General features: G+C 41.2%; 1 protein-coding gene across 1 annotated transcript; it reads left to right on the forward strand.

Annotated features, from left to right (window-relative positions):
• Positions 1 to 12,799: 12,799 nt before the first annotated feature.
• Positions 12,800 to 52,948, forward strand: nck2a (NCK adaptor protein 2a). Its single transcript, XM_080753364.1, has 4 exons — positions 12,800 to 12,937; positions 38,825 to 39,066; positions 50,924 to 51,717; positions 52,538 to 52,948. The coding sequence occupies exons 2-4, from the start codon at positions 38,841 to 38,843 to the stop codon at positions 52,730 to 52,732; spliced, it is 1,215 nt and encodes a 404-aa protein (XP_080609490.1). The 5' UTR covers positions 12,800 to 12,937; positions 38,825 to 38,840; the 3' UTR covers positions 52,733 to 52,948.
• Positions 52,949 to 72,089: the final 19,141 nt, after the last annotated feature.

The following is a 72,089-nucleotide window of genomic DNA, read 5'->3' on the forward strand; positions in this document are numbered from 1 at the left end:
GGTGAACTACTCTTTTAATGAAATGTTTTTCTTCTCTTCACCCACACCAAATGATCACCACTCTGTTTTGTTACACACGTGTGGTTCTAAAGATGAAAGAAAAATGCAGGGCATTCACAATCCGGCTAATTAAACAACAAACAAATTGGAATTATCAGAAATATTAGTTAGTCGCACGCATACTGTACCAACAAAACACAATAAGTCCAAATGGAAAACAAATACACTTGCACTGATCTGAAACATTCTCTCCCAGTGAACTTGACTGACCAGGGAACAAAGACAGACTGGTGTCACTCATCAAGCAGAAGCCACTGATCAAAAGAAGGCACTAATTGACCACACCTGGCTTGGTGGCCTGAGTGGTGTAGTATAGTGTGTTGACAGCAAGGCTTATGCAGGCCAACCTACTCCTACAGCAACCTCATACAGCAACCTAGATCTGCTGTATTGGGTTTTTTAACTAGTTTGAAGTGTTGGTGCCATGCTGTGACAGCTTGAAGCAGGGATGGCTCCCCACAAACCCAATTGTGATGAAAAATATTTATGAAATAAATAAATGAAATATATATATATATATATATATATATATATATATATATATATGTGTGTGTGTGTGTGTGTGTGTGTGTGTGTGTGTGTGTGTGTGTGTGTGTGTGTGTGTGTGTGTGTGTGTGTGTGTGTGTGAAAGACAACTGACTTTTATGTAAACCATACTATATGGACAGTTTGTTCTGCATGTCACTATGCTGGAAAGTGTCCTAATCGGGAGATAAGCCCTGGGGGTCCCTGGAGGGGTGGAGGTTGTGGATTGGCAGGCAAGGAGTGTGTGTGCAAAGTTTGGCATTGAGTAATATGCTGGCTGTGTACACATGTTCACAGCGGCGTCAGTTCAGGAAAGGCTAAGGTATGGCAACATGACTGGTGTCTTGCAAGACACCAATCATGTTGCCATACCTTAGCAACAGGCACGATGAAAAGTACATTTAATTATTTCCCCCCTGTAGCCAAGGTATGGATAAGCCCACAGTGTCCCTCTGAGGGTCCCCCGACCTCACTTTGAGAACCACCACGGACCACTTGATAAGCCCACAGTGTCCCTCTGAGGGTTCATGTAAAACTACTGGTCGTGGACACCACCTAGGGCCTGTGTACATATGGCTCTCTGCTGCCCCCCATTAAGAAACTATAGACGGCACAGACCGTGTACACGAAGGGCAGGAGCAAGTGGTCAAGTCCCATAGAATCTATGGGAAATGTACGAAGTCGTGTACAAAGTCACCGGTTGGTCCACGAGCCATAGTTTTTTCCATTGTAGCTCCCTACAGTGTACACGACTTTGATTATTATTATTTTAATCTGTTGAATGTGAATTACTTGTGGGCTCTTGCAGGCATGTGCACACAGACATCAAAGGGGGCTTGAGCCCCTGCCTTTTATCCATCTGTAAAAAGTGTCCTCTCCAGACCATGAATGCAGTTTTTACTAAGGTAAAGAAATTCAAATGAAGGCAGCATTCAAGGGAAATGTCTTGTCCAAACTCTCCTGAACTTGAATTCAGTATCTTATGTTGAAAGAATTGCCCTCTCTGTGTAGAAATCCATGCCGTTGTGCCACATCTCCAGTATTGACTTGATTATGCTTAGTTCAGTACACACCAAAAATAGCCGGCTTGGAGGTCGGCTATTTTCTATATTTCCACCAAAAGGCCTTTTTAGAGATTTTAGCCCCTTCCTCTCTAACATTCTCTGCACGTCCCTGGGCTCTTGGAGCTGTGATGGTCGCACACACAAATATTGCAAAGTGCTAAGGCTAGGCTATAACATTGTAATATTGTTTTGTTTGTCCTGGTGATGACAACATGCCACATACTTTACGATGTGTTCAGTGTCCAACGATTTGTCTCCATATAGCCTGTCTTCTCTGGTTCCACCATGATTATGTAATAACAATCCTTTTCATACTTGCACGCACAACCCCAAAACATTGTCATCACGTCAGGCATGTGATGTCTCTCTGACGTCTCTGTGATAGCGAGAATGACAGATTGATATAGAGCTATAGAAAATGACATGCCGCATGTGCTACTCTTTCATGGCAGTAGGCAGAGATCTAACTGCATATATTGCTCTTATTTTAAGACATGCCTCTAGGCGAAAATGTGTGCTGTACTGATCACACTTTTCTAGTTGTGGTCAAACAGAAATATGTTTCTCTCCACCTTAACAGCTTTATTGTGTTAGCAGTGTGCCTATCATGTGAGATCAGAATGGTATTGGACTGTTTGTTTACCATGACTTAAAAATAAATGAAATGATTTAGAGATGGTATGGGTGATAGCTTAGTTACTACTATCACACAGACTATGAGTTATTAGTTAGTTATTTTACGTAAACCTCCAGGGACACTGAGACAGTGAGACTTGTGCCAACCCTGACTACCTTTAAATCCAGGCTAAAAATGTTTGTTCTCCATCGCCTTTTTCTAAAAACAAACACATAATCTGTGATAAGCTGTGACCAGTTCTCAGTTTGCGCTTCGAATGTTTTAGACAGACAGGCCGGCCAACAAACCAACCAACCGACTGACAGAGTGCACTGCTAACTCCATGGTTGCATTTCAGTTAATGAACAATTGTTTATTCTGATGCAATATGGTGAATAAAAGTTTGTGCATTGTTTCTGATGGAGTGTATCATGTTGAAGGTAGAATGTGCAAGTGCCTGACAGGGGAACTGAGTCCCTCTAGTGTGTGTCATGATGATATTCCTGATAATGAGAGACTGTATAAAATCATAATTCTTTGCCTTTATCTTTGCTATGCCTCTTTTTTTTAGAATTATGCCTTTAAATGCTCTTTAATGCTTTGTTAAACACTTTGATTTGCCTTTGTGTGAGGCTAGATGTGCAACAAATAGGCTAAACCTGCCTTATCTAATAACTTACCAATACATCATAATCACACATAAATGATTCACACACTTCCATGGGATAGTGCACATTGCAAACATAGTGAGAGAACCCTCAAAGTCAAAAGTGCGCTAATGCCCTCAACAGTATTCCCCGTTGGGATATACTATACATCATCAGTTATGGTCTGGTGGGCTCCAGGGCGGGCACCTTTGTGCCAAAATAACCGTCCAGTTTGGTCAGGGTTGTAAGTATAGCTCTGCTCTGTGGCAGGGCACTCAGCAGTAACGCAGTGGGGTGCTTCTGTGTTGGATGGTGGTGAGAATGGAAGGAGGAGTGTGGGTCTAAAATGGAAGACATCCTGCTTATAGGAGTGGTGGTCAGAGTGTTGACATCCTCGGCTACAGTTAATAAGCCATATGCCCTCCTGGGAACTTAAAGGAGGAGGTGTTACCCATCTACACACTCCATGCAGTGTAAACAGTCTATTGGCACAAAATGTTTTGTGTCAGCTGGTTATAATCATACCACTCACTTGTAGCCTATTTATGTTGCGCAATAGTAATATGGCAGGGATGCCTAAACAGCGATAAGACAGATTGGGCCTATAGCGATTCAAATCTATTGATAGCATATAGGACATTTCACTTGCAGATTCAGCTGCATTCAATTACCTCCCCCCCCCCCCCCTGTTTCAAACAGGCTGCCGTGAAATTGAACAAATAAGCATCAGCCTACTTACGTGTCTACGTAGCCTACAAAGCAGTTGGCTGGAAATCGGTTCAGCAGGCCCAGTTCCCTGTCCTGACATCATCTCTAGTGTCCTTGACCTTGAGCAAGACTCCAAATGAAACCCTTACATGCTCCCAACGAGCAGGTTTGCATGGATGCTCCTGTAGTCATTTTGTGGGGTGGGGTGGGGTGGGTTGGGGTGTCTGGTCAGAGCAGAGCAGAGCAGAGTGCTATCTCACCATGTTTGTGCATGGCAACAGTGCAACATTTTGGGGTCACGTTGGCCCTGGTGGTGACAACATGGCCCTGTGGTATCTCAAGGTTCAAGTTTATTTCGCCATTCGCATTAAAATTTACATTAAAATTCAGTGGAATTCTTGTTCACAAGCCACACTCAAAAGTAAAACAAACAGCTTATCGGCTCAGTGCTCAATTGTAAAAAGGAATAAAAATTATGCAATAAGAAATAAGATAAAGTGCATTAGTGCTTTAAGAATCTAACTGCTTCTGAAAAGAAGCTGTTTACCAGCCTACTAGTGCTTTGATTTCCTGTCAGGACAGCGCTCCCCACAGTAGCGTCTGTCTGAAGGTAGCAAGGTAATGAGACCGTTGCCAGGGTGGCTGAGGTCCCTGATTATTTTCAGGGCCCTGTCACGGCACCTTTTACTATAGATGTCCCTTATAGAAGGTAGATCAATACCTCTCTTTCACATGGGATGATGATACAGGTAATTCCTAATTTATACTCGTCATTAAAATGATGTACAAGCTCACCTTTTTATGAGAAGTATAGTTGTATATAGCACTTTGCGCTCTAAGTCAGGAGTACTCTGCCCCCTTGTGACAGTCTATGTACTGTACTGTCCTTCTTTAGAGATGTGCTTCTCTGTCATGGAAGAGGTTCTCACATTTTTATCTGGTGTAAACCAGATCATTAAAGAGATCATTTTCTGGCGAGACATTCAGGAGACCTAGGCGACCTAGGCGACCTATTTGCCGATTGGCTGTCCAATGTCACATGGTAACCGAGCTAGTTTCATGATTGGAAGCGGCCCTCCAAACGATGGGATGGGGGGTACTGCATTAGGGCCAATAGCAGGGGACTTTCCCGCTCATCCAGGCTATGGAATCCTAGACTGGTGTAATGAAATATTTTGTCCAGCAGGGAGCACCATTCCTTCACACTTCACAGGTCAGGCCCTAGAACTCTATGGTCAGGCCCTGTGGTCACACATTTCTGGACACCAATATCTGTGTAACATCCATGCATTTATACAACTGCGAGTCTGCCGCTGCGTGCTTGATTTGGCTGTACACGCTGACTTGTTCATCAGGAAACATGCTCCCTCGTCGATTGGATTTTACAAAACAGACCCGCGTCGTCACATTGAATCCTGTTTAAGAAGAGCTTAAAACACAACTTTCTAATGTTACATTGATGACGTGAGGAACGCTAAAGTCGTCTTGGTTACATAGTAGGCTATGCGAAAATAACAAAGCTCAGAGTCGCAAATTCAATGATCGCTGCATCAGCACACACAAAACACGGGCGTGAGAGAAGTAAATGAATGAAATGGACATCACGTTTAGCCGATTCAACGATTCCAAAAGTCATACGATTGGAAGTTATTGCTACATGCGGCTACATGCGTCTCATGCTGGTTTTGTTAGGCAATAGCCAGGGTCCAGGGAGTGCACAGAATTTTAGAGAGGCATGGGCTGACATTTCTAAAAGGGCCTTTTCATACGGATAAAAGTTAAGGGCTCAAGCCCCTTTTGCTGTATGTGCGCACGTGCCTGGCGACCAGCGCGTCACATTACAGACTTATCATTTCAATCCGTTTCTTTGCAAAAACACATTTCTTTTAGAAAACATTTGTATTCTTGTTTCTCCCAGTGTTATGCTTTTTAATGTGTAAATATAGCACTTTATTATGGGGAAAAACGTGTGTAGGCCTATTTTCCTTTTTTAAATCGCTAAAATAGCGCATTTTTAAACACATTTCCTTAACGGTTAACGGTTAATTAACTGATAAGGCCTGACGGTTATCGGTTAAGAAAAAATCTCCATTTGGCCATCCCTAGACATATAGCCTACAGTAAGTTAGAATATTATGAAATATACATGAGAAAGAACACCAACACTAACTTCAACACACCAATACACCAGATTTTAAATTGACTGTGTGTCGATTCTTGTTTACTTAAGCAAACATATCAATACCCTAATTTGTAGAAATAGTGTGTTAAAGTGTTAGTTCACCTATTTTTGACATAAAGCTGTGTGAAATACTTGCCATTAAAACAGTGGTTAAAAATGTATTAATTGATTACCATAGTCCCGTGGTCAGAGTTCTGGTCAGTTTCTAATGAATATTAAGTAGTTCCAATGGGGTGGGGGCCATTTGGCATGGCCCAATCATTGAAAATAGATTAATCCACAAAACTAGCGTCATTTGTATTGTTGGCCTATTTCTACCATATAGAGCGAGGTTTCGTTCTGATCAGTTGACTGCAAAGCACCTTATTTTGGGGAAATACGTTGCAGCGGCGTTGTGATACTGGACACAAAAAATAGTACCATGTGACAGAGGGGTCAAAGTTGAACGAAAGTTGGTCTATTTGGTAGAAATAGGTCAACAATACAAACAACGCTAGTTTTGTGGATTCATCTATTTTTAATGATTGGGCCATGAGCCCCTGCCAAATCACCGGAACTACTTTATATTCATCTAAAACTGACCAGAACTCTGACCACGGGACTCTGGTAATGAATTAATACATTTGTAAACACTATTTTAATGGCAAGTATTTCACACAGCTTTATGTCAAGAATAGGTGAACTAACACTTTAAGAACAAGTTCGGTATTCAAAATGTATTTGAGTAAAAGGACAAAAGAATTGGTATCAAAATGTAAGTAGAAAGTACTACTTATGGAGAATGTACCATATCGTTTTTCAAATGTAGGCTAAATAAATGTCTAGGAATCTTTTGAAAATAGCAGATCTACAAAGCTCACAATGCATCTCATCGCAACACATGAGCTTGTACATCTGCTATTTTCAAATTGCCCGAAATGTATAGGGCTGAAGTGGTTAATGTATGTTTTGTAATAATAATCAAAATCTACAAAGTAACTAGTAGGCCTAACTTAAGTTTTCAATTGTAGTGAGTGTAGTAAAAGTAGGCCTACAATATTTGCCTCAGAGATTTAGAGGAGTAGAAGTAAAAGTACTGAAAATTGGATACAGCCTATTCCAGTAAAGTAGAAATACCTCAACATTGTACTTACCGTAAGTACAGTACTTGAGTACACGCACTTACTTTAGACCACATGGTTTTCGGTGAGATTTGGATTATTAGGCCAGGGGTTCACAAGGATCCCCAATTGATAGTGATATGTATTGATGTATTGATATGTATTTGGCGGGAGACCCCATCTGAAAAGATTTTGTGTCAGGGACCCCATACAAGATTTGTGTAGCTAAAATGTTTAAAATGAAATAAAGATGTAATAGCAGATCTACAAGCTCACAATCAGGGTTAAAGTTAAACTGATGTTGACACCATCTAATTTGACTCGGAACCCCTGGAACCGCAAAGCGGGACCCCCAGGAACCCACTTTGAGAACCACTGTATTTATGTTTCTGTAGCCTATTTTTAGTATGAATGGAGAACTGAATGTTCATCTTTTTACTTCAAATAGGCCTACATATTTAACGTATTATTATTGTTATTCTTGCTATAGTGTATCTTCTTCTTTGCCCAAAACCAAAATATATCAGCAGGTATAGAAATAAGAAATAATGCCATTCATTACTTTCTTTTCGGTGTAGGAATAAAGTAAGACATATGGGGGCGCCTTGGGACAAGGAACAGGAAAATCAACATATTTGTACTTCAACTGTTCTAGCAGGCTAAAAAGCACAATGTGGCATCTTCATCACTGACTTGGAAGAGTTAACTAGCCTAGGCATGTTATCAAGACTAATGAAAAGACCAATATGTACGTGTGTACTGTGTATCTTTATTTTATTTTAAAGGCACAATTTCCATCTACTCACTCTGTGTGTCATTGGTGGGCTTCACACAAACCTTCCTGCCAATTACAATGTTGATGGGTCAAGCTGATAGAAACTACAGCCTTTATCTTCCGGGAAAGTTAGCATGCTGAAATAGAATCCATTGTATATAAAAAATAAAAACAACTGAAATCTTGTTAAAAATGACCAAACCTGCTTAGTGCTTACCGATCATGTCACTTGCTATGCAGGTTTTGGAACTGTCCCCAGTCCCCAGTCCTCCTCTCACTCAGAGACAGAGAGATACAATTAGATGAAACTGGATGGAAACATTTGGTCCTGTAAGATTTAGCTGTGTAATTAAGCTCCATGGCCCCTTTGGCCAGTCTCTGTCTGACTGATATAATAAAAAAATGCATTTTACAAATTCCTGTAGGTTTCACTGGATGTATAGGAACTAAGAACACTGGTGATGCAATTACAAACACTAAATATCAGGGCTGCCAACATTGGACTGTCAGAATTCAGGAGATTTATTTTTTGGGGGTGCGCGGAACTCCACAACGGGGGTCTGGGGGTCCTCCCCCCAAAACGACTTAACAGATATATATTTTCCTGTGTTCTGTTGATTTTTTTTCTTTTTTTTTGCATGTTTGAAACTTTTATCATGCTTGCTTTACTTGGGTACAATTTCAGCCTTAAAATGCCAATGTAGGCCTAGCCTATAGGTGCAGATTTGATGACTGAAGCAAAGTAAGACATCTGGTGCCAATGACTTCTTATCTTAAGTGTCATTAAGTGAATATCTGTATTGATTGATTGATTGAAGGCTTTATTAGAAGTTTGCATAGGAAAATGTACAGATTCATGACGGTACAGTTCACTGGTACAAGGTCTACTAAAAGGAGATCCATGAAAAGACTAAGCTTATTTCAACAGGAAACCATTAAAGTATCTCATATAACATTGAATGACAGACAAATAGAACACAGTACTATGCAGTAGATATGTAAAGAAAAAAAGAAAACAGTAGGTCTATACAATCAGTGAGTACAGTATATACAATATATACAAGGAAGGGGCAGGTAACAGTAAGTCTAAACAATCAGTATGTACAGTATATACAAGGAAGGGGCAGGGAGGGTAGGGTTGGGCTAGGTTTTTACCAGTTGTGAACGGCTGCTGCCTGTAAGTGTTTTTTTAGGGCAATTTTAAAGGATGCTAGTGATCCACACTCCTTTATGGCCTTCGGTAAGGCATTCCACATTTTTGTGGTGTAGCAGAAGAACGAGTTCGACCCTTTCTTTGAGTTGACTCTGGGTTGAACGTGATCTGTGGCACTGCCTCTGGTGTTGTAATTATGGACATCCTTAACGTTTTTAAAGTATTTTGACAGGTACTTGGGTATCATAGTGGTGTAGTGTATCTTGTACACCAGGCCCATTGCAAGTTGCTGTACTCTGTCATCTACTCTGAGCCACCCCACTCTTAACTGGTGAGTAGCGGTGAGGTGAGTCTGATTGGGAAGGTTAAGCAGGACCCTAATTAGTTTATTTTGGGCTGTTTGGAGTTTAGTTTTTAGGGCTTGTGGGGCGTCACGATACCATACGTGGACTCCATAGTCAAAGAGGGGCTGGATTATTGCACCAGCTATGGTCTTCAGTGTGTTGAAGTTGACCATTGGGGCGATCCTCTGTAGGAAACGAGTTCGTTGGTTGATTTTTTGTATTACTTTTGAAGTCATCTTTTCGCTGGAAAGATTAGCTTCAAGGATACATCCTAAGTAGGAGATTTCGTTTTTTCGTGTTATGACCTTGTCACCCACTTTGATATATGATCTTGCATGCATTGCCCACACACCCCAAGTGGGGGTCTGGGGGTATATGAGCCTTGGAGCAGTGGTGGAAAGTAGTACTAGTAGCCTACAATACTGAGGTATTTGTACTTTACTTGAGTATTTCCAATACTTTTACTTCTACTAGACTACATCTCGGATCCAAATATTGTCTACACAGGGCCGTGCTTAGCGATTTGGAGGCCCCAGGCAAACCCCAGTTTGAGGCCCCTGGGTCAGGAGCCATATGCGGGTCGCGGACCAATTTCTAGGGGTCGCGAATAAATACTCCCTTATGTTTTGTTTCCTATATTTTAGCTTTTAATTATTTGAAAATATATATATATATATTTTTTTTAATAACACAAGTTTAATAGCCTATAAACTCTAGCACTTTTTCAAAAGAATTCCAGAGAAAATAATAACAGGAGGAGGGAGAAAACAGGGGTTGGGTGTTTTACTCAGGGACACTGCAACACATTGCTAACCTGGCCTGGAATCGTACCTGTGACAACCAGGGATCTGGTTCCCTTGGCAGGCTCACTAACCACTCAGCTATGGATGGCCACAATGTTTGACATATAGAACATAAAGAATGAGCTTCAACTTCTCTCACCAGAAGCAACTTACACAGGACAGGTAAAGTAATAAGAATAAGAATACTGAGTTAAACATTACATTACATGACCATGTTAACAGCCTTTTGTTAAGGGCCCTTTTACTATTTATATATGAGGGTATTGAGAGCTTGAGTTTGAGAGCTGGTGGGGCACCAAATGAATTTGGGGGCCCTCAAAACGTTAAATATAAATATATACAGTATAAATCTTGTTTATATTTTTAAGGAGACTAAAGTAACTTGTGACATTAAAGCTCTTTTCAGATAATCAGAGCCCATTGTTGCAGCGACAGGCCAACTTCTTTCAGGTGGTAATTAGCTGCATGTCTGTGGCAGAAATGTCATCTAAGGATGGTTGCTTCATGTTAAATAACACACTTCAGCTCAAGTTTCATACACTATTAAACCTATGAATTGAATCAGTGTTATTACTTATAGTGTTTTAAAAAAAAACGTAATTTTAATAAGAATAAGAATAACTTTTAAGTGCATGTTTTGCAGTGGTTTTCAAAGACAAAGTTTGTCTCACAGGACAGTCAGTGGGTTAAGGCTATACATATCCATTCGAAGTTAAACACATACATTACATGACTATGTTAAGGGCCTTTTTACTGTTTATTTATATTTGACGATAACTCATGGAGCCCCCTGGGTGTTTCTGTTTGAGGCGACCGAGTATTTCCCGGTGAATCTGTGCGCAACGGTGGGGGCTTGGGAGTGTGGGGGACACGAATCACTGACTATTGCTGATGATGGAGAGGTTATATAGCTTAGCTTTTATGTATTATGTTATGTAATGTAATCTTGCCGATTTAGTAAGAGACTCGTCGCCAATTGCAAGATATTTAAAAGTTATTTGGGGCCATGATGATATCCTTTCTTCCCACAACAAGGATTTATATTGTCTGTGTTATTGTTTACAACCACAATTATTCACGTGTGGCAAGATCGCGGTTCACTAGTTTTAGTAGGCTATAGACTCGAGGTGGGTGAAGCCTTTTCAGAAGTTAATTTAATGTTTTCCATTTAATGATTTCCTTTATCCTCATCTAATCTTGCGCTAATGCACGCAACTGTTTTTGCCATGTTTTAAGGCCGTGTATGCTTTTCAGAAGTTAATTTAATGTTTTCCATTAAAGGATTTCCTTTATCGTCATCTTCCGCTAATGCACGCAACTGTTTTCGCCAGGTTTTAAGGTCTTATTTTAGTTGTTTCTCATAAGCTCGCAACCCTCCTTGCCCATCGGCCCCCACCTTTGCGCACAGATTCACCGGGAAATACTCGGTCGCCTGTTTGAGAGATTGAGAGGCCCCAAATGGATATATTTGGGCCCCTCAAAATGTTAAATATAAATAAACAGTATACAAACTATGCGTGCCATCTTTAAGAAGCCCCAGTAAACCCTGTGAAAGTATTTCAAGTTAAACATCACATTTCATGTTAAGGCCCTTTTTACCCTTCTTTTATATTGATCTCATCCCGGGCCCCACTTCAAACTATCTGGGGCCCCCAAAATGAAATGGAATTGATACACATATATTATATGTATATATAAATATGGGGGCCCTCAAAACTTTTTTTAAATATAAATATATACACACACTTTAGAAATAATGTATCCATTCCCTGCATCGATCCTTCTTAAAGTTAAAGTAATGTACGTGACATCACAGAACAGACACAAAAGAACCGCTTGGGTAATCAGGACCATTGTTCTCTGGTCACACCTTTGAGAGCCACACTCTTTTCAGATTCTAATGAGCTAATGTTAACCCTCACCCTCACTTCAACTGTTCTCTGTCTCACAGTTGAGAGCTCAACTGGGGCCCCCTGATGGCCATGTTGGTTAAAAAATAAAATAATAATAATAATCTCATGAGGCCCCCAGGCTGTGAGGGGGCCCCAGGCGGCTGCCTAGTTTGCCTGTATGGTAAGCACGGCCCTGTGTCTACAGGCTACTTCTACTCCACAACATGAAAACATTTAGCTATATAGCCTAGGTTTTGATTATTATGTGATGCGATGTGAAGCATTGTGAGCTTGTAGATCTGCTATTTTAAAAACATTTGTTAAACATTTGAAAAATTCAAATGACATTCTGCATAACGAGTAGGCCTACCTTTACTTTGGGTACTTAAAGGAGCTATAGTCAACTTTTTCATTGTAGGTGTACATCCTAGTCTACAGACTAGGATGTAAACAAAGTACGGGCCCTGTAAATGTAAACAAAGGGCCAAAATCACACATATATGAAGCTTATTTTTTTATAAAATATTTTCGAAACATTATTTTTATTTTAGCATCCGTTTTTCAAGAAAAAGTTGACTATAGCTCCTTTAAGTAGCCTATACATTTTGATGCCAATTCTGTTGTACTTTTACTCAAGTACATTTACCTTTAGTATTTTTTACTTGCAACAGAGCATTTCTACATTGCAGTATTGATACTTTTACGTAAATAACAAATAATGTGAGTGCTTTTTTCCCCACCACTGCTGAGCGTCCCTTTACCCCGGCGGGTCCTACACTCTCCGTTGCTGACGTCACTCGTCGGGCGAGTGGATGGATCGAGGAGGAGGAGGTGGAGGCAGCCAGTCACCCTGCGACGGAAAAACAAGCAAGGATAGAGCGAGTAGTACGTATTAGTTTAGCTCTTTCAAACAAAGGGAAGTGTATGTATGAGAACCCGAAGAATTCGTGGGGTTTTGGTGTTTATTTGTTGTTGTTTCTGTTGTCCAGGTTCACTTCAAATTGATTTACAAAAGGGGTTTCGTTCCGCGCGCTGAGCCCATGTATCCACAGTGGAGTGAACACTAAGGTAAGCAAGCGTAAATAAACCCGCAATTTAACTACAAGTTTCTATTTACATAGCCCTGTGTTACACAAGGTTGTTGCTGCTATATAGCCGTATTGTTTTTTGAACATAAAATACAGACAATAACTCAAAGTTTTGATCAAAATGGTAGCTTATTCTCTCGCGTCTCACTTCAAGGTTCTTTTGCGATGGGTCTTCTTTGTCCAGTCTGATTGTGGCCCAACGTGTTGAGGCGACCACTTTGATTAAATGGCCCGTGGTTCACTTTGTTTGAGATATTTAGGCATTGTTTTGATGTGGCTGCCCCCTCTCTTGCATTTACCCGGTTTGAGTGGCACCTCTTGTAAGCTTTTCTAGGTCTTGCAGGTTTGTCTGTCTGTGTAGCTGCGTTTAGGCAGCAGGTCTAGTCTCACTATATCTCCCCCATAACTTATCTGCAGTCTACTACAAGTGTGCCATGTGTTGCCCATCTCAAATGGCAAGCAATATAGGTAGACCTGTCTAAAGGGACAGTTAAACAGACTTATATCATATCATAGGTGGGACACTCTCACTGTCTAGTTTGTCAAGGTTTCTACTGGCTGTGTAGGCTAATTGTATTGGTAGGTTTGCTATTGGTATAGCTTATTATGTTGCTTGTTATGTTTTGTATGAATTATTGAGGAAAAAATGGACCCCAACTTAAAACGAGCCCAAAAGCTTTCTTGTGGTCTTTATCCTTTTAGTTGACCTTGTATCAGTGAACTGTTCTGTCCTGTACCTTTTCCTATGCAAACTTCCTATAAAGTATTCAATCAATCAATCATCATGTCATGATTTAGGGTTCTCCTCCCTTCAGAGGTAAACACCAACATCATTTATTTTAATTATGAAAGTATGGTAAATGTTTTAGAGGGAGGGAAGTTGTATCTCATATCGGTGTTACTGATCCATCAGTATTCAGTAACACTATGTAGGAGAGATTTCAGATTGCCAGTATTGTTGCTCAGGTAGGCTATAGTTTCACGACACACCTATTTTACCTCCACGCCCTCTACTAAGATCGCCATGGTAACACTTGTTTTATAGGCCAAGGTTCGCTTGGCAATGATAAGTATGTGGAAGGCATGTCTGGGAAAAGGGCATTCTTTTGACATTACTTTGTTGATAAACTTCATTCAGATGAAGCCGGTTGAATTTCATTCAGCTTCAGGGCAGGTTAAGCCTTTTATTGGATGAGAAAGATAAAAAAAGGATCACCACTCAGCACATGTACTTGAAAGTCCCAAGACTTTAAAGAGGTAAATCAATAGGCCATTTATTAGCTGCTGACTAGTGCAGATGAGTACACTACAGACAGGAGAGTTACCAGTAAATAGATATTCTGCACACATCCAGGACGTTTACATGTCCCTGAATTCAATAGTCTGTTTACTGCATGCTGACATAGTGTAGACTATAGCACAATAGTTCTCTAACCTTTTCATGTCAGTAATCTGTATTTTTATATATATTTTTTGCCAGGGTCCCCCATACACGATTTGTTTTGTTAAACACACATTTTAAAGGAGTAGTTCACCCCCAAAATGACTTTTTTTTATTGATTACTCATGCTATGGAGACTTGAGTTCAATAATATTTGTTTTGTATTTTTCTCATTCTTAAGACAAAAATGTTATTATAGTGAATTTACCCCCCATTGATTCCGGATGGGGACTCAAATGCATTCGGGTCCCCATCCGGAATCAATGGGGGTACATTTATTGTAATGACATTATTGTCTTAGGAATGCGACTAAAACCAAAAAATATTATTGAACTCAAGTCTCCATGGCATGAGTAATAAATAGGAAAAAAAAGTCATTTTGGGGATGAACTACTTCTTTAAAATTATTTCCTAGATTTTTTGATAATGGCAAATGTACAAGCTTTTAGATTGTCTATTTTCGAAAAGTCAATCTATACATGGTAATTGCGACCAAAGGTTGCAGTTTACTATGAGAAACAGCACATCATGTCCGTGTACGCTTTTTTACGGTCTATGGGTTTGTGACATCATGCTGACTCTCACGCTCTGACATCACTGTGATGTCAGGGGACCCAAATCCCTTTTATGCCCATATATGGAGATCCCTGTGATGCCAGGGGAACCAAATCCGTTTTATGCCCATATATGGAGATATGGAGATCCCTTTTATGCCCATAAATGGAGATCCCTGATGTCATTAATATTAAGCCCATGTCTATGAATATCTCTGGCTACCAGGGCTCTCCTAAATGCCCTTAGGCTTAAGGACCATTGGGAACTTTGAGAACCACTGCTGTAGAGATCTTCATCAATAGGGCCCTTTTCTTACAGTTTACAGTTTAAGCATTTAGCAGACGCTCTTAATCCAGAGCGATTTACAATAAGCAAGGTAATACATCAGTACATCAAAGAAATAGTAGGCTAATCTAAGAATAACATAGGCTAGGTAGACCAAGCCCCAATTCAGTAAAACTTCAGATAAAAAATCACACTTGTGTGAACTGAGCGGTTGTGTGTGTGTGTGTGTGTGTGTGTGTGTGTGTGTGTGTGTGTGTGTGTGTGTGTGTGTGTGTGTGTGTGTGTGTGTGTGTGTGTGTGTGTGTGTGTGTGTGTGTGTGCAACAGCGCCCCTCCCTATGTGTGGTCAGAAAAGGTTACTGCAGGCTACAGACAGACAGACAGACAGACACGGAGACAGACAGACAGACAGACCCACACACACGGCCACGTATATGAGCGTTGTGACCACCGCTCAAAAATGCTATCTAAATTGCTATGGGGTTTAGGTGCTATGGGCTAAGGTGGAGTCTGAATAGGTGAGTCTTCAGACCACAGCGGAAGCTGGGGAGTGAGTCTCCAGTTCTAAGTGCAACAGGGAGTTTATTCCACAGTTTGGGGGGCCAGGAGGGCGAAGAGTCTAGGATGAGTGGATTGTTGTCCTGGGGTTTTTAGCGAGGGTTTTGTCAGCTTCCTATTAATAGATTGAGCGTAAAGGAGCAACAGAAGTACAGAGAATTTCTGCGTTGCGAGAAAAAGTTGGAAAATGTATTGGTTCACTAGCATAGGTTTAACAAAGGAGGCTCATTTCGAAATCAGACCTTTCATATGGAATTACAAGAATAATAACATGAATAATATCTTGATTTTGTCTGCCAGTGTCTCATGCTCCTTACATCTGTTAGGTAGGATGTTTGCATTCATTGAGGTGCATGCAGGAGCTAAATAAATTACATTGTAATGCATGTACAAGGCTTAATCTCACTTATGTATGTTGTTTGCTAATTGAAACCCAAGGCTGCATTCACACATTTTCATCAGGATGGTGACATTTTGTATTTGTAATTTGTTTTTGTTTTTGTTTTTTGGGCATGTGATTTATTTGTGAAGCTGAAAAACAATTGTGGCCTTAAACTTCTTCCCATGAGAGCACTTCCCTGGGGAGGGGGGTTTTGCGGGCTTTGTAAGTTGACTGTCTCGCTCTGTGACTGTGGCTTGTCCCTCCCTGTGGAAATAAACAAGTGCAGATGGACAGTTGGGAGAAATGGAGAGATTTTTATGAAGGGTGGGAGGGAGACAAAGGCCATCTTATTGTCATTGTTCTTATGTGTGTCTAATCATCTTAAATCTGGGGCAGGGCAGCCATTAAATAGGCAGTAGATACAGTAATGAGGGTGAAGCTCTGTACTGTGACCCCATAACCGAGTCCTAGAAGAAAGAGGATTTATGCTACTAATGAGAATATGGGGTCAGTGGGTGACAATTCCCAAAATATTGTGTGTCATATGCATGCCTCCTGTGTTTTATTTGAGAAAATCACCTGACGCCCAGTCGCCCAGTGTTCTTATGTGTTGAAATCTTTAGGAAAATCATTCCGTTTGAAAACTGTTAAATTCAGTGAGTCTGTCTGTGGGTCTCTTGTGTGCCTTCCATGCAAACACTCTCTCTCTACTTTCTATGGTTTTAGTCTCAAAGTCCTTTCATTTTGTCATCACAGACTCGATCAGTGGTCTATCTCAATGCTGCCTTTTGCTGACTATTGGTTTCGCTATGCTTGTGTCATTTTACTCGGCACCAAACTTGATCCAACTCTGGCTGAGATTGAGATGAAGAGAGTGATTGGGGAGGGGTAGTGGAAGCGTGTCAGTGAGAGAAAAAGCTGGCATATTAAGTATACTGGTAATCTCTGTCATGCACTCACCCTATGAGCCATGGACTATTCACCCGAACCTTAAAGACAGCCAGGAAAAGGTCAAGATTTGGAGTTCAGTGGCTACTTAAGTACCGGTAATCATAACCAGTTATGAAAAGTATGACGTTATGATGGCTGTAAAAATATATACAGTATATATCTGCCATCATAACGTCATACCTTTTGACAAACCTATGTATGTAACAAACCGTATGAATTGTTACAAATGTTGGCTTAAGGCCCGGACGGCTAAATTAAATGGATTAGTCTGATTACTTTGTGTGAAAATAATGAATCTACAAGCTTGTAGAGCTTATGTTTGCCATTTCTGAAAATTGTTGTTGCCTACAATGAGAAGAAACAAGCTCACAACATGGCACATCGTGAAGCGTTGTAGATCAGCTTTTTTTTATTTTGGCACAACACTGTTGTGCCAACAAAGTATAAAAGGACGTCTAAGAGGCTAATGGATTTGTTGATTTAAAAAAAGTGCTTCTTGATCATTAGATTAATCAAAAAAGGAATTGATAGAATAATCACTAAGAAGATAATCGATAGTTGCAGCCCTAATTCAGTTGATTAGTTTGATTAACAATTGCACCCATACTTTTTGTTGTCACTTACTGTATCAAAGTTGTCAACAATCCATTTATCTTTGAATGGAAGAGGAAGTCACTGCAGTTCCCGGTTACTTTTCATATTAGTGGAGACATTGGCAGGCCCTTCATGGTCTAATTGATTCAATTAAGTGGACATTTCCCACTGTGGCTCTGCTGATGTACACACACACACACACACACTCGCTCACTCACTCACTCTCTCTCTCTCTCTCTCTCTCTCTCTCTCTCTCTCTCTCTCTCTCTCTCTCTCTCTCTCTCTCTCTCTCTCTCTCTTTCTCTTGGAGAGTACAGTTATCTCACACTGAACATGGGAGCTTTACTTATCTATACACCACAGAATGAGCCATATTCCAAGTCCCCTCTCAGAGGACCATGACCCGTGTTACATACGTCCCTCTGAGCTTCAGCCTCATTAGCACAGACTGTTTCCATGCCATGCACTCTTCTAAGGGCACCATTTCTCTAGTCAACATTATGATGAATGTAGAAAATGTATGGTGCCCTTTGCACAGTTGTGCTACTTCTCCAGTTTCTTATGAATCTGTTATTAGAGTCTGGGTTTGACTCTAATAGCAGAAGAGTTGATTTTATTATCTCTGCAGTGCCGGGATTTGGGTGGTTTGTGTGTATATTATAATTATCATAGTTATATTATAATTACATTTTAAAACGTATTTGTTATAACTTATAATGTGATTATAAGTCAGTATTGGCCATTAGGTGCTTTAAGTAAATAACCGCAATCCTATATGTGTAGGCAGAAATGTGTTATACTTAAAGCACCCATCCACCCATTGAGAATTGTAAGTAATCATTCAATGTATTATAATCACACTATAATACATTCTAGCAGTGATTAACAGCGACAAATCAAAATACATTATGTATTTAAAAAGAATATCAGCTTTATTGCGACCGTCAGATCGCAAGTTACTATGAAAAGCTCCACTGGCTGTCTGTCTGTCTGTCTGTCCGTCACGCCACACTTTTTGCCCCTACTCTTATCTCTGCCACCGCTGGCCCTATCCATGCCAAACTTTGCACACACACACTCCTTGGATGGCAAATCACAACCTTCGCCCTCTTCTAGCGCCACCATGAGGCCGATTTTTGCAAAACACATTTCTGGACACTACTCCTACAGATTTTGCCCTAAAATCACGCAAAGCGGTACGCAGTATCTCTAAAGTCATGTCATCAACATGGATCTGTCCCATTTCCCATATTCCCTCCTGATTGGCTACGATTGCCTTCTAAAGTTTGTGTATGTGACGTGACGTGACGTGACGGTCGCTTATCTCCCGATTAGGGAGTCTTACTGGTATATACAGACATCAGTTTAATTCGTGAAAAAAGTTTCTTTGCATAACACTCCACTAACGAAAACAAAAACAGTGTGGACAAATCTGCTGAAATGGCTTTTCGTGAACACATTGTGATGTATTTCCTAGTGAAACAGGGGGGCTTGTCTCACCCAAGTGATGTCGGGCAGTGGGGGGGCATACCATTCACTGACTGAATCAGTCAGCGCAACACCATCCCATCCCCTCGGGCTGTGGGATCTAAATGCAACAATAGACACTCACAGGCGACTACAAATTCTCACACACAATCGAGACAGCGGCGCCACTCAGTAAGGTGAAAGGTGTACTGCAGCCGTCAATGAAATCCATATGAGAGGCATGGTAAAACACCGTAGTTTCACTGGTTGACTACTGAGGCTGTAGCGATAATTTTTTAGGTGTTCTAATTATGACGATGGATATGCTCTGAAAGTGTGAAAAACATTTTTAATTTCAGCTGGTCTTCAATAAATGTAAAGCAATAACGGCAAGCCACAATAACAAGCTTCTTGGGGCTTTGGTGGCATCTGTTTTCATCTGAAAAGTATGTTAGTGAGATGGAATAAATAGAAATGTAGCTTTCCAAATACATTTGAGGTTAACAAGTTTCCCAAAATGAATGGGAAAGAAATATCAATAAGTAACAGGGTCCGGATGTGGCCTGTGGGCAGCCAGTTGCTCATCATAGATTTATATAATTATAATTACATCCTTGCAAAAGAGTCACAGTAGAATGAGCAAATCAGTGGGACTCGAGATCATGGCGTCCAGGTTTCTCAAGATTGTTTGCAGAGGATTCTGCATAATCCAGGGAAGAGCCAATGCATACTCTGAAAGGGAAAGCGAAATAGTGCCACAGAGGAATCTCATGTCTCACAATAGAACGCGCGTTTGCTGAGACATGCGTTGAGGGCAGTTTAGGGAGATGGAATTCAACACCAGTGAAAACCTGCCACATGCTCTGTTGCCCCAACCCTGCATGTGAGCAAAACAAAGGTCAGGCTGTCACAATTATACTGAGCTACAAAATACACACTCAAATATCTTTGAGCTTAATTTATACTTTGTTGCATGACTGCGTCATTCACCAAAGCTATTTTTCGTTTTCTTTTTTCAAATACTTGTTGTTTTCTGTGAGCTATATGGACGTTCCATGAAGTTTGTATAAAAGAGTCTGGCCAAGACATCCAGCACAGCAGAGTGCACAGGGCAATGAACACATTCACAGCCTCATTCATATTATAAAATTCATGTTTGGTTTCAGATCTGTTCCTGTGAGATTTGCTGCAGTCCGGTTTCAGATCAGTTTCATGCTTTTAGCACGACTGGTTCCATGTTGCCAAAGAGGAGCTGTGGTACATTATACATTGGCGGCCATAGCAAATCCTATGTTATTTACCTTATTTTCGATGGCACGTGGCCGTTCCTGCTCGCGGCCGCTCAAAGACTTGTCTTTCACGCGGAGAAGAAAAAATACAGCCGTGATGATCTGTGTGTAAAGGTGTCTACACACCAAACAGCCTCCTTCTGACTGTACACAGACTGCAAAGAACTGCAAAAAACTAAGCACTTATTTTTTATTTTATTTTTTTCAGACGACGCCGACTGTAGTTACTGTATGGCAGTGGTGCCAGGTCTGCTCCTTATAAGCAACGTTGATCCTGTTTTCCTATAATGTTGCTAGATGTGGGTTGCTTTTGTTTGGGCTTGTTTCTGAAGTGTAGTTGCTTATTTGGCCTTGCTTTCAACATTATTTTATAAAATAACTAATGTAATAGAGTTCAGAGGTGAAACTGGTCGCGCTTTTGGGCTTATTTTCATAGACCTGGTCGCGTATTTCACTCACAGAATCTGGCAACCCTAACCCGGCCGGAGGCAGCTCTGTTCTCCGTGCAGAGGAGGAAAAAAAAAGAAAACAACAACACGGGCACTTGATGGACTATTACTAGCCTACTACTGGCTTTGCTTTGGATCCGATTGGAATAGGAATTGAGAGTTGAGATTGAGAATATGGTATTTAGTAAAAATATGCGACGGGAAAATGTCTCTGGCTTGTTTTGGCTTGGTTTTGAAGCAGTAGTAAACTATTCTACAACTCCCTCAATCTTACCGACGGCGAGGGGCGACTGAACAAAACTGAGCAAGTCCAGTTTTCCAGTTTTCGGTCGATAAGGTTCCCGACCCGCTGCCGAAAACCTGACGATGAGCTCCCGTTCGGCAACAGACGCTTTCCGCCGCCTTCCGCCGCCGAATCGTCGCCGAATCTGTGCGGTTAAAAGTGGCCTTAAGATATGGTCCATAGAAAACAGGCCATTTTGACGAAGTGGAAAGAAGTGGAGATGTTTCTGCAGCGCTTTTGTATACAAAGCAATGGGAGCCGGAAGTGCGCACAATACTATTTCCGCTAGGGATTATGCTCACTAGCGGCCGCAGGGGGGGGGGGGTCCTTGAATCTTCCAAATTCTATGTTCTGTAAACCTGGTTTAATTTCTGAGCAGTGAATAACAAATATAAACTGAGACAGAGAGAGCTATTGTGGCCCTTGAGCTTTCTGACTATCATTCTTTAAATCCCTCTTCTACAGACATGGAAGGCCATGTGTGTATGCTGTATGTATATGTTTTTGTTTTTTTTAAGTTTCTTCTTAGAATACCATTATTATAACATTCTGAAGTGTGCTGCTTCATGGTGAATTCATTCCCAGTTGCTGGATGGGGCCTACAGTAGTGATAGCCTGATAGGCTTTCTTTACACACGCACGCACGCGCACGCAGGTGCGCACACAGTGCTGTATAAAAAGCATGCTTTATTTATGAGATGTACAGCTCAAAGTGCCACAGGGCGATCCATGCATAGTATTCCACACATGCACACACACAGGTTTAGTGACATATTGCTGGCAACCTATTTACGCTATCTGCGGCAGAGGCAGAGCTGTTTTGAGTGTGACCTCTGTCTGCCTCAAGAGTGGTGTGGAGGGCTGCTGGCAGATGTTTGCTGAATGTGGTGCTTCAGTGCTTTATGTGGCCACAGCACTATGGAAGAAATGATATCATCAGCATGCTTCATGTCTCAGGAACAGAAACGTCGTCCTCCCAGGCAGAAGCCACACAAAATGACTTGTGGCATTGAATGGTCTAGCAACCAGTCATGCATTCAGAATTCAGAAACACATAAAACACAGGGGAGTGTAAAGCTGGATTTATACTTAGTTGCATGCGTGCTGGTGTGTCGTTCACCGAAAATAGCTGATCTACAAGCCAACAACACTCCGCAGCACTGCGATAGTTCAGAGATAAATGACAACAGTTAATGATGTTTCTTGTGTCCCTCCTGATCCTTTGGCCAGGTGTTATATTCCTTGAATGAACTGTAAACACTAATTCCTAATTCTTTACTGTGTCCCACACTGAAGATAGCAGATTTACATTAAGCGACACTGGCACACAACTAATATTAAAGACCTGTGGAGAGAAAAGCCATGACACAGACCATGACGTGATTCAGAGACTTTTTTAAATGATGGACCGTCAGACTCGGGACCGAGCAAAGAACCGATGTTTGTTGATTAAGGGAAAAACTGTGAAGTGAAGGAGAAGTTGCCCGGAGTTCACACAGCTAATGCTGTTTATTTTTTCCAACAAAGTAGCTACTAGCTACTGATTAATTAAAGTAATTCAAGTTTTTTAAAAAGGAGATTCCTTGAGTGCTGGCAACTTTCTCACTTCACTGATTAAAGTCAGACATTTAATTTACAAGCTTGTTTTCAAATCAGCGGTTCAAATGGCAACAATTATAGGTCTATCCCAATCGTAGGCTTTCCGTAGTGTGCATACTTTCTTTTCCTGTGTCACACTGTGTGAAAACTTTGTAGGGTTTCTGCTGTCCTGCAAATGGACTATTTTGAGGTGGTCACCCTACCACCAGGTCAGGGTGCCTAACCAGAGCCTGAAGATTTTGAAATTCAATCGGAATGGAATCTGTCAGGAGCGAAAATTGCACAGCACAGACCTGAATGAAACGAAACCAATACCAAAACACACATGCAATTCAATGCAAGTGACGCACGTACACACATACGTTAGGACTGTTGTATGTTATGTATCACTGTTGCTCCACTCCCTCATGCACTCTGACAGGCAAAGCTGAGCTATTGAACTTGAACCTAACTTGTAACCTCCTCTCCTCATCCATATAGACTTACTTTATTAATCCTATTCGTGCTGGATAGCACATAAGGTCAATGCATTGCTGTCTCTCTACTGCCCAATGCTGTACTTGGCCTCAGGTCTTTCATCTTCTTCTCCACAGATCTTCTCTTTGGGCCAGCCTCTTTTTCTCTTCCCTGGTGGTGTCCATCTCATGGCTACCGTTTCTGAACTGATATCCAGCTCTATACTCTATATAGTCCCCCCAGGAATCCGCGGAGAACAATCCTGATTCTGCAGAATTCTGTGGAGAACAATTCTTGATTCCGCGGACATTAATAAAAAAAACAACCTAAAATGACCAGTTATGAAATAGCTACAATTAATTGTAATTAGTGGTTAAAATAATCAAATATACGAATAATCGTTTTTGAGAATAAAAATACATTTTGTTTTTAATATTTAATTTCTGTTGCAAAGACTATATTGTCATCCAAACCATGCCCATAGTAATTACATTTTAGAGGATATCTAGTAATGGGTGTAATATTAATTGTCTTCTGCATTAGCATTGTCATTGCCAGGACCATAGTCATAGAGGAACTATATGTCAGGACACAGTTTCATGTAGGAATGTGGGACCATCCAGCGTCCGTCAATCAAACTATTCCCCCAGGGCCCTGTGAAGCAAAGTCCTATGAGGTGGCCTCACCATGTAGGCTACAAATAGTTTTATAATAGGAGTAATAACTGATATAATGTCAGGTTTTACTGTTATTCCGCGGACGGCAGAAAAATCCAAATGGCAGAGAAATCCGCGATTCGCGGATTGCTGGGGGGACTATCTATATTCTTGACATCATGGTATATTATCATTTGGCCTATTTTTGAGCGGTGGTCACACCGTCTCCATAGCGTGGCCGTGTGTGTTTCCGTGTGTGTGTGTATGTGGGTGGGTGCGTCCGTAGCCTGAGGTATTTAGCCTGCAATACCTTTTCTGACCACACATGTTAAGGGAGGGGCGCTGTTGTTCAGGCCAGGCACACTCACATTCACACACACATGCACGCATGCACGCACGCACGCGCGCACACACACACACACACACACGCAGCCTCCACCGCTCAGTTCACACGAGTGTTATTTTTTAACAGTCTAGTGAGGGTGGAGCCGTGGTGTACCGAGCCAGGACTATGCAATGAAATGACGTCATTAGTATGACATTTCTGAACACAATATAGTATGGCTTAATTAATATTACATACTGTAAATACAGTGCAAAAGCGAAGACAAAGAAAATAACGGTAGTACTGTACATTAGTGAGGGAGGAATTAGTTGAACAAACTGTGTATGGCTCCTACATCTAAACATTCTATAGGCAAGGCAAATTTAATAAACACATTTCTTTAAATGTCAGTTACTCAGTAATATGTAAAAAATACATATAACTGCGCTCAATCTATGCTTACTTTTACATTTTATGAGCTTAAAAGATCTAATTGGCATGCTCTCTTTATGTTTGCATTTTAATGGCAATAATGTCATCACACAGCAAAGAGCCATCTCCACAGGGCTTGGCACAACCTCCCACGGTAGGGCTGAGAAAGACGATACGAGCATTAGTACAAACTACACACCCACAAGTCTCTTGGTGTAGGTGGTCCTGGTCCTGATATTGTTAAATATGGGTGCCAACCATGAACACACAGATAAATTGTCCCTTTAATATGTAGCAGAATTATGTTAAAAATGTTCTCTGATATCTCTCCACTAGCCTGGACTTGCAGCTGTCTGGTGTGATACCAAAGTCTGGACACACATTCTTATGCACAATTCATAAAAACACTCAATATCAGAAAACATGTCCACTTCCTCCATCGTCCAAGTTAGTACAAACCAAGCAGCATTAGAGATGACAAAAATGTTTGGATTTACACCATAAACCTCCCCAAATTGTATGTACGGCTCACAGCTATTGAACGAGGTACTGGCAGAAGTTGCCAATTTTGTGAATTGTATTAGTTTTGTTAAGAAAATATGCAGTTTCCTCTCGTTTTCATTGCTGCTGCTGGCTTTGTACATTGAAAATGGAAGAAGCTGACCCGTTTTCAGCTGGTGAGTGAGTTTATATTGGTGTTGCTGGTTGAGGTTGTTTTTAGAAATTGTGCAGGGGAATTTGTATTGGGTGCATCCAGACTTTAGTATCACACCAGAATAGATACTAAAGTCTATCTGGGCTAGCTCTCCATTCTCAGAAGAAATGTATACACAGACAGACACACAAGACAAGTAGTAAACCAGTTGTCTTCAACAGGGGGTCCTCAGAGTTACTAGAGGCGGGCCACCAAATGTTTAACACTATCAATGTGTGAACAAACAAAAACCTTTTTATTTGCACAAGACTGGTGATAGGATTGTCAAACAAATCTATGACGCTATTAAAGCTGCAGCAAGGAGTCACTTAAAAGAAAAACCCTTGGAATATTTAAAAGCTAGTCTCAAATCTCTCAACGCCAACAGTCAACAGACATTGATAAGACGATCAGTTAAATATGGTTAGCTAGCTTTGAAAGCCTCTCAAGTTGCATGGAAGAAAAAACATGCTTTGGTTTCTGTTGTTTCTGTCATCAGTGCATGTTGAAAATCTCCCAAATACTGCGTGTGCATTTTAAGTTGGACATCGGGGATTGACCATGTTAGATCGCCATGGTTAGTAGGCTACTCAAGAGTTCAGAGTGAGAGACTTCATGTACTCCATCTTCGAGCATAATGGTCAACACAAACTCCATATATGGTCATGGTTGACGTGGAGATCCTTTGGCAATATGGTTTGTTTGGGTCTGATGTAATGCTGTCACAGTCAGCATGAGGTGTAGCTGCAGTATGGTTATTTCTGAGTCATAGATGGTGAACTCTATTTATGGTTATGTCTGAGTCATAGTGATGGGGGGCCGCAGTCCGCCCACCCCAGTTGGCAATTTTAAAATGTTTGTCTATTTCTCAGCTAAGGGTCGTTGGTCCCTGAAAAAGTTGATCACTGTCAATGTAGTGTAAGATGTCTGATATCTAATATTAACTAAACTAAATGTAGGTAGATGTATAATGGTTGCATTTTTTACCATGGGGCCACTTAATGTAAAGTACAGTGGGACTTTACAGTATATTAATTTGATTGGTCTGGGATGTAAGACAATATACAGTACTTGCCTGATCAAGGGTTTGGTGGGATGGGGCATCAAGGATCCCAACAGGTCTATTAGTGGTGTATCACACCATTCCTTTATTGCTCCTCTCTCTCTTTCTCTCTCCATAAGAAGTTTGTCTCTGGGGAGCCACCAGGTTGCACTTGATCAAAGAGAATAATTCAGAGCTGGGGGGGGGGGGGTGGACTGGAGAGGAGAGAAACGGGTTACAAAGAGAAGGTAGCTCTAGCTGGGAAAGAGTCAACAGTGGGTTGTGTAAACTCTGTGAAGGAACATGGGGTGAGAGACTCCTCAGGCAGAGTTTCCAGAGAGCTGTTCCAGTACTTTCTGTCCTGCACCACATATATTCACATGATTATCATTATCTTTGGTCCGGCAGGTACTGTACCTGCTGCCTCATCAGGTGTTAGTTGTTCCGATGAGGGCTTACACCCTCTGTATAACTGCTGCATGGCTAACCGTCTGCTAGGGCTGTGACTCAGAATTGGCCAAAACCTTCGTTTTAATATTCCTTTAAAAATAAAACATGTGGGTTACAGGAGCCCAGAGTCTCACAAGGAGCCCAGAGTCTCACAAGAACAAGGCAAATATTTTTTATTCAAACTTTTTTTCTTTTTTTGAGCATTCTTCTAATATTTGAATATGGAATATTCGTTGACAGCCTTGCCGTCTACACATAGGCTTCTGTCTCTCTCTCTCTCTCTCTCTCTCTCTCTCTCTCTCTCTCTCTCTCTCTCTCTCTCTCTCTCTCTCTCACTCTCACACTCACACTCACACACCCCCACACACACACACACACACACACACACACACACACACACACACACACACACACACACTCACTTTTTGTGGAGTTTCACAGATGTTAACCTGCATCATTACATGGATGGATAGGGCTCATGGATTGTGATGGTGAAGCCGTTAGAGTACTGTAATCCCCCAGTCCACAGCTCACCTCTCACTTCTGGCATTTCGTAACTCTGAGATCCAAGTCATGTCACTGCTACTGATGTACTGAATTCAACAGGACAGGAAAAGACCTTTCACTGGCTTATGGAGGGAAGTGTTGGGAGGGTTGCAGGAATAGGAAGGCAGCTTGAAAACACACACACACACACACACACACACACACACACACACACACACACACACACACACACACACACACACACACACACACACACACACACACACACACACACACACACACACACACACACATATTACCACTGCTGTGGCTTGTGCGTCCCCAGATGGGAGTTGGAAACAGCAAAGCATTTCATGAGCAGAAGTAGAACAGAGTAAACTCACTTACAAATGTACCCTTGTGTGTTTAGAACCGTTGGTTGCAGGGAACCTAAATTGTGTTGCATGAATTCGCAGAAGCTGTTCTTATTAGAGTCGAATTTGGTTTACAGTATGGTGTTGGTCCAAGGCTGTCCTTGACGTAATACTTTATCAGTGGAATATACATATGAGGTACTGATGTATAATTGTCGACTAGCCTAATCAATTAGTTCTTTTCTTATCAAGGTCTATTCTGCATTTTGAGCCACAAACCACCATTGGATGAGATTTAGCCTCTCAGACCCAAGAATATTTTGTTGTCGTTTGATAAGATTTTGTACACAATTCCATGCTGGATTGATGTGGTTCATAGGAGAGACAACAGGCAAACGTTGATCAAAATAACACTTGTAGACTCTAATTGTGTAGACTTCTTGTAAATAAGTGATGCAGATGTCCAACAATATTTTTACTCTTGAGATCGTAAAATGTAACGTTAACTACAATGTCGTTAAAAAAATAAAATAAATAAATAAAATAAACATTTTACACTCTCAAGAGTTAAAAATCTCACATACATGCACACATACATCATGCAGAGATCAGCCATTTCAGGTTTGTGAGGGTGAGATCCTGAACTGATTATTCTGATGTTGATTTAACAATGGCTGCTGGCTGTTGAAAGATACAGACTGGTTAAGTCTTGGTTGGTCGACTAACTACACCCATCAGGCAGAATGATTAGACAAACAGTGTGCAGTGCCTCTCATTATGCTCCATTGCAGGCCTAACCTGCAGTAGACAGGAAGTATAATTCTCTAACGAGGGGAATCTGCAGGTAACATGAGAATAGAGGCATTGGATTTCAATTTAATATATGTGTATGTATGGTTACTGTAGGTTAGTGTGCTGCCTGAAGCTGAACCTCCTGACTGCTTACACTAGCAGATCTGGAGTAGAGTCTCTGTACTCCTTAACCTTCACTGCATAACTCCTGCAGTCATTAACTCTTGAAGGGAGTAGCATACTTCATATCCTAAAAGGATCTAATTGCTTTACATCTAGTGCCAGTGCTTGCTGTTGGGCGCCTTGGTTGGTTCGCTGAAGGACTGCAGTGTAAGAAATGCAGCAATCTGTGGCTTGTTTTGCTTATGCCATTTGATTGATCTGATTCCACCTGCTTTCCATATCCAACGCGGCAGTATTCCAAGAAGAGACAATAATAATACAGCAGAGTGTAGTTACAGTAGCATTTCTTGCCTTTGTCCTCAAAGTGCTCAATATGGTTCTGAGCAGCTTAGATCTAGATGTCTACAGTGAGTTTATTTTACCTTATTGAATTCACCACTGCTTCAGGTGAGGTTATTTACTCAGAGACGGAGGTGGGGAATGAATCACGGCTTTTGTGTTCTTCACTAGATAGTTTTCCTCTGTTTGAACAGCACACGATATTTGCAAAGCCTGAAAATGAAATGTAGCACAGTACAGCAGCGCTCAGTTCTGTAGCCAGTGGCCTCAGAGTCATTTGACCTGGAAATAACCCCAATTTCTGATTGCTAGAAAGCCCTGGCAAACAAACACGCACAGATATACTGTCATACAAGCACGCCCGACTCCTCCAGAGGTAAACAGGACCTCACATCAAAGCCGTTGTTCCCTTTACTACTACAGGCTGTAGCCGTTTGTTTTGCTTATCACAGAGCCAGGAGATGCGTACTAGGCTATTATCGCCTAAGGAAATAGAACACACTGTTTTTATGAACACGTGATGCACAATGGATAGACATGTTTAAACTACAAAGCTATGGTAATAGCATTTATTACACTGCAGTACAGCAGCACAGAGCATAGCCCTCTTAAAAGAGGAAATGTTAGGAGTCAAAGTAGGTAGGAACTCAAGCACAAGTGAACCGTAAAATACTCAGTTCATTTAACTGAGAGTATACACATGGAACCAAATGGTCCTGAATTGAACAGCAGAAAGAGAAGAAACTAGAAAAGATGCAATTGGAAATTGCAAGTGTGGTTGCCTATTTATTGTCTGAGTAGCCAAATTGTCATGTGCAGCTTGACCAATCTCAAGCTAGCACCTCTCCGCCTTTGACTCAATGGACTTACTCACAAATAAAGTTTATCTAGAATAAATAAAGTTTCCCACTTTGACTCAATGGACTTACTCACAAATAAAGTTTATCTAGAATAAATAAAGTTTCCCACTTTGACTCAATGGACTTACTCACAAATAAAGTTTATCTAGAATAAATAAAGTTTCCCACTTTGACTCAATGGACTTACTCACAAATAAAGTTTATCTAGAATAAAGTTTCCCCAGGACTACACAGTGTGTTGTCCACACTAATAATAGGATGAGAGTGGAACCTTTGCATTCTAGAAAACAAGTGTGGAGTGCATAAATAAAGGCGGTTTATAGGGTGTACCCTGTCATTGAAATCAGCACCACTAGCCTGGTTCCAGCCCATAGACCCCACCCAGAGTGGACTGTTTCTCTGGTCTGGAGCTGAGTAAATGAATCGGCAGTTTACCGATCTGAAATTGCGGCTTCTGATGCTTCTCCAATGAGCACAGGGGGTTGGGGTGCAGCAGTTGAAATGATTACATTTCAGGAAGTTTATACACCAGGCAGGCAGGCACACACACGCGCACGCTGATTTCACCAAGCTGTTAATGTTGATTACATGTTTTCTGGTCGCAGTTCTCTGTGGAAGCAGTCACTGGCACAGAAACACACAAACACACACACACACGCTGCGACCGTGCGTCGCGATCATGGTGCGTCGTGATCACTCGCCGCGAGTGCACGCTCGCACAAAAGTCCCTCCGTAAATCGCTCACACGGGGCACATTGTCAGACTCAAGCTGAGTCTGAAATCAGGCTAGGACCACCCACCACATGTAGTGTAATCATGGAGATTCACTTAAAAATGTCCAAGGATGAAACATCAGAAACTGAAAGAGACACGTGAGAAGTTGCTTTGAAAGAAAAATCGGTGCATACAAGGAATTCCTCATTTCTGGCTGATGTAATCCAAACTGGATGCACCTCTGTTCTTTTTGTTTCCCATGTACAATAAATAGATTTACGGCAAGTGCTTGAACCGCAGACATTCAAATTGGATAAACGGTTTTAATTCAGCTCATATACAAAATAGTTGGATATATCACGAAGGATCACAAATGTGTGTGCTGAACACTATTCCTCCTATCCGTGGTCTCGTCAGGGTTTAGTTGAAGTGCTCTGACCAAGGCTCTGCACAGTAGAATCAGATTTTTCTTTAAAGTAGCGCCGCCCTATCCCTCCTCGACTGCGTAGTCATGTGGCGAGGGACGATAGCAGGCCTGGATCTAATTCTGTGGTCTGTGGAGCGCGCCGGTAGCTGAACTCATCTCCTCTGTCTATTTTTGAGCCGGCAGTGGAAAAGGAACAGCTTGAGGTCTTTCCCCAAGACCTCCTCGAGAGGTTCGAGTATCGGGGAGCCTATTGATGTTTTTATCCTGGTCCCTTTGATGATATTCTTGCACGCATGGTACCCATTTTCTACCCCGACACAGAAGAAACGCAACCACCGACCTCATCATAGAGACAGAGATGAGCTGGAACGCTGGCATACACCACACCCTCTCTGCATGCGAGAGATTCAGTTATATGAAAAACATCCGCATTTTATGATGCAACATGTCAACAATTAGATCTGTCACTCACTCACCACATTTGTTTTGCTCTGACTGTTAGTGATGTGTTTGTTTGAGACGTGTTCACAATCACAGCAGAAGTTCAGGAAGTTGCACACGTTAACATCGACCGCATTTGCAATGCCTCGGCTCAAATGCATCTTGTTCTCTATTAGGCTTGCTCACTCAGTCTCTGACCTGTTTTAGAGAGCATTTGTAACAGCCAGAGCATTTAGAGAGGTCTATTAGGCCTCTCCTGATCACAGAGGCCCATTCACTCTCAACCAAATGGGATGCACTAGCATGCCAGGGTGCATTTCCTTATGTTTCAGCCTCTTGAGGTTGCTCAAAAAGCTCAGTGCTCATAGAGAGTAAAATGGTCCCTCTTCCTTAAACGGCTGGAATGAAGGGGGTTGAGGGGGGGTGGAAACATTCTCCTATTGGTTGATCTACTGGCTGGGGTTGACCTGAATGCCCAAAACAGAAAGCTCTGCCAGACATTTTTACATTCTCTTTTTTTTTCTCCATAATCCTCTTTTACCATCTCTTCTCTTTGTGCTGAAAGGGCCTCTGAGCCCCCTTCCCACCTCAGTGAAGGGAGCTGTGAAGTGCTGGCGTAGTCCCACTCAGCAGTCTGTGGGATCCTCATTCTTCTTTTAACACTCAGAATGGAGGGTCACTGGGAGCACAGGCTCTCACACTATTCTCTTTTAAACCGTTTTCTCCCGCGCGCGCGTGTGTGTGGGGGTGTGTGTGTGTGGGTGTGTGTGTGTGTGGGGGGGGGGCTCGCACACACACAAATCCTTTCCTAAAACACAATCTTCTGCCGTCTTTCTTTTACCTCCTTGTTTTTCTGTGGCCAGATCAATAAAACAGGTGGAGCTAATTGATTTAAAGACCATTTGATTCTAATACATACCCTTTTATGAACCCATTTTAGAGCCCTTAGCTTAATGACTCGCGCTGGAGTAAGCTGAGCCTCGCAGACTGCTAGCGGTTGTTTATGCAAGGCTCTCTCCGACGGATTTCTGTAGAGACTGACAGTGATGGCGTGTTGGCAGACCATCGGCGCGTGTATAAGAATGATGGCTTACGTGGCACTCTGGCATGTGTCAATGCACACAGGAGGAGGATTGATCCTGTTCTCGGTGGCATTCCCATCACTCTCCCTAATGAGCATGGTTGTCAGGGCGACAGGAGTTGGGGGGGAGCGAAGGACTCTGGCAATGATGGGAGCATAACATACGACTCATCTGTTAAATCACTGATTAACACAGAGACAGGGGCAGATGGTACTGTAGGTGGATGATGGCATTTTATGGGGAAATATATTAGAGTGAAATGATAAATATAAAAAGAAATTGGCATTTTGTTCGTTGTAATCTAGCCCTGTTGGCCCGAGGCAGATAGAGGCCACATGCTCACCATACCACCTGTCACACGGACGGTTTCACGTCACTGTCCCTCGACATGTCCCCGTAAATCTTCTCCTCCAATTCTACTTCATGTATACTTTCCAAAGTCCAGCCACTGACTCGGGATGTGTTTTGGATATGCACTGAATTGATTCATCTGGATTCTTTCTTGGGTCGTTATTGCTGGTGCTGTCAAATGGAAAGTCTTGGCTATATGCTGCACAAATGAAGTTATTGTTAACCCCACCCGCCTCTTCCGGTGGCATGTTGCACAATTCCCTTCTCGGCTGCCTCACCTCCTCTGCTGTCCCTGTCCCAGCCTGTGAGGGAATCCAGTTTGACAGCTTTAGAGTGACTACAAGCAGGGGCGCATTCAGAAACGCAGCATTCCTTTGTTTCTTTTTTTCTTCTGAGCTGTGCGTAGTTTGTAGATATGGAAAGAAGACATTTGTGATATGTTCTCCTGTCGTGTGACACCCATCGGATTTTGTTTTGTCAATGTAGCTCTCTGTAGTCAACTGCAATTTCTCCTCTGTCATGTGCAGTGCTGTCTCTGTGTCTCTGGCCTAATTGAAGTGGAATTTAATATCTGGTCTACCCAAAATAGAAAAAACGCCCAATGCCTCAAAGTGCTCCCATTTGCATTTCATGAAATATTATCTGCATAGAAGATATGAGTCTTCGTAGCGGTAATGGAATCTTTTATGTGGTGTAATTTGTGAGGCTACACTTCTCACGAGTCATAATTCTCTTTTGTGGCCATCTACTCTTTGCCCTCTCGTTAAAGAACAAAGTGCAGATGACAATATGAGAAAGGAAATGTGCAATCTCTGGCATCCCTGTTTTATACAGCAACCCGGTGTGTGTCTGTTCCATTCTACTCTGAAACGTCTTTGTAGTGTACACACACTCACTTAAAGTACTATTTTCCTACCCTCTGGCCAGTTAAAGGACCACTTCACCTCTGGGACAACCAGATCGTATTTTATTGTTGTTTGGGACACGATCAGCACAATCCTGAGTTATTTTTTGTGTTCAATCTGTGTTTTTAGCTATTTTAGTGTTTCAGCATGCTACAAAGCATCATATGATGCTTTGTAGCATGATATTGCATCATCTATTGCTATGATGCAAAATGCATCATATGACCAGTTGTAGCATGCTGAAATAATAAAATATCTAAAAACACAGATTGAACACAGAAAATAACTCAGGATTGTGTTGATCGTGTCCCAAACAACAATAAAATAAGATCTGGTTGTCCCAGAGGTGAGGTGGTCCTTTAAGGGTCTTTCACTCAGTGGCAGTGGTGTAAAGTAACTAAGTACATTTACTCAAGTACAGTACTTAAGAAGTACAGATTTGAGGTATTTGCACTTTACTTGAGTATTTCCAATTTCCAGTGCTTTTACTTCTACTCCACTACATCTCAGAGGCAAATATTGCACTTTTACTCCATTAGATTTATTTGAACACGTTAGCTATTAGTTAATTTTCAGATATAAATTATGATATTATAAAACATGCACAAACCACTTTAGCCTTATTTTATACCCATGCTATTTGAAAGTAGCCGATCTACAAGCTCACGCGGTCACGTGTTGTGAGCTTGTAGATCTGCTATTTTCAAATATTTTGTCATTTACTTCTAGTACTTTTAAGTACATTTTGATGTCAATACTTTCGTACTTTTACTCAAGTACATTTTGAATTCTGGACTTTTACTTGTACTGTAAGGGTGCCCATTAAAATACCTAGAGTGGAATCTGCCAATGCATTTCAATGAGAATGGAGCGTTTTTTTTGCCAGTAGAGGATTTCTGCAAAAAACGCTCCATTCTCATTGAAATGCATTGGCGGATTCCACTCTAGGTATTTTGGTGTGAGGGCACCCTAACAGAGTATTTCTATATTGCAGTATTGATACCTTTACTTAAGTAAAACATTTCAGTACTTTTTCCTCCACTGCTCAGTGGGTGTTTACTGTTTAGTAAACACCCCTGAAACACAATGAATAGTTAATTGTCACATTACTATGCAGATGATACATTATTCATAAATGATTAAACATGGTGTAATGACTTTCATACATCTGTAAAAGGTATGTGATTGATGCACTTGAACCCTGGTTTCAGGTTCAAAGGATACATTAAACTGTCCACTTTAGCAAATGCTCTTTCGTTGTTGGATGGGGGCAGGGTATTTATGGTGTAGCACACTGAGGTGTTGAAGGGATTGCTTTGGGACAGGCCTGACATACTGTACCTTTTGGCATAGCTGCCTTAAACAATAGGACTTACATTGATTACTTTTGCCTGTCATATAATATTGTTTTTATTGTGTGCTATTAAATTGTCCGTCTAATATGTACTGTGATTTGTAAAGGAATTTCCCCTCAGAGACAAAGTCTAAAGTAAAAATGTTCCAGAATTGACCGCATCCCACATTAGTAGGGGTTTGTATTGCTTCAGATCGGATGTGCAATCGACTCATTTTATTGTTAGTAATTAGACAGAAGATTTATTGTGTCCTGTGAAAACAATGACTTTCTTCAGTCTGTGTCATTCTGTGTCCCCATTCCAACTGCCTCTGAATCATCATCATCAGATAATCTCATTCATGTTAACCAAACCTTCTTTCTTCATTTAGTTTGACTTATTGTTTTCCAGTCCGCTGTTGGTGAGCTTTGCAGTGTTCTAAACATAGACTGGATTGCTCAGATGTTTTTCATACCATCAGTTCTATCAAAACGTTTGACAGGACAGATGAAGCTTTCCTGATACTTTAATGTGTCATACACACACACACACACAGAGGAAAAACATATTCTCCTGAACTGCTTAGCTCTGGCGGAGATAAAGAGCTGTGTAGCAATGACGTCTCTGGTAAAGACAAGCTTCAGGATGTTCTCCATTAAGCTTTCTACATGCCATTAGGCATCAGCCTCTCTGATAGGCCAACCCAACCCATTGGCTTCGGGGATTGGCCAAAATTTGTGTGACATTTGTGCCACTTTACCAATGTAGCACTATTGGACTCCGGTTCATTTATAGCCGCAAGATTAATCAATAAGCCTTTATATCTAAAGGATCACCAAATGCAGCCAATAATGCTGCTGTCGAAGTGGGGCACAGGGTGTACTCCTTGGGAGGGTACGCCATTATGCATTTGATTGTTGGCTGCGAGTGCTTCAATATATAGACTTTTAAGATTTGTTCCTCTATCAAACCCCAAAGAGTACTATGTAGAGAGGTTTAGTGAGACTAAATCCATTACATACTGTTTATAAAACAATAGGTGGACGATCTCCAAGGGCGTAACCATGTTATAGACATTGGGGTGTGTGGAATCTCTCGGTAGATTTAGATCAAGTTGATAGAGCGCTCGCCTTAATCACAAGGTGACTTCTGTTTGAATTCCAAAATAACGTGTATGGAAGCATTGTGTAGAATTAAGACATAACTGGATAAATAGATTTTCTTGTGTGGACATTTTTGGATTTGGGTTTGCACAGCCTGAGAAATAGGAGTGTGTGTGTTGCATATTGTCATATCAAGCTAACTATCTGTGTTTAGGTATGTAGTTGCATGCCACATTTTCCCCTTTCAGCCTTACTGACTCCTCTGCCTCATTGGCTTCTCTCATGACTACCGGTAGTCTCGGAGCATGTGGTCAGTGCTCTTAACTGGTTCTTTTATTTATGGTTATGGTATTTAAAACTTTGGTACATGGTAATAATGGTTGACTAGTATATTATCAACTTTAATCAATGTATGTTGATTGTGGTAGTTTTACTGTAAACGGTAAATAATTGAAAACTGGACCTAAACATTGTTTGAATGGCAAATCAAATCACAATATTGGTGTGAAAAATTGCAATTTGATATATTTCCAAAATGGTTCAGTCAAAGTCAAAGAACAAGTTTAGTTTTCTATTCAGGACCTCCTCTGTGGTCAGTAGGAACATACTGAGGACCCTAGCAGGAGCACTCATCGAACATATAATTTTCCGAATGTCTGTCTGTCTGTCTGTACGAGTGTTTCTCCTCAGTGGCGCATCACCATTAGCATATGAACACACCTGACATAACTGCGAAGCCCGTTTGTCACTTTCACAAATCGTATGCTGTATATTAGCATTTTTATCGTGTATCTAATTCTGCATCTGGCATGAGGCATATCCATTCTGCATCTAGCATGAGGCAACATTTTTAACCAAAATCTTTGCTTCTGGGGGTCCCCGGAAGAAACAAAAATGAGATTGAGATGGGGGTCTGTGTGTGTGTGTGCGTGTGCGTGCGGGGGGGTTGCACAGCTTTGCCAAAATGTGTGTGTGTGTGTGTGTGTGTCTGTGTGTGTGCGGGCGGGCAGGGGGAGGGTTACACACCTTTGGTGTCTGTCTGGGTATTTCTTACATTGATGCTCCTACATTTTATACATGCAAGCACCAGTTAAAGTTACTTTCCATCCCTCATATAATGTGTGCACAGTGCACACCCCATAACCCACACACTGTACATCATTTCGGAGCTCATATCTTCGAACGGGTAAGGGCTAGTCCAATGTAATTTTGACTATGCATGCACCTGTGGTACTTAAGCACCTCAAAGCCAAAGGCATTAAAAACAAAACTGCAGACCTCTCAAAACAAACTTGTCAGGTTACTACTAGGCTAGACACCAGAAGGAGCCCCACTGATCTCACTGAACCCAGTTTCGGCACAAAAATAGGGTCAAATTCGTTCTACTGCCGTGCCACCAGAATGTGGAATGCCCTACCAACAGTCATAAAAAAGTGTGACTCCTTACCCTCCTTCAAAACGTCTCTAAAAGAAAATCTACAGATGACTGCAAATTGTAACTGGCCCCTGTAAAAAGTAACAAGTCTAAGCTTATCACCGGAAATGACTGTTTACTGTACATAGCTTTCTTTCTTTTTTGTATTACTATTCGTATATATGATGTTTTTGCATATTACTTGTTGCGACCGTAGGTCGCATTTACTACCAAAACCTCCACCGGCTGTCCGTGGGTGAGTGAGTGAGTCAGTCACACTTTTGCCCTGCTCATATCTCCACAACCGTTGCCCCCATCCATGCCAAATTTTGCGCACACACTCCTTGACTGCCAAACTACAACCTCCAAGGACCCCCGGAGCCCCAGGGACCCCCAGGTCCCTGGGGGACCCCCAGATGTAAAAAATGACCAAATGTGCTCACACGTCACACTTTTTCCCTGCTTATATCTCCGCACCCGTTGACCCGATCCATGCCAGATTTTACACACACACTCCTTGCCTGCCAAACTACAACCTCCAAGGACCCCCGGAGCCCCACCCCCAGATGTAAAAAATGACCAAATGTGCAAAAATGACCAAATGACCACCCCAACGGGGCTGCTCACGGGGAATTCCAGGGGACCACCGACTCCTGGTGCTCCAGAACGGATGCAAAAGTGGTGGCGCCCCCTGTGGAGGACCCCCTGCCACTGCAGCGCACATAAAATGCCGTAACTCGGGCTAGGAGCGTCCGGGAGAGCCGGGGCCGGTACCTATTCGTCCGCCAAGGCAACGCGGAGACCCCACCCCTCATTTCTCACATGGCCCTATTCTAGCGCCACCTTCAGGCCGATTTTTAAAACACATTTTTGGACACTGCTCCTACAGTTTTTGCCCTAAAATCACGAATATCACTACACAGCATGTCTACACTCATGTCATCAACATGGATCAGGAAGATTTTGGAAAAACACATTTTTGCCCTATTTGTGGAGATAAGCCACCTACGGTCGCTTATCTCCCGATTAGGGAGTCTTACTGGTATATTATTGTCTGTCTTTAAATGTCTCGATTAATTGAATACACAGGACTTAATGCAAACGAGCCCTGAGGGCTTATTTGGGTCTGTGCCACCGTGCCTTTTTTTTGCAAACTTAATAAAGTATTCAATCAATCAATCAATCAATCAATGAATTCTTCCTGGTATTCCTTAGGGAGACTCCATGAAAGATGACAGAGGAGGTGATCGTTGTAGCCAAGTGGGACTACACTGCCCAGCAGGACCAGGAACTGGACATCCGCAAAAACGAGCGCCTCTTCCTGCTGGACGACTCCAAGACGTGGTGGCGAGTCCGCAACGCCTACAACCAGACAGGCTACGTCCCCTCCAACTATGTGGAGCGCAAGAACAGCCTGAAGAAAGGCTCACTGGTGAAGAACATCAAAGACACACTGGGTAAGAAAGATGTTTGCATCGGGTTTGCCCAAGGGACAGAGGTGGTTTGTTTCTACATCTTGTCAGGATCATTACTTCCCTCGTTTTCCATTCCTGTTCATTTCTTCCAACTTTGCTACTACCTACCAGTCCCTTCTAGAGGAGATAGATGTGGTCATAAAAAAATGCACAGTGTACTGTATTCGCGCACACCCTCAGAGATGCAAGAGTCTTGCATGGGCCAAAAATGATCTCCAAAGGAGAGGGGAAAGTGTGTGTGTATATATATATATATATATATATATATATATATATATATATATATATATATATATATTAGGGCTGTCAGTCGATTAAAACGTTTAATCCCATTAATCGCATGATTGTCCATAGTTAATCGCACGATTAATCGCAATTAATCGCATATTTTGTATTTGTTCTAAATCTACCTTAAACAGATATTAATACTCATATAAACATGGGAGTAGACAAATAGCCTACTTGCTTTATGCAAATACAGCATATTTATTATTATTTGGAATAATAACAAATACTGTCCATAATAGGCCTAACAAACATAAAACAACTTGAGAAAATATCTGCTTCCATTAGGACAGATTAATAGTGAAAGGACCACTGCTCATCGAGGTGCTGCATGCCTGAAGGTCTATGACCAAAAGCTTGCACTTTATTTAACTGAAAATAAAGAACATGATTTTGCACACTTTTGAGTGTGCGGAGGCTCCCTTAAATCTTTCATTAGGACAGATTTAAAATAAACTTGGCATTCAATCACTAAACCCCAGCATCCCTATTCTAAGGGGATATTCACCAAAAGTAGCAGATTTACAAGCTCATTACAAGATGCTACAAGAGCTTGTAGATCGGCTATTTTTGGTGAAGAGCGTTGGTGTATAAATATAACTCAAGTACAGTGCAACTCAGGGGTGTTTTACAAAGCAAGCATGAGGCATTAGAGGGTCTAAATTGCTTTAACTGATGTAATATTGATACATTCTAAAGTATTCTGAGGCACCCTGGACTGGTGTTATTGGGCACCCTAGTTCACTCTGAGAAACCCAGCTGTTATGATGTAGAGAGTACTAGAGACACTGATGGCTCGTTGGAGATGTGTGGCACACAAGCTAAGTCAGCCAAGCCTGCCGGATTTCTGCCAGAGTTGGGCCATAACAGCCGGATTTGGGCCATAACAGCCGGATTTGGGCCATAACAGCCGGATTTGGGCCATAACTGCCGGATTTGGGCCAAACCTGTTTGCTATGTGGGTTCTCTGGCCGTTGTTGCATGCATTTGGTGGTCACTGTTAGCGTGTTGGTGCGGGGGTCTGGCAGGCACTGTATAAAGGACGTAGGCTACTATGTGCTCGTGTACAAGTTGGAGCGCTCCTGTTCTTGGGAGCGTGTGTGTCTGGGGCTCACGCTGTCTACAGATGTGCCGGTTCAACGCTTCGGTATTTGATGCGCGCGACGCCGTCAGCGGTGATATTGTGGTTGTCTGCTGCAGAAATCTCCGCCGTTTTTTCTGTCTCATACATAGAGTTATGGGGTCTCATACTATGACTAGCCCTGCTGCTAGCCGCATCACACACTGACTGACTGTTGTCAGCTCATTCGCTTCCTCACTCTCTATACTACGGAGCGCACCGAGGCTCAAACATCAGCTGCGTTAATCGCACGTTTAAAAAATTATCTGCATTAAAAGGATTGCGAGTTAACTAGTTAATAAACAAACTTTTGGCCTATTTGTGGAGATAAGCGTGCTTATCTCCCGATTAGGGAGTCTTACTGGTATATATATATATATATATATATATATATATATATATATATATATATATATATATTATATATTACATTTGTTTAGCGATTTTCAAAACGCTCTTTTCATAGAAACAAAGGATTCATGTTCATGATTCACTGCAATCCTGGATGGCTTGGTTCTAGGCTTAACATAATTGTTATACATTTTTAGCTGGTCAGCAGGACCAGCTCTTTAAACAGATTACATTGTCCTGAGACATTCAGGGGACCTAGGGGACCTAGGGGACCTATTTGCCGATTGGCTGTCCATGTCACATGGTCACCGAGCTCATGATCCATTGGCCAGGCCCTCCAGATCTGTACTGCTGTAATGACATATTTTGTCCAGCAGGGAGCACCATTCCTTCACACTGAGGCGGTGCCTGTGGCCAGCCTGCTTGTGATAAATGAAACAGAAGAAAAGAGAGGTCTATACTTGAGTAAAAGTACAAAAGTATTGGCATCAAAGTACAAAATGTTTGTATGATTGCTTGTAGATCGGCTATCATTCTTTGATTTTCACAAGTCATTGTTGACATCATCATCCATTTAAGCTTTATAATTAGCTTCATACTAACATTAACATTATTTTTCTTCTTTCAATTCTAAACGTAGAGATTAGGTTATGAAAGGAAGGTGATTAGGTGATGAAAACTAGCAAAACTATAGCAGCCATTCACTTTAATCAACGCGATGCATCCAATGTAATTGTGATGAGGATGTCAAACAAACGTTAATCACGTCGTATTTAATTATACTTCATCTGTTACAGATGATTGTCCAAATAAACCGTACGTTATTTAAACTGTGAGCCATTTATAGACAATATGCAGTGTTGCCCTGGGCATCGTTGTAGGCTGTAGTAGGTGATGTGTCACACCATCTGCATACCATCTGCATTAACATATGAACTGAACGAGTATGCAAGTTGTCAATGATTTAACTCTATGACCATGATATGGGCTTTGGTGTGAAGTCATGAAAATATCGTACCCTACACAATTTACAAAAGCAACACAAAGTACATTCATTGATGAGCTGCTTCTTCCTGTCATCTGATCAGTGTCCACACAGTAGATTAATTCGAGTTGCATTTTAATATCAAATGAAACAGAGCAAAAACGATGTGCTGAATGAACCAATGCGAGTCTTTGAGAATTACAGTTAGTATCTTCACAAATAATGAGCACATTTCTAGAGACACGGTAACACATTCATTGTACTAAATGACAAGAAAGCATATATTTAGAACGATATGTAGCAGTGAAATACCACAAGATTTTGGAAAATGCCTACAATCAATACACTTATTTGAACACCTTGGTTACATTAAGTTCTGCATAATGCGTACTTTCTGCTTTTGGTACATTTCAATACAAATACTTTTTATACTTGTACTCAAGTAAATTTTGAATACAAGTCTTCCACTTGTATGATACTTAAGTAAAGAATGCGAGTACTTTTCCCACTACTGCCTAATAAGCATGCTAGTTTTAGTAAAATCAGACATCACAGATAGATTTATAGAGTAATAGGCTATATGGCAACTGTAAACTTAGCAGGAGTCCTCCAGGCTATGGGGGAAAGTAGCTGTTGGAAAAAGTACTCAAATGTTTTACACTTGTTTTTTTAAAAGTATCTTAAAAGTATCAATACTGCACTGTAGATGTACTCAGTTATAAGTAAAAGTCACACACACACACACACACACACACACACACACACACACACACACACACACACACACACACACACATACACGGGGGGGGGGGGGGAGTGACAAAATTCATAGATCTAGAACAAAGACTTCATAGATATAGAACACAGAATATGTACAGTACAGTACAGTGAGGTACAGTATACAGTACAGTAAAGTACAGTAAGGTAATACGCAGTTATTACTGTTGTTTGAGCACGCCCGAGTTTTTTCAAAACTTTTTTTTTCCAAAAAACATTTTTTTCCAAAACTTTTTTTTTTTTCAAAAAACATTTTTTTTTTTTTTCAAAAAACATTTTTTTTTCCATCTGACCAGCTTATATATTGACTGTGTCAATTCTTGTTTTGTAAAAGTCTATGGGGAAAATGAATTGGAGATTTTAAGTGGCACCAGTAAACCACTTCCGCTGCAATGCACTATAGGCCTATGCTATGGCAGGGGATCCTTGAGGGTCTTCCAGGGGGTCCCCAGCTAAATTACTTAATATAGTATCAAAATCAGCTTAACCACTTTAACCCTTATAACCAATCTAGCTTGTAAATCTCCCTTCCTCCGTTTGTCTGTCTGTCTGTCTGTCGTCACATCACGTCACGGCCCCACTCTTATCTCCGCCACCGTTGCCCCTATCTATGCCAAACTTTGCACACACACTCCTTGGCTGGCAAACCACAACCACAAGCCCTGATTTCTCGCATGGCCCTCTTCTAGCGCCACCATGAGGCCTATTTTTGCAAAACACATTTTTGGACACTGCTCCTACAGATTTTGCCCTAAAATCATGCAAAGCGGTACACAGTATCTCTAAAGTCATGTCATCAACATGGATCTGTCCCATTTCCCATATTCCCACCTGATGATTGCCTTCTAAAGTTTGTGTATGCGACCTGACGGTCGCTTATCTCCCGATTAGGGAGTCTTACTTTACTGTCATGGATACAGACTCAATTTAGTCCCGCTAAACGAACCCCTGGAATCCACTTTGAGAACCACTGGACTAGAATGTACATTTCTTCATGTAAAATAAAATATGTGAATGAATAATAATAAATACAATATTTGAGTTAGAGATATGTTACAATTTAGCTTGACAAAAAATGTCTTTCCTTTTTTATCAAATGTAAAAGTACTGTTATTTACTACAGTCAAAGCTGTAATAAAATATTATTTCTGAAGAAAGAATACATTTTTATTGTCTTTATTGTTGGTTAGAAAATGCCTAAAACAACTTCAAGCTAAATTGTAACGGTAATTCCCAAAAAGTGCCATTATCCGATTAACCGATTAATCGTTTCAATAATCGTCCGATTAAGCGATTATGGAAATAGTCGTTAGTTGCAGCCTTAAGTGACAATAGTGTCATGTGCTGATTCTGCTGAAATCAGCTGAGGGTGAAATGGAATAAACTTCACTTAAACTATGTACTAATAGAGAAGTGCTTACCGTGTACTGCAGGGTTGTCCTTGTCTTGACTTGACTTTTCCTCACAGCCATTTACAATATGCTTTTGCGCCTATACTGCCAGGAATATTATTAATTTTTCAGAGTCACAGTAGATCTCCCTCATATGCATGACATTTTGGTAGGCTGTAGTCTATATAGTGTACACTAGATGTCGTCAACGATTAAGGTCTCTGGCGATTGCTAGAAGGCCTCAAATTAGCAACCAGTCCATCCACTTAGCATTAGCGTTAGCATGGAACGGCGCGGGACCCGTGCACGCCATACGCGCGCCTGATGGTCTAAAAAATTTAGCGACTATGTGCCTTAGATGCCAATAGACGCACAGACACTTCAAACCGGATCAAAATCCGACGTTTTGATCGTGAGATAGAGCGGAGTTGCTGTAATGGCTTCCAATGTAAAAAAATATGCTTGTGTACATGGGAGACACGCTCGATTTCCGGTTTCCGGCGATGACTTCATTTCCATCGCAATATCATTGCTGAAGCTTATATGAACCTAGAATGGTCATTTATAGCTCTAAAAATGTCAAAAAAATACCCAAAATACCCAAAATTTTTGGCGATTTGGCTGTGAATCAGTTAACGGATGATTAGAAATGTGCAAGACCGTCTGCTTCCTAGTACAACAAATGAGAGCGGGCGAGAAAGCTGAGGGGAATAGTCATCGATTATTTTATTATCTCCACCAGGCCGAAAGGCATAGCCGAGACTGTTTTCTGCCATTCTTTAATTCTCATTTTACGACCGGATCCCATGGGAAAAGTGCTTGGATCCGGCAATTTTTGAATTCAGCATACTAAAATACCCTTAGGTGCAAATTCTCACGCTTTCTGCCGGAAGTGAACAACTTTTTCACATATTTCTCCCAGTTGTTAGTCTTCTGGTTGGTCCCTGACTGACCAACCAGGAGGCTCTATCTGCCTTGTCCCGCCCTGGTTCCGCCTTTTTTTTGTTGAATTTGTTAAAACATAATTTTTGGAGAAATAAAAACATTTAAAAACAAGCTGAGTCACTATACTGCCACTGAGCAGCTCCATTTTACTGAAACCAAGTATGAAATGAGAATTTCACACACAGAATAACAATAAGAAGCAACTTAATTACAATGGTAGTGGATGGAGTGTCCCACTGAGTGTCCCACCAAGACACAGCAACCAATGGGTGTGAAGAGGGGTGGGACAACGGGCGGGACTTGACAAAGGGTGAATTCCCTGGGTGCCAGAGCAGAACCTCTGCATTGGCCTGTTAGAGCGCCACCAATCTGGCTAGCCATCGTCAAAGAAAAGGGAACGCCCACTTGGGTTGTCCCTCTTCCTTTGAGTAGCCAGCTACAGACTCTTTCTCGAGAGAATAGAGCGCCACCAAATCGCTACACAGTATCTCTATAGTCATGTGATCAAGACGGGTCTGTCCCGGAATTTCATATTCCATCCTAATTGGCTAATATTGGCTTCCAAAGTTTGCAGGATTGGTCCGCTTTGAACAAAATGCTTCATATCATGAACGCAGGGTACTATTTTGGTGAAATGTTGCACACACATTCCCACTAGACCGAGGAACAAATGCCATCCTTTACACATTGGCCTGTTATAGCTCCACCAACAGGTCAAATTTTACAACACATTTTTGGAACAAAATGCCTCAAATCATGAATGCAGCGTAAGATTACAGCGAAAGGCAGAATAAGACATGCCACCCTTTTCACATTGGACTATTATAGCGCCACCAGGAGGCCACAATAACATACCTGACTTGGCGGAGACCTGTGCTCGGAAGAGCACTACTTCTAGTTTATTTGTTGTTCCACTTGTAATTGTATCTCTTTTTGTCAGCAAAAGGAGAACGAGAGAATGCAAGAGAAGAGACAACAGGTCATTTTTAAATGGTGGTCATATTTTGATTGAAGAAGGAAGTAGAGACCAGAGAAAAGAGGACAATGAGAAGGGGAGAGAAAAAGAGAGAGATGAGGGACGACGGACAACATTTCCTCTCATCTCTGTGGATACCTCCCCTCTGGGAAAACTCTTACCAGACAATGTGGGCCAACAACATGGCATCGCCTGCTACAGTCTTCCTCGCTAGAGCAGCATGTCTGTTTTGACAGGACATGCATGTCTCTCTCACATCGCCACCCAACCCTGATACCCGTCTTTTCCGCACTCTTTTTCGGTCTTTGCCCTCTCTGGTTGTGACTGTATGCTCTGGTAGAGATTGACGGTCAGTAGAAGAGAGGCCTAATGGCAGCGCTGGAATGATGGATTATCCATCGGTCCCCAACCATATCACATATTGACTAGCACATTATGGCCTAGTTCTGTTTCAATCTTTAGCATTCCATTTTTGGTTGTTAAAAGCCTGATTAAATTCAGTGGGTGAGAAAATTTAGCTGATGAGGCGATGACTAATAGGTGAGGTCTAAAGGCCCTGACCCACAAAAAGCATCATTGACGTGAGCACCAGGGAGTGACGCTTGTCACATGAGTCTTCTGAGTCTGCCTTAGTTTTCACATTGTCAATTTAATTTTAAAATGGACTTGTGTTCCTAGAATGTTCAAACATGTAAAAACAAATATACATACACTGCAATACAAAATTGAAATGAAAAGAGATTACCTTGATGCGTTGCTCCATTTTGGATGATCTGTGCTGTGCGTCAAAGCTCCAAAATAGAACCAAACTCTGAAAGATGCATCAGCATGTTTTGACACACACATTTCATTTGACAATTCCAGTCTGGCAATGTGTGTTTTTAGGGGTGCAACAGTTAAAACAAGATTGATATTAACACATTGACCGCCATTTTAACATACCTCCGTACTCCCACCTGCCATTCGTCTCCATAGACTTCCATGTAATTGGGTGTGCACGGATCATGCACACCCATGATGCCTAGATAATGCACCACGTGTGTCCACATTGCTCACAGCTTTCAAACAAAAAAATCCGAATGGAAATCCGTTCAGGCATTCATGAGATAACAGCCACTATGTTTAACAAAGATGGCTGCCAAAATGGCTGCCATGCTTGAAAGATGGGGTTGCTATGGGGGTTAAACATGCAATTTCGCGATTGCTATCATGCCTACTCCATTTTTTGGGGGTCACAAAAAAAAATTGAAAAAAAATGTTTTTTGAAAAAAAAAAAATATATATATATATTTTTTTTAAATTCTCGGGACTATCGGGCCTGGCGGGGAAAGACATTGGAATAATCTCGGGACTATCGGGCCTGGCAGGGAATGAGTTAATAAAAAGATCAGCTATAGCTCACACTGTTGTATAAAGTATAAAATAGGGCTTAAGTGGTTAATCAGACTTCTCGATTTAAAAGAGAAATAAAATAATCTATTCAAATACTTGATAATATAAACATTTTCCAAAATCAACAAAATGATTGCTAAGAAAATCATCAATAATTGCAGCCCATGCAAGCCCAGGTGTATCTGATGACACTTTCAGTGTCAGGGCCTTAAAGTCATCTTCGGTGTCCTGCTGCAAGGTCATCTAATGGCAGTAATTGGATTTTAAAAAGAACAGAAGAATCTGATGGCTAAAGGCCAAAGTCTCTAGTTTGGAATCGTACAGCTTTCAAATTGTCAGTCATTTCTGTATGTCCAATGGTTTTTAATTGTGTCTCCCCAGTCAAGAGTTAAATTGTAAATGGATGCACGCTGTTCCCTGTGTGTCCTGATTTAGTCTCGCAAGGACTAAAAAGCATTAGAAGACAAACGAGCAAAAATATTCAACAAACGGCCTACCTACAAAGTGCCTTTTTGACTCCTTTCACTTTGTACTGACTTAGTGTATCTACACATAAGTTATGAGGGTTCTGTCAGAGAATATGAAGCAGGAAGAAAAATAGGATTCCTTATTTTTCGTACTGTCTGGCACATTTTTCGTACTGTCTGGCACATTGTAAGATACATATTTTAACAAAACACAAGGATCTCTGGATTCTCTTTTAGGATGCTTTACTGATCTATAAACGGATTGTATCAACAGTTTGTGAACAATCTATCTAAAAAGCAAGGAATCTCTGCATGCGTGTGTAGTCTGCATACGTGTGTGAGATAATTTGATAATTAAGTAAACTGGCTCCTGACTAGCTGCAAAATCCATCTATCTTTTAGTGTGTAATATTTCTGCTTTGCCTGCTCAGTGTTTTCATTAAACTACGAACTAAACTACTTTTCTTTATTATTAATATAGGTTGAATACATTGCTACTAGTGCTACTTAAATTTCTTCTCAATAAAAGAGAAATATTCCATGACGCAATAGCATTGCCATGTGTTTCCTTTGGTCTGTACAGACCTGTAATGATCTCAAATAATTTAGATAGGATTTAAATTCTGAATCGCACACAGGTTTAAAATTCGGACTTGCTATGTCCACATGATGAAGAGGTGGGCGAAGGTTGGGGAGTGAACGTGTGGGAGGGAAGAATATAGTCTATTGCAATGCCATCCAGCAGGTAATTTCCACTTCAGTGCCTTGAACTTTGAAGTGGAAATGAGTGAGGCAGAAAGGTGTGAGTGTGTCCACACGTGTGCATGCTTTTGTTGAGCTGATGTAATCTTAAGGGAGTGCATGTCTATTGTCTAGTCTGGAATCATACGAATCCGCCAGTGCAAAAACAAATTTAGGTCTAGCCCCGCTCAATTGTGAATCCATTTCCTCACCCAGAAGAGTTGGGATTCTTTATGATGCCTGCACAAGTATAAATACGTGAGCTGTGCGGATCACCAGGTGTTGCTATATGTTGTATCAGCCTTCACATTCTTCAATCAAACATGACCTGCTCTGCATTCCTGTCCTCTTATCTCTCTCTTCTCAACTCCCCCGTTATCCTCATCTTTTTCATGTTTTCTTTTTTTTTACCATCTTCATTGTGACTAGTACTACTTGAAATGGCTACGTGTGAGTGTGTGTGTGTGTGTGTGTGTGTGTGTGTGTGTGTGTGTGTGTGTGTGTGTGTGTGTGTGTGTGTGTGTGTGTGTGTGTGTGTGTGTGTGTGTGTGTGTGTGTGTGTGTGTGTGTGTGTGTGTGTGTGTGTGTGTGTGTGTGTGTGTGTTCGTGTGCGTGCAGCCGTGCATGCGATACAGCAGCTCACGCTGTCTCCAGTACGTTCACTTAGCGCAGTCGTTCTTAGTCTGCTTTGCACGTTCTTCCATTTGACAGGTGAAAAGCTAGTATCTCTGTGATGTTGCAGTTGGCCCTAGTAGTAGCACTCCCATGTGGCCTCCAAGCTCTCAGTGTGTTTTAAACAGATGCCTTTGTTGTCCCAGAGTGTGGTGTGTATTTTTTTACGGATGCCTTTGTTGTGACGTTGGAGCGGGGAAGAGTCAGACAGGTAGGGAACGAAGCACCTTTGATCCTATGGCTGCCTGTCATTATCAGCCCAGGCTGCCTGCTCCACTTTATCCCACCCCTGTCTAACAAAGTCCCAACACCTATTTTCAGCCTTTTGATTAGCAGGGATTTGTGTATAGAGCATGGAGATTATACAGATAGAACAAGGAGGGTATAATGAGCACTGGGTTCTCAAAATGATGGCCATGTGGTGCTCTCTCTGTGGCTATTTCTGGTAGGAATGTCTCTTCTGCGTCCTCCGTCGGGGAATCTTCTCTCCTCTGTCCCTAAGCTGCAGCTCCTCAATTGGATTCCTGCCCCGAATAACCAGCATTTGCTTTCCTTGTAGAACTCAAGCGACTCAGACCTTTCTGTGCTTGTTCATCAGCCATCTGCTGACTCATTCACCAGAACCTCTCTCTAACTGTAATATCCCTATAAATCCTGGAAATCCTACTGATACAGTGTTGATGCTGATGAAAGTGTTTACATGTCTTTAATACAGGGTTCCCACACATTTTTACCAATGAATTTCCAAAACGTTTCCAAAACTTTTCCAGAATATTTAATTTCCAGGACTATATAACAATCATTCAGCGCAATAATGAGTCTCTTACTCCTATGTGCAATGGCCAAAGACAGGCAGTGTAGCAAATAAAGCGGGCATGCCGCGAACAGACAGTGGCATGCACGCGGATCGTGCACGATGGACACGCACGTGCCCACGTCAAAAGGTACGAAAATTATAGCAGGGATCCCTCAAAGTCGATTTATGGAGGCAGTAAATGAGTCAATAACCAAAAACAATGCATAGACATTTTGTCCAGGACCTTCTAGGACCCTTGATCAATTCCAAAACTTTTCCAGTACTGAAAAAGAATATTTTTCTAATTTCAAACTATTTCCAGGAATTTCATGAACGTGGGAAGTGGGAACCCTGTTAACACATATGGTGCCAACCCCGAGTTTCCCGAGTTTGTATTGGTACCACCCCTGTGCCAACCCCGAGTTTCCCGAGTTTGGGCCGTTTTTGAAGATTTTTTTTTTTTCAAAAAATCTTTCTTTCAAAAATGTTTTTTGGACCTCCAGAAATGTATTAGGCATGATCGCGATCGCGAAATTGCATGTTTAACCCCCATACCAACCCATTCTTTCAAACATGGCAGCCATGTTTGTTTACATCTGAAGAAAACATAATGGCTGATAAATCATGAATGCCTGAACGGATTTCCAAGCGGATTTTTTTGTTTGAAAGCTGTGAACAGCATCTACACACGTGGTGCATGATTAGGCATGGGCGTGCACGATCCGTGCACTATAAATTACATGGAAGTCTATGGAGACCATGGCATCGCGGACCATTGAAGAGAAAAAATCATTGCAACATAAGTGTTAATAGCATGCACAGTCTCGTAAATATTTGTAATATTGGAAACTCACAATGTTGTAGAACATTATAGTCTGTCTGCTCTCACTAAATGGATGCTTTCCATTTATATTTTTGTCCGTGCTCTCCACAAATCTCAGGCTTGGGAAAGACCAAGAGGAAGACGAGTGCCCGCGATGCTTCCCCGACACCAAGCTCGGACACGGAGTATCCATCTAATGGCAGCGGGGGAGGAGGAGGAGGAGGAGGCGGCGGAGGAGGAGGAGGCGGCGCAGAGAGAGTCTACGATCTCAGTATTCCTGCCGTGGTCAAGTTCGCCTATGCCGCAGAGAGGGAGGACGAGCTGACCCTGCTGAAGGGCTCCACAGTGGTGGTGATGGAGAAGTGCAGCGACGGCTGGTGGCGGGGCAGCCAGACGGGACGCGTGGGCTGGTTCCCCTCCAACTACGTGCAGGAGGAGCCGGGCGGGCCGGACGACAGGAGAGAGGACGAGCACCTGGGTGGGCCCCGCCTCGGGGACCTGCAGGGGACGGCTCTGGCCAACGGGCGCCGCGGCAGCGGGCCACTGCACCTTGTTCAGACTCTCTACCCCTTCAGCTCTGTGACGGAGGAGGAGCTGAACTTTGAGAAGGGAGAGGTGATGGAGGTGGTGGAGAAGCCAGAGAACGACCCTGAGTGGTGGCGATGTAAGAACTCGCATGGCCTGGTGGGCCTGGTGCCTAAGAACTACGTGGTGGTGCTGAACGAGGGGCATGGCCTGGCGCCCTCGTCTGTGCCCGGGTCCCCCCAGAGCCGCTCTCTGGGTCCGGTGCGCTCGGGGAAGTTCGCCGGGAGGGACTGGTATTACGGCAACATCACCCGTCAGCAGGCCGAGAGCATTCTCAACGAGAGGGGAGAGGAAGGAGACTTCCTCATACGGGACAGCGAGTCATCGGTGAGTGAACAGATTTAAAGGAGTAGTTCATCCCCAAAATGACAGTTATTCATTTGATTAGTCAAGCCATTGAGACTTAAGTTCAATAATATTTTTTTGTACTTGTTGCATTCCTAAGACAAAAGATTTGATTATAGAAAATGTACCCCCATTGATTCTGGATGGGGAACCAAATGCATGGCCCTGTATGGGGACACAAATGCGATGGGGACACAAGCTCAGAGTCAGAATCAATGGGGGTAAAATGTACTTGGCCCTAAATTTACCCCCATTGATTCTGACCCAAATGCATTTGCATTCAGGGCCTTGCATTTGGGTCCCCATCCAGAATCAACGGGGGTAAATTTACTATAAAATCACATTTTTGTGAATGCAACAAATACAAAAAAATATTATTGAACTCAAGTCTCCATGTTGTGACTAATCAATAGAAAAAAATATCTTTTGGGGGTGAACTACTCCTTTAAGGGTTACTATTAATTAAGAAAATGAATGTGTTTGTATTGTTCTTTTTTTAAACGGTGTACAAAAATGTTTTACAGAACAAGGTAAAAGAGTAGCAAGATGACCATAAAGATTTGAAAATTAAAGATATTAAAAGTGCAGCCCATGAGGACACAGGCTGAATATTATTTAATATATTGAATGGACTGCTGGAGAGACATCCTTTGTTTACAGACCATCACTTACTGTAGTAAGTGAATACTGCCATCTGCTGGTACGCAGCAGCATGTACAACCATAAAACTTCAACTTTGACTTGTCATTTGTAACCTTTTCAAATCCATCTATTTCTCTCTCTCTGTCTTTCTTTCTTTCAGCCCAATGACTTTTCGGTCTCCCTAAAGGCCCCGGGGAAGAATAAGCACTTCAAGGTGCAACAGATGGAGGGAGTGTTCTGTATCGGCCAGCGCAGGTTCAACTCCATGGATGAGCTGGTGGAGCACTACAAGAAAGCTCCTATTTTCACCAGTGAACACGGAGACAAGCTATATTTGGTCAAAGCGCTACTGTGACTCCCACACACACATAAACACACCAACACTGGAACACGCTTGTATGACACACATGCACACATACACAGATTACTGTACCAATTCCACTCCCTGTCTTAATGCAAGCCTTAGCTCTGGGGCGTGGGGTTGTTTGGCTGATCATCCACACTCTCATTTGCTGTTTCAGGATTTATATATTATACCTGGTGGTAATTAGGTGAAATTATCTGTAGCCATAGAGCCCATGATCCCAAGACGGCAAGCAATGTGTGAGCAGATCATGCTCAAAAATACATTCATTATAGGCAGGACATGGTTCAAGCCCTCTTTATTTCTTAGTGTGAGAGGCCAACTATGTCAGTGAGCACATCAGCTGCTAACAGAAACGCGTAAGGTCTTGTTTAGTGGGGTCACCCCAACTTTACCCTAGATATGTCATTTTCTTTCCCATTTACTTCAAAACACACACAGGCTAAAGCATTGCTGTTAAACCACCAGGCATACATACAGTAGGAGATTATCATAAAATGAGGATGTGCTCTGGTGGACGACCGTATATTATTGTCTGGTGTTATTCCTGTCATTGACGCCGGCCTGTACTTTGTTCCATTCTTGTTCATCTACATGGACTTCATTAAAGTGATTTTATTTTGAAACCATTTTTTAATTTGTAATTTTGGGGCGTTATTATGCTTTGTTTAATGTTGAAAGTTGAACCAGAGAGTTATGACACTCGTTATCTCATGGGCCATGTATCACATGCGCTTCATCAACACACATTATGAGGTTTCAATGTTTGAAACTGTACAGTAGTGTTTGGAACTATTGGTCACCCGATGGCAAGAGTTAACTTGTGCATTCTTGTTGTTCTTGTTATCTCTGAGCAGACTCAAACACATTCTAAATCAACTTTTAATGTTGGTTTTGGCAAAACAAACATGATAGAAAATGGTATATCATAGGAATATTCATTCATAACACAAGTCTATGGGAGTGTCGTAACACTCTCTTTCAATAGCTAATGTGGAGAGACAGGAAACCTAACCTAGGGCAGAGAGAGGAGATACATGTGAGACAAGATGGAGCTCGGATTTGAAACCAGGTCCTTGAGCTCACAAGGAGCTTCATGGTCTGTGCACTAACTGGCAGAGCCACCAGGCACACACTTTTATGCTAGTTTAACCATCTCTGGAGGTAAAAATCTTGCCTGGAACCAGACCAATCCGCCTGGGCAAAAAAAGTGCCCTTGGCGAATATGGGTCTGGCCCCGCTCAATTGTGAATCCATTTCCTCTCCCACAAAATGTGGGGGAACCAATTAGGGCCCAGCCTTGGTCTGGTCCAACCAATCATGTCCAGAGGCATTTTTTTAATCCAGCCCTTGGAAATGAAAAGTCTGCCCGCGAGTCGAGACTAATATCCGATACGCAGTGAGGAATTAGTATGAGCAACGCCAGGCTAGTAAAAATCACCCACCCAATGATTTCACAAAGTGACCATAATCCCCTCCCACCCCCACACACACACACACCCACATTCTTAATCCCAATTGTCATCATTCCTCCAAATGATATCTGCCCCTCCTCCTTTATCCACTTGACTTTCTAGTCTTTATTTCCTCCTTAATGATTTTTTTTTTACCGATCTTGATCCTTGAGTGATTGTTTTAAACATATGGCTTAATATTTAATATATTCTAGCTACAAAGGAGGATGACTCTGATGTGCTCAGACAGTTTGAATGTCTGTCGATCAATCTACCAAATGTGCCACCCACTACCCCACTCACTGCACTGCCATTTGTCCGTTTTAGCTCCACAATAATAAATGATGAATGAATTAAAACTCACAGGTACTTTTCTATTCCAATATGTCTCCAATAATGAATAATTCCAATCATTCTCCAATACCTCTGATGTAAAAGAGCTGGGGCATTATTTCAAAACGGAAGCCTGCCTTTGGTAACCTTCCTGCCCCAGCTAAGAATTTCATTTTGAGTTCACTGAAATGGCTCAGATATGAAATGGCTTAGTACTGTATGTAAAATTGCTCCTCGCAAGTCTTCCTGCAAACACACAAAATTACCTCTTTTGATTTCATATTTATCAAACTCATACATTTTTGAAAATATTGAGTAGAATGAATCATCAGCTGCAAGTAGCCCCTGAGGACAGAGTAGTAAGAACAGGCGATCATAAGCTGTATGTTAATATAATACATTCATAAACCAGCAGTAAATGATCAATCAGGTTTCTCAGCAATTAGTTCATTTAAACCAACACCTTTTTCTGTAACATAACCAATGCTGATTCAAGCAAGTTAAAAGCAAATTTTCATTGATGTTCTGTCTTTAAAAGTTGTATAAAACAAAGACTGACAATTGACTTCTGCTTTATGATTGCCTTGTAAAGACGAGATTTATTCTAGTCTTACCAATCTTTGTTTATTCATGTGGTTTTGTTTCCTTTGGCTATGTGCTTCTGTTTACCAATGAGAGTATCGGATCATGGGGTTCTCAGCTTTTATAAGACATGATATATCTGAATGTTATTGAACATTGTTATTTAATTCTTATTTCCACTGTATGTACATATTCAAAATAAGATCAGGTGCATAAATGAATCATTCTGATCCAGCTATGGTACTGTACCGCCGACAACATGGTGAGAATTTAAATACTTTTGTTCAATAAAAGTTTTTGCAGAATACTTAAAAACAATATGTATTTGGGTCGAAATCTGTTTGCAGTTATGTTGTGATTCAGTCATCATCGGTTTTTGGTTTTTACAGGACACCTTCCCAGTAGTACGAAAAATGTGTCTCCTAATCACCTTTTGTCTTTTTAACCACGTATGCCCTATTTTATACTTAGCTGATCTACAAACTCACAACTTGTGTACACGTAGATATTTTTGAAAATGAACATTTTAATCTATAATGACATGCCGGTTATAAGTGTGTGTTGTTTTTTTGTGCTCTTTAGTCTTTACCCCTTTTCCCCAATTTAGTTGTTGCCAATTCATTCCTCACCGCACACATTTCTGCTGTTGTATCCTACTGGCTCACCTGCCGGTGAGGTGCCCCCACCGGGAGGATGTATTGCCTCCCACTACTCCTTCCGCCCAATACTGCGTGCTGACAGTTGCCGGCTGCAGCCCTTAGGACTACCTGCAGTGACAAATCTCACCCTCCGGACTCTGCAGTGGTGGCCAGGTACTTCGACACTGTGCCACTCAAGCGCCTGCAGGTTGAAAGCATCTGGCTGATGTCTGTGGTCACCAGAGATGAGTGATCTGGCTATCTGGATGGTTTGCTGATTAAATGGCAGTCTGCCTCAGTTTTGATGACGCAAAACTGTGAGATTGATTCTTACCCTGGTCTTCTAATATGTCTTTATATCAGCGGGATGAGCCATCCGCGTACTAGATGACGCACAAACAAATCCTACGTCATGTCTTCAACTGACATCTGTGGAATATGACCTTCATCATCTATAAGAGAACAAGCATTGACAACGTGTTCACAGGCTGAGCCCAGGCCAGCCCTAAAATTGATTTCCAAAGGATGATACCATTGAGATATTATGATTGATCCATGTCCATTATAAACCACTCTGAGGTAGTGGTTCTACACCATGTTGCAGTTCAATTGGTTTACTTTCCCAATACTGACAGCTATCAAGACAGAGGTCTGTCCACCAGGCATAGTAGAAATCAATCAAGATAATGATGGAAGAAAACTGGAAGGTGTAATGAGTGGTAATAATAGCTGGTCTGAGAAATGACTGGGCCAGTTCACACAGTACACAAACCCCCAAAAGATGGCAGTACAGCTCCTGTTGAATAGAGTAAGGATCATAAAGCATGGCTCTCTTCAGTGCCCCTCCCCCACACATGCTGGCACATCCTGGTCTTAAGTGTGACGTTGTTTTGTAGGCGGAGACACGTGGGGGCTGAGCGTCTCCAGTCCCTATCTTTCACCATTCAAAACAACAAACTTGGAACCCGTGAATCTTTTTTACTATACGCTTATTTTTCAGAAAGGAACCATTGGGAGTTAAAAGGAGTCATAATGCTTCAAACTAGAATATTTTATTCATGTAATTGTTCTCCCACGGGCGGATCCATTGAAAATAGCGAGGGACACAGCACTGCGCATATTAACAATACAACTGCTGCCCCCACCCGGAAGTGGCGGGTCTGACTCTGACTACAAAATTACGCCACGGCTTAAGAGCAGGATACACACCTTCCATGTCATGCTACACTTACACAATGTGCATAAATTGAAGGCACACTTAATTATAAATTACTCAATGTCACACAAAGCATAGTGTAATCCTCCAAGAGGAGCTACAAAATACAAAAGTGGATTATATAGCAACTCTAATGGTTGGAGTTTATTTCTGCTGGTTAATTGCTTTTTCCCCCCCTCCCTTTTCTTTTTTAAGTCCTGTCCATTATTGCATAAAATACCTGGAGCTACTGAGGTACTGTTGAAAGCAGTTAGTAACCACTGTTTGAAGACTCTGCATACCACCTGTCACTCCAACTGAAAACTGTCAGCATAGTTACCATAATGCAAATGTACAAATGGAAATCCTATGTTCATTTCATTCCCATCCGTCTTTCAATGTTGTTCCACCAGTGTCTCCAGCGCTCCTTTACTTATTTCCTCTCAGAGCGCTGGTAGAAACACAAGAATGTACTGCAGTACTGTTGGATTTCCATAACAGCAGGCAAATATACTTGACACAACCGTAGCCATGAGGAATACAATCATTTGCTGCTCATAGCTGTCATTGTGACAGTTAGCAGCAATCCTACAGTCCCCTTTTTCACAAAAAGCATTACAATATTAGGTTAAACATCTATAAGTTGCTTTGTGGTAGCCTACAGAAGATACATCAGTGAAATGCTGATACAAAAGTATTTGGTTCAAAGCAAAGGATAGAAAGTTTTCTAGTTTGTGTCAGTCTCTAATCTTAACCTGAAGAACGCAAGGCCAGAGAAGGCTGGAAACAAAGTGATCTTAAGGGAAGACTTGTACCTCTCACTGTAGAGGTAATCCATGAGCCCATTTCTGAATTTTCACTAACGGGGGACATTCAAGGTGAACAAATGTAGTTTGGTATTTTGAAAAGGTCTATATCCCTAGATAATATTTCAGCATGATAGCCCTTCCCAAGTGGTAGCTTAGTCACATTTATCAGCCTTCAATGACACCAACCACAGATCCACAGAATCAAAAAACGTCTAACTGTTTTTTGAATAAAACAAGTCATACAGTCGAAAAAAAAACATGAACCCTAGCATGGGGTAAACATTCAACAAACAGCTATTTTTATTGAAAAGATTTGGAGTAGAGTGAAAAAGGAGCGGACAACGTATAGAACAGGGACTCAACGAAGGAAGTGGTAAATCAATTATAATCATAAACTCCATATTATACCATTATACTTTCAGTATATTTTACTATAATTTTCCCTTCAACTTCTACATCCGCCTCCACCTCCCACTGATTACTGCAGGTTTCTGCACCAACTACCTGCACTACCGTTTCCAGGAGGATTATTTCTGGTTTCCAACACCAGACTGCATAGCTGATGGTGTCATTTAATTGAAAGAACAAACATACCAGTGTCAGTGGACTCAAGCTGGACTTTTGTAGGCTACCACTTCTTCCATGTGGCCTAGCTACTGTTGGTCTGTTTTGGCAGGGGAAAGCATTCAGTGGTAGCATTCTGGTTGCTGATCAACATAACCAAAGTCATCGCCATGCAGTCCTCCTCTGGTTGGACAGCTTTTTGAGTATGGTCATTACCTTGCGCTCTCCTCTGAATACTGTCCATAAGGCCTCCAGTGACATGTGAATGTGCTCAAGTGCATTATCTACCCAGTGGCACAGAATGTCATCTAAGTCTTATTAAAAGTGGAATGTCCATTTCTGAATTATTGAGATATCTGTGTGGTCTGCAGGGCCTTCATTTCTGCAATTTAGAGGAGAATCAGTCTGCCATATGTCTGCTTGTCATGAGCAAAGAAGTACTTGCATTAGGAACAGAAGATGTCAACCACCATCAAGTGGTGGAAAATGAGCAGCAGGCCTTGCTAGCACAACACAGTCCTTGAAGAAAAATCCAGTAATCCTAAATTCCCTCTACACCTTGGGGAACTTCACATAAGAAGTCAATGTCGGAGTGGCAACACTCCGCAATGGAAAACCATCACCTCGGTGGACACATAATTACATGCATGCATGAGGTTCAGAGGTTGGCACGCAAAATAAGGCATTGCAACGCTTGTTCATCACGTACATAATATGTTCAAACAGCCAAAGCCACAGCCTGTAGATATCGCTTTCTATCAAGGCCATAGACGCAACACGCAACAACAACACAACACACCATAAGGACACAAACACACAGGTTGGGACAAGTGGCATGGCAAGGAAAGTACAGTTGTTGGCAGAGTGTGACTATGACTCAGATACCCATTGCGATGTTGTAATATTCAGAGGCAGAATGAATTAATGCTGAAATGTAATACTGAAATTAAATGTGTTGAGTACAATGGATGAAAATAACATTAATGGAGCTTCTTTTTTCCACTTCAGAAGTGTGCCAGTCAATGCATTACATGCCAAGCTGAATCTTTGTCAAAGTCCAGCATCAACGTTTTTCTTTTTCTTTTTCATTGCACTGATCAAGTATTTTAATTTCAATCATGTTGTAGATTTTAAGTTTTATACTGCAAACCTCTACCTTTTACATTTTTACGTTGTCTTCATGTCAATAATTTTTAGGGCCAGTAAGAATAATGCCACACAGAGAATAAAGAATAGCTGAGCAGGCTCTGTGAACGTGGTTAAGATCTCTTCTCCACTAGTCTAGTAGAGACTGGTGGAAACAGGGCTGTGAGCAAATCACACACACACACACACACACACACACACACACACACACACACACACACACACACACACACACACACACACACACACACACACACACACACTTAGGCTATCTCTGTAAGTGGTTGTTTTAAACCCTCGATACTTAGTAAAACAGACCTGAGTTGGCTGCTGGGTGTGCTCTTGTTTTCTATCTCCAACTAAATCTTGGCCAAAAATAGCTGATCTACAAGCTCATAACGTGTCAACGTGTTCTCAGCTTTTAGATAAATGGTAAATGGTGCATTTATATAGCGCTTTACATAGATTGCATTCAGTCAATCAATCATTGAATGAAAACCACAACGATATTAAGATAGCCGATTTAAAGAAAGAGACTTGTGTAGTGTGAAATACTTTAACGATCCGATGAGTCCCTGACACGTATATCTACATGTACATTGACCAACATGATATTTTACATTTTCAAGTTTAAACTTGAACAAATAATGTATTCACTTAATTTAATAACACATTTCCCTTTTGCAAATAGTCATATTAATTTTCTTAACAGTTATTTAAACAATTTAAATGTTGTTATTCTGAACCTTTTAATATTTGCAATTGTTCATACAATATTGACATTTTCTCTTAAATGAGTGCATTCATCCAAATGAAGGATACCACTTCCCACCCATATGGGTGAACACATTACATGCCTGAGGTTCAAAGGTTGGCATGCCAAAATGAGCTTGCGCAATGTGAGATTTTTTACAAGGCATTGCAAACAGCCACAGGCTGTATCGGTTTCTATCAAAGCCATAGACACTAAAACAACACAACACAACACATACCATAAGAACACAAACGCACAGGTTGGGACAAGTGGCATGGCAAGGAAAGTATACTGTGGTTGGCAGAGTGTGACTATGAACTCAGATACCCATTGCGATATTCAGAGGCAGAGCGTGAGAGAGGCATGCGTTAACTTACACTTCAGAAGTGTGCCGGTCAAGCTGAATCTTTGTCATTGCACTGATCAAGTAACACCCAAGGCATTGATCATGTTAAAAACTGCTAACTATATTGAAATTACTAGTTGTAATAGTTATCACTGGTCATCTCTAGTTGCTTTGTGTGTTCCTACAGGGCTAGGTCCAAGCTTATCAGTCTTCCAGACCTTCCTTGGGGTAAATTCTAATCAGGCCATGAACCTCGATTTGCACATAATATCAGTAACATGCACCTGTTTTTTTCTTTTGTTTTTTTTCTTCGCCTTGGGAAATTGCGAAACTTAGGTCGATTGTTTCTCATTCGGACCTAGAAATTATTATCCATGCCTTTGTGTCCTCCCTCCCTGACTATTGCAACTCAGTTCTCACCTGCCTCAATAAAACATCCATAGATCGCCTTCAATTCATCAAAAACACAGCAGCAAGACTGTTAACTAGGTCCAGCAGAAGGTGTCACATTACTCCAATTTAGGCCTCTTTGCAGTCTTTGACCTGTCACCCAAGATCACCTGTTGGCATGGTGTCCATGACCTGTGCATCCTCAGCTTCAGTTGTGCACATGATGAAACTTGAATACAGACCATGTCTTGTGCATGGTAGGGTTTGATACCTTCAAGGCTTGTCCCAGGTTTAAAGTCATCAAGGTGACCTGTCACCTTGATGACTTATGGACATCTAAACTGACATAGACTGTAAGATCCTTCTCAATAAACTAAAATCAAAACATAATATACGTAGCAATTCTGGGTTTCAGCCTGATTATTTCACAATTAATGCAAATATGCCTAATGACAACATGTTTAATAATTTAGTTATGGCAAGATAAGAATTTCATTTTAGATCAACTGTGTAGGTTATAGTCTACTTGCCAGCCCATAGAGCCCCATTGTGAACCCGGACATATTGAGTACAGTAAGGTTTTATGTTAGAAATGTTGAGTAGGGGTCCCCAGCATGTAGAAACTGCCGGATGCTAACTTGCATATGTTGAGCAATTTTCATAATTTGCATAATTCGATTTATTTAGCATAATCCCTCATAATAATGGATAATATGTCAAAAACTGATTGGCCGATTTGAACAATATTAGAGTGGTTTTGGGGGTTATTGAGGATGCTGAATCCATTTTCTAAATTCAAAATGGCCGTTTTAAACCGGAAATGGCCTTATACCAACTTAAAGTGGGTGATTTTGATACTTTTTTGTTGATTTTCCAGTTGGTATATGGCCATTTCCGGTTTAAAACGGCCATTTTGAATTTAGAAAATGTCAAAAATGGATTCAGCATCCTCAATAACCCCCAAAACCACTCTAATATTGTTCAAATCGGCCAATCAGTTTTTGACATATTATCCATTAACGAATTATGCAAATTATGAAAATTGCTCAACATATGCAAGTTAGCATCCGGTAGTTTCTACATGCTGGGGACCCATACTCAACATTTCTAACATAAAACCTTACTGTACTCAATATGCCAGGGTTCAGATTCTGGCAAGTGGACTATTAAGAAGAAGCAAAGTTATAGTAATTTCCTGTTTTGGGGGATAAATTGCTAATAATACAAATTAAATGTTATTATAGGCCGACATATTTATATCATTTTGTAACATACTTTTATATGGCATAGCCTTTGTGTGTGTGATTATAAGTGTGAATCAAACTTAAATGTTACATAATATACCAGGTACAATAAACTGCACACAATTCTACTCTGCAAATAATGCGAGTTATTGGGAAAACAATGATTGTCCCAAAAAAGTATTAAAGCTACTCATTTGAAAAGGCTATCATGTTTCAAAGTACTTATATGGACCCTACAAATAAACTTATAATAAGAGATTTATTCACCTTAGGTGTCCCTCACTTTTGGTCTAGCTCATGGACTAAGGAGAGGGAGTCCTTGCAAAAGGACATGAAAGAATATAATCGAGATTCCCAATGGTAAAAGACAGATATTCTTGTTGGATGACGAAGGAATGTGACCCAGAAATGGACCAAAATGATTTTTTTAAATTATTATTTCTTCATAAACTGTCAGCTGTCAGCATTGACCAATATTATAACAAAAGAAGAGTAAAGTGAACAAAAAACAACCAACTTAAAATAAATTATATGATGAAAATGTAATCCTCACAATCCCTTGCCTCTAACCTCACCTGTATTTATTCCTGCACCACTTTCACACTTATTAGCAATTCAGGATGTACTGTATTTGAGGTTGAAGGGAGAGGTGGCAATTCAAAAGAAACACCTACTATGAGCTGACCCTCGAGTCCCGTGATGTAATGATTAAATGTCCTCCATACACCAACTGATGATAGATTATAGATTTATGTTCTCTCTCTCTCTCTCTCTCTCTCTCTCTCTCTCTCTCTCTCTCTCTCTCATACACACACACACACACACACACACACACACACACACACACACACACACACACACACACACACACACACACACACACACACACACACACTATTTCAAACCAGACTGATGAGAGAGTACTTCCTGGCAGGAGCAAGGTTACTCTCAGCTCTGTCAAATTACTGCCAGAATCTGACAGTGCCCTGTGTAAATAGCCCGCTGGCCAAATGAAGAGAGCCATAACTCTCTCTGACACTCTCTCTGTCTCATTTGGAGGTGGCAAGATCCACATCTCCACATACAGTATGTAGTGAGGCAAATACACTCACTCAGGCCTTTGCTATGTAGAAGGAGAACACTGTCTCTTTTTGAACCAAGTTTGAACTACCTGCAGCTTGTGACTAAACACTGGCACAGTCTGTCTGTCTGGATACAAAGTGTGATAACTGTCTCGTACTGTAGTGACTCAACACTTTCTATTCATCCCCCATTTTCTCTTTTCTTCGCTCCTTCTTCCCTTACTTTTTTGTGTGCAAAGTAAATAATTTAAATTGAATTACAAAAACGCTTTATTTGCAAGGTATCAATGAATTAGGCTATGTTAGGCTGCTGTTCAATGACTCCAGTTCAACTAAATAATTAAATAATTGACTCATGGCTTTTTATCGAAAACAATCCTTTAGGGACAGGTCATTTTTTAAAGAGGGATACTACTGGAGAAAATGTATAAGCCCTGATATAAAATGCCATGGCCCTCCCTCCGAATGGGGGGGAAAATCAATTACCCTCCCCAAGCATAAAAATAAAAAGATTGACCCTCCCCTAACATAACATGACATGACATTTACCACAGTCAAATTATTCCTAAAACCTGCTTATTCCTAATATTAAAGTGAGAAAATAAAATGAAAAGTTATATTGGAATTTGGCTACCCTAAGTGAGATTTGAACCGGCAAATTAGCGGGAAGATCAGACTGAGAGTCGAATGACAAACATAATACACCATCTCGATGGGGTGACAAATAGAAGCTGTATCCACATGGGTCGCAGATAGAGGCTGTGAGACTTATATAAATGCTTGTCATTCAGGATGGAAAGAAATGACACCTATCTGAGCTTTTATGTGACAAATAGTGAGGTCACTTCCTGAACTGCACTCCTCCCTTTGATGCTGACACAGTGAGAGATGGTATAGAGCTGATCAGACCCTCAGCGGTGAGTTTCCATGTTCAAGTATAAGACCTTCTACAAAACATCGCTCTAGTGCTTTGTCATTTTCAAGGTTAAAATACAAAAGATTTACTCAAAAGCACCAGCAGAATCCTGCAGTGAGAGATGGTGTAGTGCAGAGGTTTTGTGTTCAAATCTCAGTCCTTGTACATTGCTATAGTATTTTGCCATTTTCAAGGTTATGAATAAAATACAAAAGAATTACTCAAAAGCACCAGAACAAACTTGCAATCAGAGGTGGTGTAGTGGTCTAAACATAAGACTCTCAGTGCAGAGGTTCTGTGATGTGTTCAAATCTCAGTCCTCCTACATTGCTATACTAACTTGCCATTTTCAGGGTTATAATACTAGTAAGACACCTGAGGGTGGAATGCGACCGAGGTCTGGCCAACCACAGCGTTTCTCTGACAATTCTAGTTGTTGTCATTCTGGGGGGAGTTTGTTCATGTTTTGTGAGGGTATCAACCCTAGGAGACACGGGGAGAACATGCAAACTCCACACAGAAAGGCCCTATCGCCAACCCCACCTAGGGTGTGAGCGATAGGGCCTAAACATGGAGATGTGGAGAACACTATATATGGAGATAGTCCAGTCCATCATGTCATATGCCATATGGGACTACCGTCATAGACAGTAGCCATTGTTAGGCCGGAGTCAATGGCTGTCTGTCTGACTGTCTGTACAGGAAGTGATGTCACATGACATACTTTTTATGCCCATATATGAGTCATTCTGTACCACATCTCCATGTTTAGGCCAAACAGGTTCGCTCCATTTCTCCATGTATAGGTCCAAATGCCCAACGTCGAGCTTGACAAGGAGAATGAAATGTGAATAAAATCACACATTAAAATTGAACCTTACTGTGGACTTGCATGCTTTGAGACTTTTACTTTGAAATAATTTGTAGTTTTTGAAATATTTAACTTTAAGCACCCAATGCATTGTCAATGGAAAATTACAAACTTTGGCAAGCTACTAGAGCTACAAACGTACACCTAGAAACACCGTTCACACTTTATCGTGTTGAGCTTACTGTGGAAATGTTTGCCTGAAAATGAATATTTTAAATGTTTTATGGTTTTAGAGATATAAGCTTTACAAAATTCGGAAAATTAACATGGGGCTCAATGGCAGATTTGCGCGCCTAAAAAAAACACGTTCGCCTAGGAACTCCATTCATACTTTTTATAATTCTCCTAACTGTGGACACACATACTTGAAAGTTTTACTTTGAAATGTTTTGTACTTTTGGAGATATTTAATTTTAAAATCTTAAATCTGAAAACTCTGGCACCTCGCTCATCCTACATACTTTAACCGAGCAACTTGATTCACAATTCAAAAGATCCACCTTACTGTGGACATGCATGCTTGAGATTTTTACTTTGAAATAATGTGTAGTTTTTGAAATATTTAACTTTAAGCGCCCAATGCATTGTCAATGACGATGGAGATTTAAAGGAGGGAAAAAGCAAACCATCAGTGTCATTTGATACAGTACTGCCAGCAATGGGATTTGATCCCACAACCTTTCAGGGATGAGTCAAGAGCTCTTCCAACTAAGCCACCTAATCTTACATGCTTTAGGTGCCCAGTTCATTTTCAAAGACATTTTGAGTCACCCATGCATATCTTTACAAAGAACATTCCAAAGTGCTCCATCATCAAACTACAGGTAGACTGGGGTTTGAATACTGAACCTCTCTGCTGAAAGTCAGATCATTAGGCCATTTTACTACCTGTCAGACACTCAGGGTACAGCTCCCTCTGTGTTTTAAAGTGTTTTTTTTCCTCCTTTTCTATTATTCTAGCCTTGAAAAGAAGAAGAAGAGAAAAAAGTATATGTTGAATAAGAGACATGTGCCAAGAGAGCCTGAGAGGTGGTATAGTGGTCTAATGATTGGTTCTTTGCTTCAGAGGTGCCATGTTCAAATCCCAGTCTTCCCATAGTTCAATGATGCACTACATTAGAATTTTCTATGCAAACATATGTATGTAATAATAATTAAGATATTATTTAATATCTTCAATTTAAAAGGGAAAAGCATTTATGATTGCCAGACCCATGAAATGGGTAGGCCTACATAAGCAAATGTCGGTCTGTTCCTTTTCTATATAAAGGGTATATATGATGATGACATGATGATGACATGCCTACAAAAGGCATGATGTCATAAATGATGATGACAGACAGGGGGTCTGGCACAACCAGGTTGACCTGGTCTAGTTATTTAAAGAAAAGTCCACAATATATCATAGTCCCTAAATATTTTTGCACCGCTCACTTCGCACGGGTGCGATTTTTCTTTTTTATTCTTCTCTTTTTTTGTCTTTCTTAGTCTTGAGTATCCTTCTCTTTTTTTAGTCTTTCGTGTAGCCGCCCCGTACAGGAAGTGATGTCACAACGCGCTGACATCACGGTTAAGGTTACCGAAGGTTACCGAAGGTCGCAACAAAACCAGTAGTCGAAAGCTCTAAAAGTACCTGCTGTCAGAGATAGTGTAGTGGTATGAAGCTCTGACTCTCAGTGCAGAGGTTCCATGATCCAATCTCAGTCTCACAGTTTGATGCAGGAGTGCTTTGACATTTTCAAGGCTAAAATACAAGAGAACAACTCAAAAGCACCAGGAGATATCTGTTGAGGGTGCAAAGGTGCCGTGGCTCAATGGTTTGGTGCGCTTGATCATTCACCTCTGCTCAGACAGATCACAGGTTCTAGTCCCATGCCACCAAGTTACATGGAGGGCCATTGGTGAAATTCAACTGACATTTTTTCATGTGACTGTCAATTCTTGCAATCCAGAAATAAGTCAGTTGAATGTCACCATTTAAAACTTATTCCTGTAAAAGTATAGCTGGACAGAGTGCTTTCAGACATAACCCTACACCTTTACTTCTCAGGAAACAGGGGGAGGGACACCCCTCCTGATGGTCCTCCGTGTACCGTGGGCATGGGACTTGAACCTGTTACCTGTCTGAAACTGAGGATCGGGACAACCGATCAAGCACGCCACACCATTGAGCCAAGGCACCTTTGGGCCCTCAACAGGTATCTCCTGGTGCTTTTGAGTTGTTCTCTTGTATTTTAACCTTGAAAAGGTCCATATAGTAAAGCCATGATTTGTAGGAGGACTGGGATTTGAACATTGAACTTTTAAATTGAGAGTCTGATCTGTAGACCACTACACCATCTCACACTACAGATATTTAGGTAGAAATTCAGAATCATAGCGCTTTTGAGTACCTCAGTCTAGCTGTACATTTTCAGCTTGGAAGTACATGCCATCGTTGAAAACCTTTCTTCATCTCTGAATTTGATCCTTCTGAATTTCTACCTGTAAAATTTCAGCTGTGCAGAGTTCTTTCAGACATAACCCCTGCAACTTTACCTCTCAGGAAACAGGGGAGGGACAAGGTCTCCCCTATGCCTACTGCGTCTCAAGTCCTTAAATCAATCCTATTTCCTATTTCCTTGCTTGTATGTTAGTCCCTCCCATTGAGGAAATAGAGAAGAGGAGACGTCCCATTGGCCATTTCTGATGACAACATCACAGGTGATAGGTCAACTCCCAGTGGGCGGGACTAACAGACAAGGAAATAGGAAACAAGTGAAGGAAATAGGAATAATTTAAGGACTTGAGACGCGGCTATATATATGGTCCTTCTCGCACCTTGATGTCATGGGACCAGGGACGGATTAACCCCCGCGAGGGCCCCTGGCCGATATTGTTGTTTCTATTATTCTAGCCTTGGAAAAAAACAAAGTAAATGTTAAAGAAACGTGCCAAAAGTTCCTGAGTGGTGGTATGGGGCTTCTAAGTCTGACATAATTTTGTAGATGGAGAACTTCTGGTGCCAAATGGCACCAGAGCCCGTGAATCTTTTTACTATACGCTAATTTTTCTCTTTCTTGTTGACAGGAAAGTGCACGGTAGAAATATACTTTAGTCGATATTTTTGTCTCAGATCTGTTGAAGTAGCGAGGGACACAGCACTGCCCATATTGAAAATAAATCTGCTTGGGGCTCCGACTACAAAATGATGTCACGGCTTAAAAGCCCATAGTGGTCTAACGATTAGTTATTTGGCTTAGAGGTGCCATGTTCAAACTCCAGTCTTCCCATTTTTTTCTTGTTTTTTGGTCTTCCTAGTGTCTCTTCCAGCCCCCCCAAAAAAAACATTCATTAAAGGAGGCATTCAGACCATATACGGTTAAATCTATTATATTATATTATATATATAGTATTTATTTTATTTTATTTATTTTATTGGATTGTGTTTACACAACGTCCTGAGACCAACCAAACCGCTGTTTTGACCTCACAGGCACCCTTACTTGTCAAACAGACAAGAAGATCCTCTGCTCCTCCCCTCCCTTTCTAGGCTCTCCTCTCTCTGCTCTGGTGCAGCAAAGAGATTCTATAATAAGAGGCGGCACTCCGTATACATCCCATTACAACAAGCAGCACCCGTCTGCCTCCGCCATCTTGGAGTGATGACGACTTCCGGTGGTAAAAAAAAAAACACAATAAAGTCATGCTGTACAAACAAAAACTTGTTTTTATTCAGTTCTACTATGATGTATTTAATGCTTCTATATAACTGGTCTGTGTTGAACAGCAAAAAAGTATTATAGCCTGTATGCATACTATAATGATTTACTATTTTATTTATAATATTTATCATTGGATCAAAACTGAAATAATAGTAACATTTCAGGGTGAGTCCTAAAATCCCCCAAAATCTCCAAAAAAGTGAGTCCCAAAATCAAGGCGAAACACCTGGAAAAAATGTTGTCCCATCAAGGCGAAACACCTGGAGAAAAGTTAGTCCCAAAATCCCCCCAAAAAATCCTCCAAAAAGTGAGTCCCAAAATCAAGGCGAAACACCTGGAAAAAAGTGAGTCCCATCAAGGCGAAACACCGGAGAAAAGTGAGTCCCAAAATTCCCAAAAATGCCCCAAAAAGTGAGTCCCAAAATCAAGGCGAAACACCTGGAAAAAAGTGAGTCCCATCAAGGCGAAACACCCGGAGAAAAGTGAGTCCCAAAATTCCCAAAAATGCCCCAAAAAGTGAGTCCCAAAATCAAGGCGAAACACCTGGAAAAAAGTGAGTCCCATCAAGGCGAAACACCCAGAGAAAAGTGAGTCCCAAAATCCCCCAAAAAGTGACTCCCAAAATCAAGGCGAAACACCTGGAAAAAACTGAGTCCCATCAAGGCGAAGCACCCAGAGAAAAGTGAGTCCCAAAATCCCCAAACACCTGGGAAAAAAGTCAGTCCCATCAAGGCGAAACACCCGGAGAAAAGTGAGTCCCAAAATCCCCCAAAAAACAAACTCTGTTTAATGCAGTTGTTTCTTACTATTCAAGAGTTATTTTATATGATTGCCTTCAGTTAGTAAAGTTAAGAAACGTTGTCATTACCTGTGTCAGAGATGTTGTAAGTTATTTATACCTGCCTCAGTCTGGTCGGTTGCCTCCTGAAGCTATCTAATGTTTATACAGTATAATTGTCTCTTCTTGTTTTATTTTATTTTCTATTATTTCTTTTATGTACTATTATTTGTACTATGTTTATGTTTTGTTTGTATGTGGGTTTGTATGTGGGGTGTGGGGAGGGGGAATGGGAGAATTGTGTGTTTGTTGTGCATTGTATACTTTTGAGAAAATTGAAAATAAAAACAAAATATTCAAAAAAAAAAGTTAGTAAAGTTAAGTTGAAACTCCAGCATTGAATAACATGAGGCGTGGGATTTGAACAAGGACTGGTTGCACATAAAATCAGATGCTTTACCATTACACCACCACTCAGACACATTCTCCAGGTAAATTTTACTCCTATTCATTTGTATGTTAGTCTTCAATTATTAAAATTAAATTAAACTGCTGATTTGAAAATGGAATCTATGTGCTGTGAGTGTTATAATTAGACTACTACACCATTCAGTCACACATCTCTTAGAAAGGTTGAAGTGTTCATTAATATATTAGCTCTTAGTTGATAAAGTTAAACCTCCCAGCACTGAACCCACAGATCAACTAGGACTTGAATTCAGGCCTCAATGCTGGGAGTCCAATGATTAAGCTGCAATACTACGCATTAGGGCCCTATTATGATCTAGGTCTTATGCCTTAACTTCTTTACCTTTTTTCCACTATTTTGAAAAACATTTTTAAATACTTCAAATGCTGATCTAGATCTGCACGTTGTGAACTTGCAGATCAGCTATTTGAAATATTTAAAAAACAAAAACAAAATAGTAAAAAAAGGCAAAGAAGTTAAGGCATAAGGCATAAGACCTGGATCATAATAGGGCCCAGTGTCTCTCCTCACTTATGTATGTTACTTTTAGTACTGTTGAGGCGTTCTTTAGTTGTTTTTTTAAGACTTGAAAACATTGAACTGTAGGAGAACAGGGATTTGAACATCTCTGAGTCTGATAATAGATCAAGTGCTGTTGACCTCAAAATAGTTTTGTTGCAAGGAGTTACATGACAAAGCATTGGTGTGGTTTGGCCTTTAGCGTTGTTTAAGAGTTATTTTGTATGTTACCCTTCAATTATTGAACACATGGGACCTATGCACTGAGAGCCTGATCCTCAGACCACTACACTGTCTCTCACTGCAGGTGTTTTCTAGAGGTTTTGAGTATTCCTTTAAAATTGTATTATAACCTTTAAAATATCAAAGCACTATAGCCATGTCAGAGGACTGAGATTTGAACACAACCTCTGCACTGAGAGTCTAATATTTAGACCACTACACCATCTCTCATTGCAGGTTTATTCTGGTGCTTTTGAGTACTTCTTTTGTATTTTAACCTTGAAAATGACAAAATACTACTTACTAGAAGAACACTGGAGGACTGAGATTTGAACATGGAACATCTACACTGTGAGTCTGATCCTCAGACCGCTACACTGCCTCTCAATGCAGGTGTTTGGTAGAGCTTTAGAACACTCCTTTTGTATTATAACTTTGAAAATGTCCTATATAATAGGAGTACTAATAGCAATGTAGGAGGACTGAGATTTTAACATGTAACCTCTGCACTGAGAGTCTGATCTTAAACATCCAGTAGCTCTGGGCCATTGGTGCCTATCTGACCATCATTACAGCATGCATCAATCCCTCCCATTGGGGGCAGTGTTGAACTTGCTAGTTTTAAGTCCCCGTTTCAATTTACCCCCACCATGCAAAAAGCAAAGTGTGAAAACAATCATCTACTCCCATTGTGATCAGGGTCGAACTAGATAGTTTTAAGTCCCCCCACAACCGTATCAAGCTACCCCCACCATGCAAAAGGGTGAAAATCCCCCCAAAAAAGAGACAAATCTCCTGTTTTGGGAGTAATTCTAGAACAGGAGACGTGGTCAAATAACAGGAGACTTTTTCCAAAAACAGGAGTGTTGGCAGGTATGAGATATACACATAGACCGAGTAAAGTATTAACTTCAATATATAAGAGACGGTACTCTTTTGAAATCGAGCCTTGTTTATGTCACAAGCCCTTATTTATGTCACAAGGGGCTCATTTCCTCTTGGGCCCCCTCGAGAAGGGGCCGGTACTTTTTGGGAGGCTATAGTCTATTGACACTATATATGAGTTGGAACCATGAGGTAAAGTGGTACTAAAATTGGCTTGAATTGGATTGACTCCACACGGTTCTCATAATGGTACCATGTTAATCTACTCTGAATTATTTCAATTTTAGCCCAAGGACAGCCAATTATGCAGTGCCCTATTGACTCTTCTCTACTAAAGATACAGACCTTTAGTATAAAAGATTCTGAGTTCAAAACCAGTAAAGACTATTCACCAACTTTACCTGGATTTTTTACATTTATCTAATCTTACACTGAAGAACACACAAG

Source organism: Nannobrachium achirus (genome assembly GCF_963921795.1).
Source record: "Nannobrachium achirus genome assembly, chromosome: 22".
Taxonomy (NCBI): Eukaryota; Metazoa; Chordata; class Actinopteri; order Myctophiformes; family Myctophidae; genus Nannobrachium; species Nannobrachium achirus.

Bases quoted from the DNA above. Each gene is read 5' to 3' on its own strand.
- nck2a (XM_080753364.1), top strand. From the start codon at position 38,841: ATGACAGAGGAGGTGATCGTTGTAGCCAAGTGGGACTACACTGCCCAG. The intron at 39,067-50,923 runs GTAAGAAAGATG...CACAAATCTCAG, and splicing joins GAACATCAAAGACACACTGG to GCTTGGGAAAGACCAAGAGG. The intron at 51,718-52,537 runs GTGAGTGAACAG...TCTTTCTTTCAG, and splicing joins TACGGGACAGCGAGTCATCG to CCCAATGACTTTTCGGTCTC.